Source organism: Podarcis tiliguerta (assembly GCF_965153285.1).
Source record: "Podarcis tiliguerta genome assembly, chromosome: 4".
Lineage (NCBI taxonomy): Eukaryota > Metazoa > Chordata > Lepidosauria > Squamata > Lacertidae > Podarcis > Podarcis tiliguerta.
Window position 1 is genome coordinate 28,162,806 of NC_139537.1, and position 71,438 is coordinate 28,234,243.

The 71,438-nt window shown below is 43.7% G+C and overlaps 2 protein-coding genes across 7 annotated transcripts in view; one reads left to right on the plus strand and one right to left on the minus strand.

The window, feature by feature from the left end:
* Positions 1 to 382: 382 nt before the first annotated feature.
* On the minus strand, positions 383 to 30,316 carry SMAD9 (SMAD family member 9). Of its 4 annotated transcripts, none has more exons than XM_083437172.1 (7): positions 30,105 to 30,316; positions 13,158 to 13,762; positions 7,481 to 7,735; positions 6,409 to 6,519; positions 4,217 to 4,438; positions 3,297 to 3,553; positions 383 to 1,084 (listed from the first exon to the last, which is right to left on the minus strand). In XM_083437172.1, the coding sequence occupies exons 2-7, from the start codon at positions 13,567 to 13,569 to the stop codon at positions 941 to 943; spliced, it is 1,401 nt and encodes a 466-aa protein (XP_083293298.1). In that variant the 5' UTR covers positions 13,570 to 13,762; positions 30,105 to 30,316; the 3' UTR covers positions 383 to 940. The 4 variants fall into 4 exon arrangements, with proteins under 4 accessions (XP_083293298.1, XP_083293296.1, XP_083293299.1 ...); XM_083437170.1 differs by having other exon boundaries at positions 6,382 to 6,519; positions 30,105 to 30,303; XM_083437173.1 differs by having other exon boundaries at positions 29,969 to 30,123.
* Positions 30,317 to 46,559: 16,243 nt separating this feature from the next.
* Positions 46,560 to 71,438, plus strand: part of B4GALT4 (beta-1,4-galactosyltransferase 4) — a 24,969-nt gene continuing 90 nt past the window's right edge. The window contains exons 1-9 of one of the 3 annotated variants that reach the window (XM_083437201.1): positions 46,561 to 46,850; positions 52,143 to 52,324; positions 52,422 to 52,570; positions 56,725 to 57,194; positions 58,659 to 58,891; positions 62,372 to 62,559; positions 63,521 to 63,643; positions 70,193 to 70,297; positions 70,787 to 71,438. The exon at positions 70,787 to 71,438 is cut by the window's right edge and continues 90 nt beyond it. In XM_083437201.1, coding sequence (XP_083293327.1) covers positions 56,924 to 57,194; positions 58,659 to 58,891; positions 62,372 to 62,559; positions 63,521 to 63,643; positions 70,193 to 70,297; positions 70,787 to 70,928 — 1,062 coding nt within the window. In that variant the 5' untranslated portion in view covers positions 46,561 to 46,850; positions 52,143 to 52,324; positions 52,422 to 52,570; positions 56,725 to 56,923 and the 3' untranslated portion in view covers positions 70,929 to 71,438. Of the gene's footprint in view, positions 46,851 to 52,142; positions 52,325 to 52,421; positions 52,571 to 56,724; positions 57,195 to 58,658; positions 58,892 to 62,371; positions 62,560 to 63,520; positions 63,644 to 70,192; positions 70,298 to 70,786 lie in introns of all 3 variants that reach the window. The other 2 variants (XM_083437200.1, XM_083437199.1) reach the window with 2 other exon arrangements.

Genomic DNA, 71,438 nt, shown 5'->3' on the forward strand with positions numbered 1-71,438 from the left:
AATTGTTCTAGGGACATTACTCGTCACACTACTGTCTTCTTAACTAAATAGACATAATACATCGCATGAAAAAAATCAAGCAAATAAACCCCGGCATGGGAGGTGAGAATTAAATGTGTGAGCACCAGCCATCTGTTTAGTTTAACACATAGTTCCAGCACTGGCCATCCTCCTTTTGAAAAGCAAATTTTAAGACTTGAGGCTTCAAATGACATGGGCACAGCATGGTTGAAAACTCGGGAACAGTGCTGCGTTTGTGTGAAGAATCGGCACAACTTCTATGAGATTGGCGGGTGGGGTTTCCTTGCCAAACATAGTTTTGCTCCCTTCCCATGACTGACAAAGGTGCAATAAATTACCCCAAATAATGACAAATAGGCCATTTAATGGAAGGCAGGCCTGCAAATGCTATTTATTTGTGATAAATAAATGGGACCTCTGCAATCAGATTTCGTGTTGAGTACTGCCTGCCAGGGGCAAAACAGAGGGTATTCAAAGCTGTCCACTCCTGAACTTCCAGAGGCTACTGCAGAAAGTCAACTAGATGGAGCTTCATCTATTCTAGCAAGGTTTTTACGAGCCGACTTTGCTTGATTTGCAAAATGCATAGGGGCCTGTAGAATTTAACTTTGCTTAGTGCATAATTTCATTAAATTATTTATTTATTTATTTTTTAAGAATACAAATAACACTGGTCTTATTCCATTAACCACAAACTGGCCTGCTAAACCCAAACATCAATACCTTTGTCAGCAGGCAGCAACACAACAGATCGTACAACCATCTTACGAACTGAAAAACACTGAACGTAGCATGACAAAAATCCACCAACAATATACTATATACATAAACCTTCATATATTTACAGCTACATACAGAAATTTAGGTTGGCTGCAAGGTGAGAAAGTTCTGCATCCCACAGGTGGTTGGTAGAGGATTCTTAAGAAACGGAGGAGATTGGGTTATGAGGTGAACCCATCTGCGTCAGCACCTTATCTAGCCATTGCAATGGTCCATGCAGGTGGATCTCGATCCAGCACGGAGTACTCGTGACGTCCTGCCGATGATACTCTGCTCCCCAGCCCTACAAAACAGAGGAACAAATGCCAAAGGATTTTTTAAAAACACCAAACACTCACTTGGTATTTGCCATCTTATTCTTTTTTCCATCAAGGCAGATCAAATTGTAGCAATAGAAGGTTGTGGTGGCCAATGGCTGAACAATAAATTATAAAATTAATTGCAGCAAGATAAATTTGTTCATTCAAGGAAACTGATCGCAGACAAATCTGCAGTAAACAAAAAGCTCCACTGCATTGTCTCAATTTTGAACAGATTTTACACTCTCTTAGGTCATTATCTAGGATGCTAAAGGTCTGCAGCTCAAATGCACTTGCTTTGAGGATGGTTTCTGAACTTACAGAGGCCCAATTCACACCTGAATGACTCACAAATGAACATATGAACTGCATTCACTGAGCAGCACTGTGCTTGGAGACGATAAGATTGTGAGTAGCTGTTTCACACAGGCAAACCATCACTCAGTGACAAATCATCACCCATCACAAAAGCAGAAATTTTCATTCATAAGGCATATATTATCAGAGGAAGAGAGATAAGATTTGTGACCCACTTAAGTGAATATTTTCTCTTACCTTGTTTTGGTAAGGCGCAAACCTTGAACATATTTATAGTTTTAAATGTGTACATTAATGCCAGGTAATCACTCCTATGTAAATCACCCAAAATCTTTGTTTTAAGGCTCTTCTATTTGTTACTAAGTTGCAACATGTCAATCACAAGCCGTAATAGGATACAGAGGTGGCAGAAGGAAGAAATCAGACTTTGTAGAGAGAGAGAGAGGAAAGAGGCCATCTGTTATGCTGCATAATGCTCACGTCTGACTTTATATGAATGAAACCGTGTCTGACACAACCTGGCGCCCATCAGATTCTTGGTTCATTAAGTGGTTCTTTAACCCCCTCTGCTGGTAGTTTAAAAACACTGACAAGTATATTAAAGGTGACTAAGCTGAACATCAAAAAAAACGAAGATCATGGCCACTGGTCCCAACACCTCCTGGCTAATAGAAGGGGAAGAAATGGAGGCAGTAAGAGATTTTACTTTCTTGCGTTCCATGATCACTTCAGATGGTGATAGCAGTCATGAAATTAAAAGATCCCTGCTTTTTGGGAGAAAAGCAATGACAAACCTAGACAGCATCTTAAAAAGCAGAGATATCACCTTGCCGACAAAGGTCCGTATTGTTAAACCTATGGTTTTCCCAGTAGTGATGTATGGAAGTGAGAGCTGGACCATAAAGAAGGTTGATCGCCAAAGAATTGATGCTTTTGAATTATGGTGCTGGAGGAGACTCTTGAGAGTCCCATGGACTGCAAGAAGATCAAACCTATCCATTCTGAAGGAAATCAGCCCTGAGTGCTTACTGGAAGGACAGATCCTGAAGCTGAGGCTCCAATACTTTGACCATCTCATGAGAAGAGAAGACTCTGGAAAAGACCCTGATTTTGGGAAAGATGGAGGGTAGAAGGAGAAGGGGACGACAGAGGACAAGATGGTTGGACAGTGTTCTCGAAGCTACAAACATGAGTTTCACCAAGCTACGGGAGGCAGCAGAAGATAGGAGTGCCTGGCGTGCTCTGGTCCATGGGGTCACAAAGAGTCGGACACGACTAAATGACTAAACAACAACAACAAAAATGCCCAAGTCACAAAACACACTGGTTTTGCTTCACTGGGCCCCATGGGCTACCCTTTATATACAACCCTGGTGTGCCACCAGCTTATATGATTAAGATACTAGAAGCCTTTCAAAGGATTCTAGGTAAATATCAGGAGTATCCGATTAGTACAGGCTGTTCACCCAAATAAGCAGACTGAATAACTAGATGTCCTTGTGTATAATTAGACCAGAAGATTGCCACAGAAGAGTGTGCAGATGTGGCTATTACGTGGGTGAACAAAAGCCACCCACGTTTCCTTGCCTGCCTTCCAATAACTATGGCCAGGAATAGGAGGGGCCACCTTGACAAATTACAGAGGCATGTGGCAATCTCCCCAGTCACTCTGACTTGAATCCTACGTGACGGTTGGGTAGAAAGGAACTAACATGCAGCGCCTCACGCAAGCAACACCTGCTCCCCCGTGTCTGTGAATTGCAGAACTTGCTTTGCTGGCTGCTGTTCGAAAAAAAGCTCCGCTGACAATTAATCTTGCCACATTGGCAGCTCACAACCGTAAGGTTGGGGGTAGAGAAGACAGGAAGGAGTCCTTACTTTGACGAAGCTCATTCGGATGGTGCACATCTTGGTCAGCTCATACACCACCTCGAAGCCGTGGTTCACGGACTGGGCCAGCAACTGGGCAAAGAGCTGGTTGTTGAAAATCTTCAGGCTGCAGCCGCTGGGGATCTTGCAGACGGTGGCAGGGTGGAAGCCGTGCTGGTAGTTGCAGTTGCGGCTCTGTACAAAGATGCTGCTGTCGCTCACGCACTCTGCGTACACCTCTCCCCCCACGTAATACAGGTGGACACCTGAAAAGAGGGGTGGGGGAGAGAGGAGAAAACAGACAAGGTTTCAACATAGATAAAAGCAAATTTATTCATTCATTCACTGCATTTATGTACCGCCTTTCTGCCAAGGCACCTAAGGCAGTCTACAGTTTTGTAAGTAGTAAGACAAAAGATGGAACACTATTACTTTTATTATTATTTTTGTATACCCCACCCATCTGACTGGGTACATGTAAAATTAGGGGTGGGGGGCATAGTCTGCCTGCAGTAGACCCTGATGTAGTCTCCTTCACCAATTAAATTTGTCAATTCAAAATGGTATACTGTTTGCTTAACAGTGCATTATGTGATATACAGAATACAAAAAAGACACTTTTCTTTGAGAGAGGGACATTATAGTCTTAAAATACAGTCCACTCTAAAAATCTGTGCTTGGAGAAGGAGTTTGGCAGACATTCCTCACCAATGTTTTGAAGGAGCCTACTTGCTGCAGGCTTCTCACTCTTTGGAAAGCAAACAAAGTGCTCCTGAGTGCCTGCTCTTCACACCTCCTTGTGTAGGACCCGTATCCAAGTGCACAACCCAATCTTTGGGTGCCTTGGAACACAACCCCAGCATGAATGGGGAGCTGCCTGCGGTCCTAAACATTATTTGCTACCACTGCAATAAGGGGCTTGCTCTCACCCTTTCCTATGTGCCTCCTGGTGTTTTCTATAGTGGAATTCCTGTTCACGTTAGACAGCAGCCCAAGGCAGAACCTGTTCTTATTGTTTGACGGATCTGTAAAGCCATCTATCAGTATGCTTCGCGAAGAGGCCTGGAAAGTCTCTCCGACTCGGTTGTTGAGTTCATAGTACGCTACCGAACACCAGTGCTGCGGCTCCTCATAGCAAACGGGCCGGAAGTCTGGAAGGAAAGTCAAGAATGAAGAAAAGAGGCAGGGCCATCTCTTCCCTCACAACAATATGTCTAGTCACATATCCTGTCAGGAGTTGCCTCCATGGCAAGTTCCTTTTCTTCCTAATCTTCCAGCGACATCATTCCAAAATACTGTTAAGTGTATATTCAGACAGCTGGAAGGTACTGGTTCTGGCTGCAGTAAATGACAAAAGGGATACTGATCAAGGGGGTGGAGCAACTGACCTATGAGGAAAGTTTTTGATAGTGTTTGGGCCCCATGAGGTGAGCTTTTATGCCCCCACCATGTCATCTGATTCTACCTTGATTAACATGGCATGATGTGCATTCAGCAAATTTGTCCAGAAGTGGATCTGATCCTTCTGTGCTCATAAAATGCAATATTTTGCTTTTATTTTCTGATTGGTGACAGCCCCACCATTGAGTACGGTGCACTTCTGACACTGCTAAAGAGTGCCTGACAATTCATCAAATCCACCAGCCTCAAGTTGAAGGCTGCAAGTCACTATCACTCCTACCACATGGCAAAAACAAGGAGTAACTCATGTCCTGAAGCAGGTGGAATAATTCTGTTCTGATTTGAATTATAGCAACTCAGGAAAGGGGTCTAAGGGATCACAAAGTACCCTAAAAATATCCACCTGCTGAGCTGTGGAATGGAAAGGGCAAACACGACTTGAGCAGCCTTTGGAAAAGGAACAGAGGCTAGAACAGAAAGCATTAGAGTGGCTTTGTACATTACAAGGTAAGATTTATGGCAGACGTAAGCAGGCACCAGAGCATTTGCTTTCCGCTACACATTGTAAGTGTGATGTTCCAAGGAGAACTAGACCATTAGCACGTCCTCTTTTCAGATGTGATAATATGGTGATAAATGAAAAAGCGAGGTGTACTTTGGCACCTCCTGTCTCCTGTGTGTTGAGGAAGGATGACTGCAACCTTACTCACCACTGCAACTCAAGACAGTAACAGGTGCCTTCAAACTTCAATATATCAAATATTGTAAGCAGTTCCGACTGTCTTATCTCAAAAACAATGTTAGAGACGGTAAGTTCAGAAAAGGACAAATGCATTAATTAACCTTCACTTTATCAAAAAATAAAAAGTGGACTTCGCTTACAAAACCGCAGCTGTAATCAGGAACATGGAAAGCAAAGTGTTTTAGCTTACAGGGCAGGAGGTGGCACACACATTGATTTGGAAAGCAGCGGGCAGTGGAGTTATTCTTTGCTCTCTCAAAATGTAAGCTCTCACAGCTCTTGCAATAAAACTGATAGGCAGTAGGTTTAAGTCAAAGAAAAGTTATTTGGGCAATATCCTGGAAAATTCACTGCCAAAGGATGCTGCGCGGCTTCACTTCCTTACCTGCTGAAGTGGGATTTCGGATTATGTTTGCCTCATGCTGCTGCATGGCAAACAGATTTGGAAAATATGGGGTGTCTCAACAGCAGCATGCCTATAAGGGCTCTTTGGATAGGCCAACAGGCCTATCAGATACTAACCAATGGAATAGTGGTCTAATCTGCCTTACTCTGTGGAGATTAAAAAAAAATGCTTTAGAGTGGAAAGAAGTGCCTCATGCAGCCCTGGAGTTGGTAGGATCACTGGTTGTCACATACATAGAAAGCACGACTTGAATATGGACTAGAATGTTTCTGCTTCCTTGGGTTTTCATTTATCAGCCTAATGGCTGTTATCTAAGCTCAGAGGTAGCCTTCAAACAACTAGCTAGTTTACCAATGTTCCAGCCACATCAATTAGAACCGTTCCAATAATACTGTATTCTAGTGGTTCAGCACTGGAAGCAATTTTGTTAAGCATCACTTTTAATCCAGGTTAAGGATTTGATTTCTTTTTTCCTGTCACAGGCCTATAAATCAGGCATAGCTCAAGTCATTTCCCCCTAGAAAACAATACAAGTATTTACATACTTTCAGGTGTTCCATCGGCAGATTTACCTCCATTGGGCAATGACAGGACTAACTGATTCTCTGCGGTTGCATGTATAGAGCGTCCATGGTGGTTTCCTGGCGTTTCTCTCACATTGTAAGGCGGAGGTGGTGTTTCGACTAGAGAGGGGGGAAAGAAAAGGAGAAAGCTACTGGGCCTGCCATCTCATTAACTGACTAGTTTAGGTTCACTGGAGAAGGACCAAAACCTTCTGACTTCTGAATCCGTGTCTCATGCAAATTAAGATGGATTTTCAAGGGGTTTTGTTTCAGATGAAGGGTCAGATGCAGGGCCCAAGATTCCCTTGTAAACATTTCGACAGTGCACATCACATGAAATGATGAAAGTAATACAACTGCCAGCACCAAAATTGTACAGACTGTACACTTTCGTATGAACCAAATACCACACAAAAGTTCCATGTCCCCAAAAAGGTAAAAGATAAAGGACCCCTGGACAGTTGTTGTTGTTGTTGTTGTTGTTGTTGTTGTTGTTGTTGTTGTTGTTGTTGTTGTTATTATTATTATTATTATTATTATATTTAAAAATGGTAAGGGAATTTAGTTCCCCTGAGCTCCTGTTCAAAAAAACCCTGGACATACATAGTCTTCTTACTTGTGCCTCTGATTACAAGGAGTTATTTTGAGAGCAACAACCAAGAAAAAGCTTTAAATAAGGGGACTATGGGGTTGTAGCACCCATCTAACTTTCAGGCTGAGGGAGCCAGTGTTTATCCACAGACAGCTTTCTGGGTCATGTGGCCAGCATGACTAAACCGCTTCTGGTGCAACGGAAACCAGAGCGTGTTTACCTTCCCGCCGCAGTGGTACCTATTTATCTACTTGCACTGGCATGCTTTTGAACTACTAGGTTGGCAGAAGCTGGGACAGAGCAACAGGAGTTCACTCCATTGCAGGGATTCGAACTGCCGACCTTCAGACCGGCAAGCCCAAGGGGCTCAGTGTTTTAAACCATAGCGCCACCTGCATCCCTCTTGTCCCCAAAAGAGAAGTCACTGTAGACCCATTCATCATTACCGGAAACGTGTTCAGGGAGACTGCCGCTTATTTATTTTTTTACCTGTAAGTTGATAAGGACTTCCTGGTGTAGAGGAACTTCCGGGGGAGTCAGGGTAGCTCATGCTGCTAGGGGACTGAGAGAACATGTGGGGGGACGCCGGGAGAGGGGGGCATGGAGGATGCTGGAAAGAATCAGGGTAGGTCGCGTTATGAGGCATCAGTGGCTCACTGTGAAGAGACGCATTCCGGAATTTGGCAAGGAGGCTGAGGTGAGGGTTGAACTCACTATGTCTTGGAACCAGAACTGGAGGCAACACTAGAACAAGAGGGAAAACATGTGCGGCATTAAAAGCAGTTAGGGGCACAGTTTAAACTGGTGTCAGGCAGTTTCCCCGTTTGCTTCTCTTGCCCAATTAGTCTGGAAGCAGCTCTCCCGAATCTCCTGAACTTTTCACTTAAGAGACGTCAGGGTTTGAATCTGAGATCTCCTGCAGCAAAGCACGCACCACACCACTGAACTGTGACCTCTCCCTAGTTACATGCTATGCCTCTCCTGAGATCTGGCATGTCAGTCACGTTACCAAACTTCCATGCAAGAACGTATGCAATTCCTGGAAGGGGGGGGGACATGCAAATTCAAATTAAATAACCTGTGAGTGCATATTAGGAATTTCACAAGTAGAGACCTGTGAAAATTCCTTTTCCTTAAGAATGCAAAGGTCTGAAAATTGGTGGGCGAAAGACACTGAAATCTCAGAAACCACAGGTGGTGGGAGAAGAAAGAAAGGAAGGAAGGAAGGAAGGAAGGAAGGAAGGAAGGAAGGAAGAAAGAAAGAAAGAACTACGCAGAATTTTCAGTGGTGCAAGTAGCAAGTCTTCAATGCAGTATCTGAATCACCTTGGCATACATATTTTAAAGACAAAATTTATAGAGTACAATATCTCAAATAACAAAACATATTTAGTCTAAGTATCCAATTAATATATTTATTCAGAAAATGTAAATTACTGTTTCCCAAGTTCTATGAACTGATAAAATTAAAATCATGAATGTGATGCGATTAATATTCTAAACTTCAGGTCAACAAATAGAGAAAATGTGCAAAAACATGCTATGTATAAAATGGGAAATGAGGCTGGCTGGGAAATAACTGGCTTCCACACTAGCAAAAAAAAAAAAAAACAACCACAAGAGGAAACTCTACTGGATCTATCCCATCAGAAACAAAGATCACTGTATGACAATAATAATATAAGGGTGGTGATTAGGGAAATCACACATATATTTGGAGAATTTTACCATTATACATGAAAAAGCCCCCTTCCCACCACCGCAAATGGAGGGGGTCTTTAAAATAAAAACCCACTCATGCCACATTTACCAAAAGTTGACAGAAATTTGAAAGGTCAAGTATTACAGAAATCAGAGAAACTATTATATCTTTATAGGGCAATAAATCTCAAGGGCCAGATGGAATTAACCCCAGAATATGATAATGCTTTCTTTCCGACATATTGTTAACTCCATTAACAGATGTAATAAAAAATACATGAGAACAGAAGATTTGTTGACTCATGGGTCTAGAGAAACGCTGGCAGGAGATCTATGATCTATGACTGATCTCTCCCAACATTTCCCCCCACCCAACTAAACACACCCATGGGGAAGAGGGAGTGCTAACTTGACTAAGAAAGGGGTATGGGACTTGGAAGAAGTGTTTTCAAGTCTCCCTGCCTGAATTATTTTCCCCAATCTAATTCACAACCTGACCCTGAAGTTGCAGTTGGCCAGGAAGGAGAACAATACTAGGCAAGCCAGGAAAGGATCCAAGGAATGAATCATCATATCGACCAATATCATTATTAAATTTATGATTACCAGGTGATGGCAACAGTATTAGCAAGGAGGTTTGAAATAATTATAGGACACAATATTCATTTCCCCCCTGCTCTTCAGCAACACCCAAGCTGCTAAACTAAACAGCAACACCCAACTTACATATATCAGTGGTAAGGCAGTCCCTGCCCTCAGGATTACAATCTAAAATACACAACATGAAAGGGAATGGGGTTGGGAGGAAAGAAAAATATTGTAGTGCCTTTCCATGGGGGAATGTGGCAGTCACATGGCTCCTTGGCACGATGCTATGCTATGATGAAATGTCATTTTGGGGCATTTAGTGGGGATGGTTTTTTTTGGGGGGGGGGGGATGGACACCCAGAAGAGCTCGGTTGCTGCTGCCACGGATTGCAGCAAAACAGAAATTTTAAAAAAATATTTATTTAAAACAGAGAAATCACAACCACTTGCAGAAGGTCCCAGGCTCAAATCTCCAGTTAAGAACTGGTAAGTGTCCCCTGTCTCAGACCCTGGTGTGCCTCTGCCAATCAGGGAAGGCAATACTAAGCCAAATGGACCAATGGCCTGACTCAGTTCAGGGCTTCCTGAGCACACCCCCCACTTGAATCTTATCGAATAATCTTAAGCTCAAGATACATAAATGCAAGAAAGAAAGAAAGGGGTTTTCCGTGGCTATATCTGCACTACACTGCAAGTGAGTCAATGGAAGAGATTGGCTGAAGGACAAAAACACATCTTGCCATAAGAACAGATGCAATTATTGTTATTTTGGCGGAAAGTCCATTGGAGCAATGCCACAGTCAAACGGAAGTAAACAATATAATTTACTCAAGAGTGGACAATTTTATTGCTGAGTTAAACAGATGTCAAACAGATAAACAACCATACAACTTTCCAAACACAACTGAAGGCAGGCCTGTATTGGGATGCCTTTAATGTTTGGTGTTAAAACATTAACATCCCAGGTGGGTCAGAATTATGCAGTGAAACAAATGCCTCCATTTCCCTCCCCACTATCCTGTGCAACCTATAGGACATATCAGATTACACAAAATTAGGGGTTTTTTTAATCGTGTTTTTAAAAAGATATTAGTTGGAGATCTCAATTTTAAAAAATATTTCCAGACAGGAACTTAGGTTAAATTCCAAAAAGAAGATACATGAGGTGCATAAATAACTTTGGTAGAGACTAATCAAGAACTGCAAGCAATCAGGAAAGCAGGTTGAGCATTTTAGAGGCCAATTCCCACGACTGTAGCTGAAGATCCATATACAAATACACATCGTTCATTGATTCGTAACACTCAAACGCACATCTTTTCTAGATTTGGACATAGCCTCTGCCCATAGTCTCAGAGACCAGGTACAATCCATGCTTTCTCTCTTATGCTCCTCCAGTGCCCTCTTAGAAGAAAGGGCAAGAACTAGCAAAACAAGGAAGACCAAAAGCATAGGATGTTGACTGCTTGGCAGAGGAGCCTAATTCCAGAAGCATTCAGGTTAGGCTGATCCCTGAACCAGTCTTGTGTACTGGTTTCAGAAGGTGAGGCCGGCCAACATGGTGAAGCCCAATTATCTTAGCAATGTGAGAGAAGGTGAGCTCATTTGGGGCCTAATCCTCTCCAAATCACCAACAGGATTTTCCAATCCTTTCAGAGTGCAGGTGTGACAATACTGCAGGACAAAAAACAACCACCACCTTAGGCTCTGTTAATGAAATGTCTCCTGTTTGTTTTCCTGTGCTTCCTCCTACAACATCCTGTCGTGAATTCCCATGAGCTTCCACAGTACCAGCGAGGCAAAAAGCAGCTGGGAGGACATAGATTGGGTAAATGGTGTCAGGGTACCCCAGCAAAGGGTTAACCAGTCCATGCCCTAGGAGTGCTTTTCAATGGATACCTACGTATTGGGTGACTGATGAATTATTCCTTGCATAGCATCTAGTATGGCTTTAAGAAAGAAGCTTTAAAAAAAAACACCTTCTGAAGTTTCAGCACCCTGGACAAGTACAAATATGAGCAAGAACCACAAGGAGAGAGAAACCTTTGGAGAAGGAAATGCAATTAAGGGCACCTACATTCCAGGAATCCACTACCACAATAGCTTCTTTTCACACCTGATTTGTGACTTTAGGGCAGCGCTTGGAGGAGGAGACAAGAGTTTGCAAAACCACAGCAGCAAAGTAAGTTGAGTTCCACTGTGCCAAGCTGCACTTGAGGTAAAGCAATCATTTGTCTGCTTCATTCAGTGCAGAACAGAAGCACAATCCAAATTTGCCATGGCACATCTGACCAATTTAGGGTAGCTCTGTAACTACACAGAACATTATGAGCTGAGTTGCAAATTATTTCATTACATGACCACAGCACTGTTCCAACTGCGCAAATATAACCTGGTGTGTGATTTACACTGAGAGAGCGGAGGAGAATGATTGAATCTCACCTCCCCAGTGTAGTGGTCCCAATCCAACCCCAAATTCTTGACTTTTTTTTTTAATGCAACGTATGGCAGATATAATCACAGATCTCCAGCATCTCGTCTAGTCTCCCCTTTATTTTGGAAAATTAATCATGTATTTCTCCTTCTCCTATTATTACATTTTTACAGGATGTTTCAGAATTGGTATGAATTTGTTCAATTTCAATTGTTTTATGATTCTGTATATTTGCAAGGTTGCAAACGTCTGTTGTTAGCTGCCCTGGGCTCCAATCAGGAGGAAGGGCAGGGTATTTAAAACAAAGAAACAAATCAATAAATAAAAATAAAATTTTGCCTTCTCATCAGTGACTCTGAACTTGGCTCACACACTTAAACAGAATAAATCCCATAAATAAAAACAAATGCTTTATCACAACATATCACAGCAGCCAAAAAATTCATACTGACACAGCTTATTTCACCTGATGGCTTTTTAAAAACTATGATGTTTGATTGCTACCACTGTCACAAAGTAGCCTTTAAGATTACTTCCAACCCATGTTTAGTCAGATTCATCACAAGATTTAACAAGGCTGTTTCTATCCTGAAGCAGCAGAACATGGTTCCTGGTTAAAAACAGCAATGTAGATTTCTCACGTAGAAAACTGATTCAGTTCTCTTTCTTCATCAAGGAGTCTATATTTTCCTCTTATTCTTATGGTTTCATAATGAGATTTCTTACAAAATATGAAACCCAATGCACCAGTAGCCTTTGCATCAAAAATTATTTTTAGACTGGAGAGGGTGCAATGCTCTGGGATCTACTATCCAAAATGTTTTCTCTGAAATTTCTCTGATAATCATAATTTGATCTTGGATCCCAAATTAGCACTTTTGTCACCTGAGAACAACTTTAACCCTCCGGTTCCATCTCCAACCCTAATGTCTTTTCTCTTAGCTGCTGCCATGATGGCGATAGCTACAAATGGGAAACGGGGAAATATTATTTTGCCTTCGCAATAGACACGGGCATGGGAAAAAGCAATTTCGGAATGCTTTACCCAACGGAGGAGAGTTATTCATGGATAAGGGAAGAGAGACAAAATTTTTAGGCAAGCGGTCTTTGTTCAATGGTCACATCTATAAGTCAGCCCAGTTGTTACAACACATAATAATAATAATAATAATAATAATAATAATAATAATAATAATTTATTATTTGTTTCCCCAGCCACTCTGGGCGGCTTCCAACAAAGATGAAAAAGACACATGTATCTCTCTGGAGATTAAGCAGTGATCTTTGTCAAGTATGTACCTTACTGTTACTTTTTGTAACCGACAATCCAATAATAGGCACTCCATGAACTGTTTTTGTTTTTATGTTTATGGTATTACTGTTGAAAACCAAAAAAAACATACGTACTTTTTTTTAATTTATTGGGATGATTTATTTGCTTACCTGGTGTTTCCACGCGTCGATAATGGTAAGGATTAATGCACACTTCTTTCTGCTTTGAGCCAAACGGGAACTCACAACATTCCAGTGCTTTCAGTTCATGGTGAGACTGCAGGTCAGGCCAGCGCCACACTCTGCAGTAGATGACATGGGGCAGCCCTTTGCGATGAGACACTTGCAACCGCCCATCCAAAGACCGGGGGATTGTCACACACTTGCTGGGCTGCCCGGGGCAGCTGAGCGCCCTCTCCAGTTCCTCCATGGCTCCCTTCTTCTTCTTTAGCTTCTTCACCAAGGAGTCAACAGCCTTTTCCGCCCACTTCTCCTCTTCATCTCCTTGCTTCCAGCCCAGCAGTCTCTTCACAGCCGGGCTGGTGAAGGAGAACAAAGAACTGATCGAGGTGCTGGAGTGCATATGAATCGGAGATATTACGTATGATTGCAAAGCGAGACCCCAGATATGTAGCTCTTCCTTTTTTTAAAAAAAAAAACGAGGCCCAAATTTCGGCACTGGGAGGAAAGCTGCTTTCAAAATCAGGCTCGTCCACACATATCCTAGGTGTTGTTAGAGATATTTCATCGCAAGCGTCTTCCAATATTGAACAATTCTGCAATAAAAGAACAGTGTTCTGTCAGACATAATACAGATCCTTTTTCATCTCTCTTTTTAAAAACTCACCTTGAAACAGAACCAATTTTGTCTGTTTTGTTTTTCTGCTTTTTGTTCACTAGAGTAAAATAAATAAAGACAGTATCTTTCTGTATAGCACAACCAGACTCTTCAACACTAGCAAAATTCAACAGGCACAGGATTGCAGCCACTTTAAAATAAACTTTACTCACTATGTAAATTACTGGGTATAGTTAATGTCTTTTCTCATAAAAACAAAAGCAGGGAGAGCCAAGAAAGGACCTTGAAACACTATAGTTCTGCCTGTGAAGTTGCTAACCTAGTAGTACCACATTAGATCTCTAAAAGCCCACTGGATTAAATCCAACAAATCCATTTCATTTGCACAAGGACTTCCACTTCTGCAGTGGAACTTCTCCTCTCCAGATCTACTCCTGAGTATTACAATGCAATACATGCAACAGAGAATAAACGTGTAAAAAAAATGGCACCGTTTTTATTACGGTGGAATGAGAATTCCAAGGTTATATTAATGTTACTCTGGGTCTTGCTGGACCTACATGTGCATCACACCCAGCAGTTATAATATTGTTATGGGTTGGCAGGGGGCAAGGATCCCCTAAAATTCCTGGGTAATAGGTTCTCCCCATAATTTCTGAATTTAGTAAATGTGTTGGTTTGACCAATGGATTTAGCAAGGCCTAACAGGTAAGTCAAGCCAGCTTCCTCCAGAGATTGGCTGAGAGGGGCCATCAAGGAAGAAAAACACATGATCATGGTCATTGCCCTGACAAAAGGTGGGGCATTCAGTCTCAGACAAGAAGTGGGGTGGAATCCCTCCCCCAACTGTGTGATAACTAGCACAGATTTCTGATGACTTGTTGACACAACAGTTAAAAAAGAGCTAGAGGGAATCTATACTATTTCTCTTAGGAACTGGGAAAGCTGAAGGAGTATTTCATTCTTAAAATTTCACTTTGTGTTCTTGGCGCTGTTCTGATTTCAATGCGAGCCATTCTTAGTAGCTGGCCTTTGGAGGAAGATCCTATGGAGGCACTAGTACTTTTATCAGCCTTGCCAATTTACAATGGGCAAGAAGATGCCTGTGGGCTGGGAGAAAAAAGACTTTGATGATGACATGACCACTTGATCAAGAAGAAGAATAAAAAATCTCTGTATAAATAGTAGATGTACACTGGTGACGTGCCCTTGACAGGGAGCATGCAGGCAGACTTAGATAATTTTAGACTCTGGACTAAATGGCATTATTGTGGCCTCCCTCTTTAGATGGTAATTCAAAATGTGGTAGGGCAGCCTTGATGCATTTAGGGGGCTTTCTGCTCATTCTGCTGAGCAGGCCCTGGACTGCAGATCCAAAGTCCTGCCCCGACGGCACCAGTCATCAAAACACCAGTTTAAATAAGTGGGCCAAAGACATTTTCCAAAGACCCAGGGCCCAAAACCTTTACAAAGGTCAGCTGGCAGTGACTTCAAAGCCACATGGCCACTATGGAGAAAGCTTCTTCCTCATGCCCACCAGTTTCACTGATCTCGCAGGTGGATAAATGAGAAGGTATTCCACTCTTAATTTTAATATGCAGGCAAGAGGGGTACAGGCGCTGTAGGTTCTTTGAATAACTTGGACCCTAGCTGTTTAAAGGCTTTAAAATGTTAGAGCCACCACTTCAAATTGGTAGAGCATGAGACTCTTAATTTCAGGGTTGTGAGTCTCAGCCCCATGTTGGGCAAAAGATTCCTACATTGCAGGGGGCTGGACTAGATGGACCTTGTGGTCTCTTCCAACTCTATGATTCCATGAAATTGGGAATGGAAGCAGAGTGGGAACCAATGTGGCTGGTACAACAATGGTGTCACAAGATACAACCACCTAACTGCCCCATCAGGACTTGGGGGGCTGCATTTCAAACCAGCTGAAGCTTTTGAACGGGCTTTAAGATGCATATAACACATTGCAGCCATCAAAGCTTGGTGTGACAAGTACACAGATTATTGTGCAATCTCTGAAAGCAAGACTCCAAATTCCTGGAGCTGCTATCTGTCTGCATTTCTGTGTTTGCCTGTATAAATCTACTCCTCTCACTGTAGGAACACGAACATGTCTTCATTCCACCGAAATATTCCTTCACACACAATTATTTATTTATCTGTTCGAGAAAACGCATATCCTTCCATTCTGCAGTTGAAAAAGATTTAAGAAAAAATTACAGCGCCCAGGGAAGATTATATCATTTGAAAGCAAAACAATGTTTCATAAAAAGCAAATTAAGCAGCAGCAAAAGGCCAACTGGAACCAATTAAAAACCAAGTTGAGCTTCAGGCTATTAAAAAACTAACCAAGCAAATTAAAAGCTTGTCTTGATTCCTTTCTTTCAAAGCAGTTCTGACCACGAGGCAGAACATAGGCTATGCCAGCTAGGGCAACATCTGGAGGGCCAAAGGTTCTCCACACCTGCCTTCAGGAGTGGGAAGGATGGTTTGGGAGGAGGCAGTTCTTTAGTGGATATTTAAGTCACACATCTTAACAGTTCAGACAGGAGAATTTGGTGATAGGAAGTCCACCGGTCAGCCTCACTTCTTTATCTCACTCACACTCAAAAAATGTTGTGATGGAAGAAGGAGGTGCTGTGCTATTAACTGGGCAGAGCTAAAGAGCAAACCAGTGGTGCAAAAAGGAGAGTAACAAATCTGTCTCTCTATCTGTATGAACTTGAGGGACTGGGGAGACTTAGGCTGCAGTACTAGACACAGGTACCTGGGAGTGTTCCACTCACCTCAGTGAAGCCCAAGTCCAACCAAAACACATGCCTGCCATTTTACTGTTAGACTTCTTATCTGTTTCCTGATTAAGTTAATGTAACTTTATAGCCAGGCAATCACCAGATCTTAAAACTAACATTTCGGAGTGCTGTCTTGTGGTTCCCCCACCTCTGCTTCCCATTTAAAACAAGGCTTTAAATAAACATTGTTATCTCTTTCGGTCAGATTAAATAAGTTACCTGTGACATCAGCATGACTCCGCAATGCTGTTACTGCTGGTGGGAGATAAGACCAGGACATAGGCATTTATACAAAAATAATTATATTTTATAAACAGGCAGGCTTGCTGTTTGATGCAAATGAAAGGGAGTGATTTTTACTAATTACCTAAAACAAAAAACCGGCAGTCGTCACTTTTAAAATCCCAGGCCCATCTAAGCATGAACTGAATTAAGAGTCTCTCAAAAATGACAGTAGTGATATTAATAGACATTTTTCAAAGCCATGCCACTGGCAGCGAGAGAGTCAGTGTAGTTTATTGTTGTTTTGATATGAGAATCCCATGTATAAATCTCTTCTTGGCTATGACATTCCCTGGAAAGGTTCAGGAAGTCTCTCAGGGCCTATCTTTACCTCACAGGGTTACTGCAAGGATAAAATGAGATTCCTCATATAAGATCACTGTTGGGATCAAACTGTGATGATAAATAATAAAAATGGAAACACTTTGTGGTACAGCCACAGTCTCGGGAAGATTCTAGGATCAGGTTTTCTAAAGCGCATAATACAAAACGTTGCTCAGCAGCCTAACCTAAGCATTCCTCTGGATTTGCTGCTCCATTTTAAAAGGCCTAGCCCTCCTTTCTGCTTGGGTGATGCAAAGACATATACTCATCAGGCATAATGCATAATTTCAGGGCTGGAATTACACTGAAGGCACCAAGGATCACCAACACTGATCCTCCACAGCTGGGGGGGGGGGGACTTAGCCAAGTAGCCCTTATCATATTCTAGGATACGGTGTGCCCACAGTGAGTCAGCACGAAGGAGCAAGATACACCATCTGCATAATAGCACCAGTGGGAAATAAATGACAGCAACAAGATATTAGATAGTTCGAGCAGTACTCGATACTGACGTGCTTTCAGAGATTATTTTCTCACACAGATGATGTAAGTCCCTAGAAGAACAAACAGTTTTGCCTTGCTGTTCCTTTGAACTTAACAGAGGTGACACGACCCTGCAATCTGCAGGAACTCATATGGCGTATACGAGCTGTACAATGCAAAACAAATCTTGAGGTTCATAGTTGTGAAGTCATATCCTTGAAGGCAGTGGTTCTCTAACATTTTTTCCTCTGGACTGCCTTGGTGCATTGGGACAACGTTGCACAACTTTCAAGAAGCAGGCCATACAGACTGAGAAAGCTATGTTGAATTCCAGTGCGGTGCATCTGTCCAGTGACATAAATGCTGCACCAAAAAGGCACTGAATAGAATAGTACTGTTACAGGCTCCAGGAGCTTATCCAGGGTTCAGATTCCTTGGAATGAGAGACAGTGGAGACTGTGGTGTCTATATGGTTTATTTACACATATGTACAATCTGAGCCTACGATAGAGGGGCTCACAGCATTTACACCCCAAAAGTTCTTGCTTCTCCCATACAGTGGTACCTCGAGTTACAAAGGCCTCAGGTTACAAACACTTCAGGTTACAAACTCCACTAACTTGGAAGAGTTACCTCGAGTTGAGAACTCTGCCCCAGGATGAGAACGGAAATCGTGTGCCGGCAGCGCAGCGGCAGCAAGAGGCCCCATTAGCGAAAGCACGCCTCTAGTTAAGAACAGTTTCGGGTTAAGAACGGACCTCCGGAATGAATTAAGTTTGTCACTAGAGGTACCACTGTATTCACAGCCTTAAATAAAGGAGAAATCAAGCATGGGTCTGTCTCTCTGGTTGCTGCCTGCTTCTTGCCCAACTCACACACACTCTGGCTTTTGTTTTTCTCACTACCAGTCAGGTGAGGGAGGGGCCCACCTATTTGCTATTTGCCCTCTGGCACAGTGCTACTTATTTTGTCATACTAAGATGGTCCTTAGGACTATTAACTCACACACAGAAGCATGGAATCCTTCATTCGGGATTTTTAACCATGCTGGACCCAGGACTCACGAATTAGAAGGGACTCAGGCAACACACTGACTACCCCTCACCAAACTCACAACAGTATAGAATAATGGGCTGGGACTAGTATCTTTGTAGTTCTTGAGCTGAACAAAATTGCAGTCCTTTAGATTCTAGAAGTAGAACTGAAACAGTAGGCTTTTTTCTTATTATCTACCCATATATATCTGTCTAGACAGGCCTCTCTCGAGTCTGTGGATTGATTTGGCACTTTCGGTGACATTGAGACCAGTGACATCATCCAGCAGCCTTTTTCTATCTTGGTATTAAAAGTCTCACTTGTTGTACAGCCATACAGATAGAATGGAAAAAATAAAACGTTACTAGCCCTGTAAAATACCCATTAGCTCACCCATAAAGTAGAGAACACCCTGTGCCTTTAAAAAAAAAAAAAAAATCAAAGTTTCAAAATCTACACACACACACACACACACACACACACTCCAACAAGTACACCACTTATACACTTGTGTATTTATTGAAAGCATTTTCACTCCACTCTTCAGCCAAAAAACAACAACTAAACAGCTCCTGGAGGAACTTACACATATCAGTAATAAGTCACCTCCTGTTCTCAGGCTTACAACCTGAAAGACATGACACAAAAGGAAAAGGGTTGGGAAGGGAGAACAGGGGAAGGGGGGAGATGAGCACTGGCAATGCATTCATCATCCTTGCACACTTTGCTACCCAGCATAATACCTAATGACTCCCTATCCACCCTGCATGGTTCCATCACACATTTTCTTTGTTGTAAATGCTGACATTGTGCACCCACATTTCTCAGGGGGCACAACAAAACTCCACTGGTAAACCACTGGTTTCACAACACAAAGAGTTTGCAATTATAATTGCAAGCAGACAAACTGGACAGTAGTGCCTATCCCAAAACTGTCTCTAAACTCAAACAGAAAGCACCCCTACAGCCCCGCAAGAATGCTTCTATGAGACAGCACCAAAAACTTACAACTACTTTTTCTCCCTCTTGCCAAATTCTGACTAATCTTTTAGATCTCCTGACACAAACATTCTCAGGCAGAGAACAAGCCCCACACCTTCATCTAAAAACATTGGTGTGCCCTCAGTTCCTCATTCTTGGGGTACCTGATAATCATCTTCGTGATCCGTCAATAGTAACTGCAAAAGATCAAGCCATAGCAAGGCTAGTGATTGTTTACTCGCACAAAACAGTATTCCTATAATATTTTGGTTTTTTACATTTGCAGAGGTATTTTCAGAACATAGCATTGTGGTGCCCACAAATATTTTGGTTAATAGCTATTTGAGCATGTTTTAGTTGGCATCCTTCTCACAGTCTGTGATTGTCACGCTGTTTTTCTCCCAACAACAATCCCTGTCTGCTTGAACTGCTAGAAAACAAGTGATTTGACACAGTCCAGAGCATGCGGAGATTCTCCTTTGGGCCAAGCAAAGCTGGCAGTCTTTCTGGCAACTTCTACCTCTTGAAACAGCTCTCCTTACAGACATCTATTTATAAATTTGTAAAATAATAGGAGAAATGGTTGTTTCAGGTTGCACAGCACGAGAAAGAGGCAATTTTAAGCCAGGAATGGGGAGCCTGTGACTCTCACTTACTGTTGGGACTCCATGTCCCATCATCCCTGACCACTGGTCACACTGGCTGGGGCTGAAGGGAGTTGGAGTCTACCCACAGTGTAAGCTCTAAAGAAAGTGAAGGGACAGGAAGATAAGAGTGCTGAGTAGGCAGGTGCCAGAGGGTCAAAGGGAAGAGGATGGGCTGGACAGACTACACCTGAAGTCACCTGGAGCCCAGCAACAGAAGTTCTGAAGACAGTTCCTGGAGCAAGGTTTCTAAACTGCGGAGCTACTCCATTAGAGCACATGAAGCACTGCCCCACCAACCTCATTCTTCCCTCAGCTAACCCGCAGCCTGCTTCTTTTCTTACTTAGAGCCAGACTAACCCTGTCTATCTGCTCCCTCCTCCTTAATCTCAGTGCAGCTCTTGTAGAACTCCTGTACCTACGGGACTGCCTCTCCTGGTATGTCCCACGGAGGACCTTACGGTCTTCAAATAAAAACACCTTGGAGGTCCCAGGCCACAGAGAGGTTAGGCTGGCCTCAACCAGAGCCAGGGCTTTTTCGGCTGTGGCTCAGATCTGGTGGAACGCTCTGTGACAAGAGACTAGGGCCCTGCAGGACTTGACATCTTTCCGCAGGGCCTGCAAGACAGAGCTGTTCCACCAGGCCTTTGGCCAAGGCACAGCCTGACCCCCTCCTTTGGTAATTCTTCACAGAACTCTTACCCAATGGTTGCCATCAATTTGATTTGAATTGATTTTAGAATGCTGTATTATTTTACTGTTGTTAGCCGCTCTGAGCCCGGCATCAGCTGGGGAGGGTAGGATATAAATAAATTGTTGTTTGTTGTTGTTGTTGTTGTTGTTGTTGTATTATTATTATTATTATTATTATTATTATTATTATTATTATTATCTCAGCAGGAAGGGGGACAAAACAAGAATTAGTTGGCTTTGCCTGCAATTGGCTCTGGCGCCACCTACTGTTGGCCTCCATGCCTTCCGCACAACCAGTCCACTGAATCTAATAACAGAGGAGCAGAAAGAATCCTAAGTGATGTCCAAATCTCAAAAATCCTGTTAAGTCTATGAAGTTGGCTAAGGCCTTAGGTGCAATCTTCCAGTCTTATATGCAGAAATGTAAGTGACTTCAATAGAAGCTAGAAGCAGCTGCAGGGAAGACTAGACCAAGCAAGTTTTGTGGGGGTTTTTTAAGTTGAAAAGGATTGTGCTGCATATCATTAAGTAAAGTTGGTGTATATATGCAATGTGAGGCCACAGTAAGATTGAACTACTCCGTGACTTTCTGGACCTTGGCAGCTATTGGGTCTTCCGCACCACAGAGAGAAATTTTCCAGTTCAAAGGGAACTACTGAAAAATGCTGTCTTCTGTCCACAATATATGACACAGAGAAATAGGAATTATTTATTTCTAGCCAGTACTGCATTGCATCAGACCAGCCGTAATGTGGCACCTTAATATCACAGAAGATGAGGATGATCATGGTGAAAGACATCACTCCACATGTTTTTGTAAGCAATATCTGTCCACCAGGCAGCAACAGGGTCACTGTGCCATTGAAATGGCAGCATTTTTGAGGGAGAGGCCATGTATGTTTCAGGTCTCATGCTCACTGGCAAGGCCCACCTGTGCAGCTTAAAATGATGCATGGCATGTCGTTTCCAGTTAAGGACCATGAGACTTTCAGCTGGGAGACAACATACACTATGAAATCCAGCAAGAAATTAAAGTCCTGTGCATAATTTATAGCTAAAGAAAAGCGTTGCAGATCTTCGCGTCTGAAAAGAAGCTGCACGCAACAGTTATTTCCTTCCCTTTTCCCAATATAAGGTTTTGCCTGCTCAGATGTTTAGTTCTGGGCTACTAATATACTTTGCAATAAGTGAAAGTGGTCAAAATTGTAAATGGACAAATTTCAAAAGCAGCTACAGAGCGGATTCAAAAGAAGTTCCTGTACAAAGAGGCATTAAAAAATGAATATTGGTGATGTCTTGACAACTGAATATTTAAAAGAAAAGGGGGGAATATATGACAGGCAATAAAGTTACGTTAGTTAATTTCATGAGAAAAATTGCTAAGGTTTCTCTGTCAAGCCTAGCAGAACAAATGTATTTGGAACAATCCACAGGTAAGTTTTTTTTTTAAGTGCTATGATGTGATTTTGTGCAAGTCCTGAGCATTTCAATATGCCATTTTCAATGTAATGGTATGCTCTAATTCCAAACAAACTCAAGCTTACCCACCAGAACTGAGCAGTGTGCAACTGCAGGCACATTTTTACTTCTTCACAGTAAACCACAGTTTAAAACTATGGCTTACTGTGACGTATGAACCAATGAGAGATGGGGCTCAAAGTCTCCCGTGACACCTAAATAATGCATCTGTTTACAAATACAGTGTAGCTGTCTGTGGGTCTCCTCCATCAAAGTAGTATAGAATACATACTCAGAATGAGCTGGAGGGTAAGCTAAAAATAACAGGAATGCAAAGAACCACCTTGATAGCTCAATGCAAAATACCATACGGAATCTAGCATTTGCCTACATTAACTTTAACAATTGTTTTCATATCAAAATGAGAGGACAATGAGTTTTTGGCATGAGAGAACAAACCCATAACCCTTCAATAAAATTTTCACCAACCAGATGACCGCCAATGTTTTGGACTAAAACACCTATTAACACCTTCCTGCCTCCTTTTCTTGAACATCTGGTCTGTGATATGTTCTAAGTCAGCCTTTCTCAAACTTGGGTTTCCCCAGCTATTTATTGGACTACAACTCCCATCAACCCTGACCACTGGTCCTGGTAGCTAGGGATGATAGGAGTTGTAGTCCACAACATTTGGAGACCCAAGTTTGAGAAAGGCTGTCCTAAATAGAAGACACTTGTCTACTCTCTTTCCTTTTCATTGCAGTCCTCACTCTATAGTTGCTGTTGTTGTTGTTTTTTTACTTAACTCTAACCATAATCAATGCACAAACCAAGTGAAAGGTCTGAAACACAAATGCTATTTCTGTTGCTCAACATAACTACCGCATTTTTTGCTCTATAAGACTCACTTTTTCCCTCCTAAAAAGTAAGGGAAAATGTGTGTGCGTCTCATGGAGTGAATGCAGGCCTACGCAGCTATCCCAGAAGCCAGAACAGCAAGAGGGATCGCTGCTTTCACTGCACAGCGATCCCTCTTGTTGTTCTGGCTTCTGAGATTCAGAATATTTTTTTCTTGTTTTTCTCCTCCAAAAACTAGGTGCGTCTTGTGGTCTGGTGCATCTTATAGAGCAAAAAATACGGTATTTATTCCAACACATTATTGCTTATTAGCATGTAGCTGGATGGTATCTAAAAAGAAGAAAACGAAAGAAGCTCCCCAACTTACACTAAAACAATTAATTCTATTTCATCTTCCTGTCATTCTATCTCAAATGTAATTAATATAAGCAACATCTTCTTGCAGGGCATAGGTTCAGTTTAACCCTCTGCATTATTTAACTGGGATTCAAAAACCATGTAACCATGTACTAATATAAGTACACGGTTGCAAATATGAATAACGTGCAATGTTACTCCTATATCTCAGTATTAGGGCTTCCTGTTTCCTGAATGGAGAACCGAGTTATCCTTATGTAAGGGAAGGGCCATCAGAATAAATGATGAAGAGTGACATGGAAAGATGTTTCCAAATCAGGATTGGTATACACAACAAACTTCCCCTCCCTGCTGGACAGGTGCCTGTGCTGTCACATCCACCTGTGTTGGCAATCTGCTTGGGTGCGGAGGCTGAATTAAAGCTCCCCATCAAGAGAGGTGGAAAAACAGGTGATTGGTGCTGCCAGAGTTTAGTGGGCAATGAGGAGGAGATAGGAAACCTTCATCTGTGTTTTTAACTAACAGCTGTTTATAATTATGCCTGAACCCAGACAAAATGTTGCTAGTCTTTAGGGTGCTTTATTAAAAGAGGCTAACCTCAAGCCATGGTTTATGAAGTTGGCTTGTTTCCCTAAACCAGAGTTAGCCAACAACATAGCACTCCCCAAAGCTTGTGAACTACAACTCCTGTAATCCCCGACTATTATTGCCCATGCTGGCTGTGAATTGTAGTCCGCAACACCTGAAGGGCACCAGGTTGACAACCTCTGCCCTACACCATAGTCATTTTGAGACACTGTACAGTGGTACCTTGGTTTAAGAACAGCTTAGTTTATGAACAACTTGGATTAAGAACGCTGCAAACCCGGAAGTAGGTGTTTTGGTTTATGAACTTTGCCTTGGAAGCAGAGCATGTTTCGCTTCCTGTCGAGTGTGTTCCATTTGTAAATTGAGTCCCCCACTGCTATAGGAAAGCATGTCTTGGTTTAAGAACATTTTGGTTTAACAATGGACTTCTGGAACGGATTAAGTTCATAAACCAAGGTACCGCTGTATGTATAAATGACAAATAAATGCAATAAATAATAGCAATACGCAAGATTAATCACAGCTTCAGGTTTACAGGCAGCAATAAGCTGTCAATGACTGAAATGGAAGCAAAGCTTCTGATCACTACAACCACTCCAGAAGCTGGGAGGAGAGGCCAGAAGCCCAGGGTGCATGCATGCAACATTGAACCATACTTTAGAGTTGTGCCTGAATCAGACTACATTCAGATGCTACATTCCTCTCCTCCAAAGCATGATTTGATCAGGCTGGAGCAACAAACCTAAGCACACCCTCCTCCTTTCATCTCTTCTATCACACATCCACTTCTCATGGAGCTCACCAGTGACTGGATACTAACCCCAGATAGCAATCAAGGTGCAAATGAAGGACTGATAGCAGTGTCTAGATCCCTTCCAGCCAAGGGCCAAGATGTATTTGAGGAGGAGATGGTCTGCCTGAACTGATTTAGAAAAGGGGGCTTTCCAAGAGATAGCAAGGAATCATTAATTTTAGGAACAAAAGGAAAGAGGCTGGGCTACCTTCGAGATACAGATAAGGAAAGAAACAGCCCAGCCCCCTCTGGACTAGCAAACAAGAAGGAAACTGTACTTTATTTTGTTAGTAAATTGTCCTTCCTGAGCCTTGGCAAACTTGTTTCAGCCATGCATTATATTTGGACATTAAAGCAGTGTGTAGTTAATTGTTAAGGCACTGGAGTAAAAGCATCAAATTGGGAGACACTGAATCTCTGGGGACAATGGCATTTTTATATCTCTCCAAGGGTTCAGGCTTCCAAAATGAAAGTGAAGACTTTTGCAAGGAGCACAGCCAAGTCCTGGCAGCCAGTGGGGCATAAGTCATGCCTGTGTGTTGGACTAGAGCTGTGGAGCCCCACATTCAAGTCTCTATACAGCCATGAAGCTCACTGGGCAATCATGGACCTAACTTACCAGGACAAAATGATGATAAGATACATGCTGCTTTGAGCACCTAGAATGGCAGGGATTTTTTCAATGTAATAAATAAGTTTGGTACAAGCTGAGAATTATTTCAGACACAACTAAAAAGGGGCAGCGGAAGAGTGGGAGCCTGAACAACTGCACGTCACCTTCGCTGCATTTCTTTATCTTGTATCTCTTTCCTAGTAAAGTAAGGACATATTCCTGCTGCAGGGAAATGCACAATGTATTTTTGAATTAGGTAGGCAAGCGTGTGAAACAGGAAGTGCAAGTCTACCTTCCCTCTCCTCTGCTTATCATCATGTTTACTCCCAACTCAGATTTGGCTTAACACCTAACTCCCAGGTGTGCCCAAGTGCCAGTTTCTTCACCCAAGGAAGACACCTCCACTTTCGGGGAGGTGTGAGAAGGACTAGGACCAGAGCAGCTGCATGTAATAAGAAATCATCCTGCCGGCGATGCAGAGCTTGGAAAAGCTCCATTCAGTTGAGTCATCAGCAGAGCAAGGGCATCCTTCTCCTGCCTTCCCTGAAGCTGAAACATCACATAATAAGAGAACTAACCACAGTGTGGTCCTCACCACACAACTTAGTCATGAACCGCAAGTTCGCAGTATGTTTCCACAGCTTTTCTCAGCATTACGTTGTCCCAGCTCAAGGCAAAAGTCTGTAAATATTGCATCTTTCAAGCTCACACCCCCATTTTGGCTTTAAAAAGGGAGATGATTACCAGCGTTACCAATGAACAATCTATGGCCCACACTGCAGAACTGTCAGTACGACCAACGTAGTCTGTGTCCCAAAATAAAATATGATTAGATTCCCTGTTAATTGTTCAGTAATTCAAGAGGCGGGGATAATTTGCAGGCAGCTTTGAACCCCATGTAGCAATACAAGGAAGTCTATTAGAGGAGTGACCAGTGTGGTGACCTCCAGATTTTGCTGGACTCAAAGGCTGGTTGAGACTGATGGGAGTAGTCCAACGACATCTGAAGGATATGAAATTGGGAACAATCCACTGGGAATCTACAATGAACTGTTTTCCACATGGGCTCCATTAAAATTAATGTGAGCTGTTCAAGAGCACGGATTAGTACCCAACAATGACAAAAAGTATATCTGAACCTTATCTCTAGTATTTGAAATTAAGTGTATTTTCCGCAGCCAATTAACCCAATGTTCTCTCGTATAACTTATGGAACAGAACAATGCTACATCCGCATTCTCAGAATTAGTCCCATTGTTTTCAGTGGGGCTCATTCTCAGGAAACCGTGTGCAGGATTGCAGTGTAAGAAGACACAACATACTAAGACATTCAGTTGAAGGCATGTTCATTTTAAAGGTCAAACACAAATCAGCCCAACAGCAGCAGCTTTGGCAGCAGCTGAGGCAATTATCAAATCAGAAAGAAGAGCTCTGCGTGGGTGGACTATAGAGATAATCTGAATAGTGACCATTGTTCTACCCATTGCTCTGGGATATACTGCTCTTAAAATAATCTTACTGCAGTACCTTTAGATTGCATTGCAGAAGACAATAGCTGCTTATCCCTAAAGACTGCCTTTTAAAAGCATGTATTTACAGACTTCACTGTGACATCTCTCGCTCTTATCTGCAGTGTCCTTCCTGGACAGTCAGTCACAAACCTGATTACATTCCAAGAAACCTGCATATCATTTCCAGACTACGAGAAAATCCATTCCCTGAGGGCATGCTACCCCACCTTAGAATATGATTTTGCCCTTTAGAATATGGGCATTTGATTATGCATGTATTACTTCTCTATTCGTAGAAAGGGGGAAGTTATTAACTATGAAATGGAACGTTTAGCGCTGGGAACAAGCCTGAAAACACTTAGTAACTACAAATTTGTCACTTCCACGCGTATCAGTAACACGAATAAAGTTGGATATTTTTTTAAAAGCACCACGGCACCTGCAAATTACCTCCTCTCCAACTTCAGGACAATACCAATTTTGGGTTTCATCCATCAATGGCTGCCAGTGGCTTTGTAAGGCTTTGGCTTGGACATGACCATTTAATTTTAATAACTTATGTTTTACACTTTGTCCCAAAATTCCCTTTAAAGGTTAAAGGGACCCCTGACCATTAGGTCCAGTCGCGGACGACTCTGGGGTTGCAGCACTCATCTCGCTTTTTTTGCCGAGGGCTTCCAGGTCATGTGGCCAGCATGGCTAAATCACTTCTGGCGAAGCAGAGCAGCGCACGGAAACACTGTCTACCTTCCTGCTGGAGCGGTACCTATTTATCTACTTGCACTTTGACGTCCTCTTGAACTGCTAGGTTGGCAGGAGCAGGGACCGAGCAATGGGAGCTCACCCCATCGCGGGGATTCGAACCTCCGACCTTCTGATCGGCAAGTCCTAGGCTCTGTGGTTTAACCCACAGCACCACCCACATCCCTTTAGATGGCGACAAATTCTAGGTGGGTAACCTGGTCAGGCTGCGATGTAAGAACATTAAGAAGAGCCTGCTGGATCAAGCCCATCTAGTCCAGCATCCTGTTCTCACAGTGGCCAGCCAGATGCCTGTCCGCAAACAGCATTGGAGAACAAGACCACTCTCTCCTACCGTGGTTTCCAGCATTACTGCCTCCCAGCTGTGTAGGCAGAGCACAGCCATCACAGCTAGACATCTTCCCTAGTGTTCTCTTTGTCCAATTCTCTTTTAAAGCCATCTAGGTTGGTGGCTGTCAGTCCCCTTTGGAAGTGAGTTCCACAGTTTTAACTATGCACTGTTCAACACACCTACTGGGGAGTAAGTCTCAGTGAAGCTTACTTCTGAGTAGACATGCATAAGATCATACTACAAATCTTAACCTCAAACTGGGGCCAAGCAGGTTGCAAGTACTATGCTTATGGCACAATAAATCTATTCCATTTTTAAAGAGCCACTTTTATTATGATGATGATGATGTGGGTAGTCTTTAAAGTGCTCCTTTATTTCTGATGATGAGACTGTGCGGATACATTTTCTTAAACAAAATGAATCCATAACATAAGAAATTAAAAGATTATAATTATTTTTATTAAAAACACATAAGTTAAAAAATGAACCGGATTCACTTTTGATTCGCTAAGGAGAGAAAGGAATCAAAATAAAAGAGACTGAGGAAGGCTTGACAGCGTTTAACCAGCCGTGAAAACGTTTCGCCTGGCGACCCTCCTTCCCATCACAATGCCGGCGTCAGTTTGTCTCCTGTCTCTAGTCTCTCCTCCCAAACCGCCTTTTCGCTGCCTTCTGCAAGGACCTCACGTTGTAAACTTAAAAAAGTAGCGAAGTGGGCAGGGAGCGAGCGAGCGGGAGGGGAAGATAAAACAGAATTATTCCGGCGGGGGGAGAGAGAGAGAGAGAGAGAGATTCGTCCTTAGCACATTCCCTTTACTGGCACAAAGAGTGTGAGCTTCTACAACGATGCCAACAAGGAGCAGTGGCAGCAGGTTAATAATAGACGAGGGCGATGTCACCGCGCGGTCAGTTTACACTACACTGTTTTGTTGGTGATTCCGGTTCCAGAGCGAAGCAATCGCGACGGCTTTGCGCGCCCTTCTGTGTTGATAGCTGGGGTTACCCCGGGGAACGCCCGGCAGACCGGCTCCCGCTGCGCTCACTGCGACTTACTCTCGAGTAGGTGCGCGCAGGGTTGCAGCCCGCCACGGGAGAGAGCAGGGCTAACCATGCGTGCCATGCCAGGCATGTCTATTCAGAAGTAAGGGCCGCCGAGGTCAGCGGGGATTACTCCCAATAAAACGGGCACAGGATGGCAGCCTAAGCATCTCTCCATGTATTTTATGCATGCATTATAGGTACAAGATAGACGGGTCTCATCCGGCATGGTCAAATGAGAGGCACTGTGTGTGTGTTCGCGCGCGCCCGCGCGCGCATACACACATACACGCATCATCGCAAATCCCCTCGAGGGGCTGGTTCAGGGCTTAGCACCTTCTGCTGAGCCGAGGTTAGGCAGGATGCAGCTCCCGCCTCCAATGAAATGAAGTGCAATGCAATGAAAAAAAGAAACATGAAAAGCTTGCAAGCAGCAGCTCATCTGAGGGAGGTTGCAGACAGCAAAAAGTCGGGAGAGCAGAGCTCAGACGAAGAGCCAAAAAAAGAAAGGGAAGGAAATCAAAAAAAGAAAACCCCGGGCGGGGGTGGGGAGAAAGTCTGCGGGTGGCGATGCCAACTCCAGCCAGTTTTGTGTTTCTGGCAGGGCAGGGGAAGGAAAGCCTAAGTTTCTTACCTGCCCGTGGGGCGAACGCCTCTCCTTTTCTCCCTAGCCCGCCGTCTCCCTGCTGGCGGCTGCTGGTGCCCTAACTTCTCTGGAGCGAGTTGCTCTCGCTTAAAAGAAAAAAAAAAAACACCTCAAGAGTACTCACCATGCAAAGGGACGCGGCGGCAGTAAGCCGGCGGCGGCAGGGGCCAGCGCGAAAGCAGCAGCAGCAGCGAGCGAGCAGGCAGCCTCCGCCGGCGTCAGTCAGGCGGGAGCCTCGCAGCTTGTATTAGTGCGCCGACCTGGAACCCGGCCAGGAATCCCTTCTCTCTCTCTCTCTCTCTGGCTGGCTGCTGGCGGAGTCTGGCTGGCCCGCGAAGGCGGGAGAAGGGACGGGGGGGAGGGGAAGGGAGGGGTGGCAGCGCGAGGAGGGAGGAGGCAGGTCCTCCTGGCTGCTTGGCTGACCCTGAGGAGCAAAGCGAGTGCTTTCGCTTTTGTTTGGGTGGCCCCTGCCTCTCCCCAGGCGGCCCCCTCCCGCCACCGCCTGTGCCATGAAGTCACTAACCCTAAAGTCCTTCCCGGCTCTACCATTAGGCAGAGAGTGGGGCTGCCGCCTCAGGCAACTGGGTTTGGGCAACTGAAAGAACTGGAAGTTATGAAATATTTATTATACAGTTGGAAAAGACCCCATGAGGCATCTAGTCCACCCCCCTGCAATGCAGGTAGCTATCCAAGCTGTGCTTAGAAACCTCCAAGGAAGAAGAGTCCGCAACCTCCCGATCGAGACCGTCCCGCTGTTGAACAGCTCTTACTGTCAGAACGTTTTTCCTGGTGTTTAGTCGGAATCTCCTTTCTTGTAACTTGAAGCAATCATTTGGGTTCTACTCTCCAGGGCAAGCTCACTCCATCTTTCATATGACAGCCTTTGAGATATTTGAAGATGGCTATTATATCTCCTCTCAGTCTCCTCTTTTCTAGGCTAAACATACCTCTGTCCTCGTAAGGCTTGGCTTCCAGACCCTTGATCATCTTGGTTTCCCTCCTATGCCCACATTCCGGCTTGTCAACATCCTTCTTAAACTGTGGTGCCTATAACTGAACGCAGTATTCCAAGTGTGGTCTGTGTGAGGCAAAATTATGTGGTTGTTGTTTAGTCGTGTCCGACTCTTCGCGACCTCATGGACCAGAGCACACCCGGCACTCCTATCTTCCACTGCTTCCTGCAGTTTGGTCAAACTCATGTTGGTAGCTTCGAGAACACTGTCCAGTCATCTCGTCCTCTGTCATCCCCTTCTCCTTGTGCCCTCAATCTTTCCCAACATTTCCAGGGAGTCTTCTCTTCCCATGAGGTGGCCAAAGTACTGGAGCCTCAGCTTCAGGATCTGTCCTTCCAGTGAGCACTCAGGGCTGATTTCCTTCAGAATGGAGAGGTTTGATCTTCTTGCAGTCCATGGGCAGAATAGAGTGGTACTATTACTTCCCTTGATCTGGACACTATAGTATCTGGACATCTATCTATCTATCTATCTATCTATCTATCTATCTATCATCTATCATCTATCTATGCACACGCAGAAGTGTTTATATGTATTAAAAAATATTTTAATGTGTTTAATATTTAATATTTTACTGCCAGAAATGGGAAGAGACGTTTTTGGGATTGCCTGCCTCAAGCACCCAAATAACTTGAGTGGCCTTAGGGTACAAGGCACCTTGACTTAATGAGAGGCAGTGGCGTAGTGTAGGTTGTCAGCACCCGGGGCAAGGCAAGTGATTTGCGCCCCCTAACCCAGGTAGGGGCAGAGAGCTGCGAGTGCGAGAGCGCCCCCCCCCCCAGATGTTGCGCCCGGCCCCCCTTGCACCCCCCACGCTACGCCACTGATGAGAGGGGCATGATTTGGTACTATCATGCCACCACCTCCACCGTTGTCAGAAATCGTGTCTACTCCTGCCCCTCCAGGGGAGCCTGTTACCTTGCCTGTCCCATCTTCCTCTGAGAGGGCAGTAATGCCTCCTCCATCACTCAGGTCACAGAGATGCCAGTGCAGGCATGAACAGACAGGACTGGTTCAGCCTTCCTGGAGAAGTGTTAGGTTGCTTGCCCAGTCTAAGGATCAGAACCGGAGACTTTCTCAGACCACTGGATCCGTTCCCGGGTTCATCTGTGTTGACAACTCCTCTTTCCTTGCACAGCCAACCCCAGCCCTCAGGGCACATGACATATAAATTAAAAGAGGTAACAGTAGCCACAATCACTTCTGGTTTTCGCCCTGCTCACTTACGGCTCTGTACCCACCCATTGCTAGTATGTGGCCCCTGATGAATTAACTTGTGAGAATGTGGCCTACACAACCACTCTTAATTTAATCCAAAGAAGTGGCCAACTTGTTGCCTGTTGCACATTCCCGATGTTTGCCAGATTATAGACAGTTTTATTTGTTCTCTGGTCAACAATATATGCAGGTCAATTTCTCAGCATTATTGTTAGAGGAAAGTAGATGTGGATAGGTGGACATCGTGATAGAGTCTTCTCTTTTTTTCAGAAGTATTATTCAGATCACTGCATGGATCATAGCTGTCAATTTTTCCCTTTTCTTGTGAGGAATCCTATTCGGAATAAGGGAATTTCCCTTAAAAAAAGGGAAATGTTGACAGCTATTACATGGATTCTGGGCATATTGTGGAGGAGCAAGATACAATAGAGACTAACTAGGTCACCAATTCTAGGTCCTGTCAAATACCAGATTGTACCCTAGAGTATATTGTTCAATGCAGGGAACATCAATGTGGCATATATGGGCATGCATGCACCTGCAGATGCCTTCCCTGATGTCTGCAGTGTGTTCTCCCTGTTCCGCCTTCCCACTTCTGAAAGTAGGCATGAAATAAGCATTCTGTTGTAGCCAATATAATATTTTGCGGTGTGTGCTTGGTTTGTACTCCGCTTGTGGTGACCGCAACAGTTTCTCCGGTTTGCAAATATGTTCACCAATGCCAAAAGATTGGAGACCTCTGGTTTAATGAATAATCTCTGCTTTTCAAATGTTGCAAGCCATGTCATTTGCCCTGGAAGGCTAATCCACATCATAACACATCTCACAGGAAACCCTTTGCAGCAATGAGGTGTCAGTTGATTAAAAGCAATATTATGCAAGAGTACTGGTACATTTGCTCATTTCTGTCAAGAGTCATGAGAGACCAACTTTGACTCCTCCCCTGACTTCGAAATCTTCCATCACACACCCAACGCCTTGTGACTCAGAAGTCCACCCTACTTTGGGAAAATAAAACCAATGGGCAGAATTTACCGGGGACTCTTCCTCCTCGAACACCATGAAAATAAAAGAAATGTAAGCAGTACAATACTATATTTGTAAATCTCCTATTTAAAGTGCCTGAGCTAGGTTGAGTCCAATGGAACTGGGTAACATTAAAGCACCGGGTTTCACTCACAGTATGCAGCTGTTCTCTCAAATGTACACACCTCTGCTTAACTGTAGCTTACATTTTCAAACTAGATGAAAGATGGTTTGAGGGGAAATGCACCAAACAGCAGTATTGCTCAAGAAACTACAAAATTGGTATCTATTGTGGAACCTGAGTACATGGCAAGAGGTACACGGTTTTAGCCTAGCTGGCAACTGAAAATGTCCAGGCTCCGCTCTCCCTTCTATGGTTCTTCAATTTAAAACCATACTTGTACCAGACAGCTCTTCAAAAAAGGACTAACATCTGAGAGTCCTTCAAAGTGGAAACTGCCCTCTATAAAATAGGAAAAGTCGTCCCCAATATAACAATTTAAACATTTTTATAATAAAATCATAAAAGAATTGGGGCTTCAGTCTTTAATTGGGGTTGATGTGCTTATGTTGACCCAACTTAGATAGGCAATGGATTTTACAGTTTTGAACTGGCTGAAGCTTCCAGATTTTTTTATTGTCTGGCTGGAGGTTCCATTTTTTAAAGCAAAAAAAGATAATTTAAAAATCAAATGTTTTCCATCCTCTTCCTCGCCACAAGACTTTAAGCACCATATGCTAGCTGAGAGAAGCCCCATGTAAGTATGCACTAATGCAATAACTGAAAATTTGATTAAAATAACTCCTGTAATGACATCTTATCAGAATGCAGAATGAAGACAAACTTGGTTATTCCAGAGACAGATTTATAGCACTGGAAATGCAGATAGAGCTGATGGACTTTTCACCCTTCAACTCCAATGAAGCTCTCTTGAGTGGAGGGAGGGATCCCTAGATCCCCGTCGCTGTTGAAACAAGGAACTTGAAACACAAAACTCTGGGATCAGACAGACAAGTATTGTTAGGTTGGCCTCTGAAAATACTGGCAGGAAAATGTTTGGAAATGATTTTTATTCTTAAATATTTAGAATACATAAACATTAAATAAACACCTTGGTTAGCAAGTGTCTGCATGAGATGACATGTTGTATGAAAGAAATTAAAAGAAGCAAAGGAATAATAAACTAGGGAAGTGACAGCTATGTGAATTGTATATAGAAAAACCCACAACAGTGGAGGGAGAACAAACCCAATGCCAGATTTTCTCAACAATAGGCAAGAAATTAACAGGACTCAACTGTTTATATTTTCCATAAACATTAAACAAATTAGCCTTCCTAGCCTTTCTGAAAATGGGATTCGGTGAGACCAGGATGCAGAATGCCAGCTGATGCCAACTCTTCCCAATTAAATCATCCTTACTGGGGATTATGGGACACGGGTGGCACTGTGGGTTAAACTACAGAGCCTAGGACTTGCCGATCAGAAGGTCAGTGGTTCGAATCCCTGCGACGGGGTGAGCTCCCGTTGCTCAGTCCCTGCTCCTGTCAACCTAGCAGTTCGAAAGCATGTCAAAGTGCAAGTAGATAAATAGGTACCGCTAAGGCGGGAAGGTAAACGGTGTTTCCGTGCGCTGCTCTGGTTCGCCAGAAGCGGCTTAGTCATGCTGGCCACATGACCCGAAAGCTGTATGCCGGCTCCCTCGGGCAATAAAGCGAGATGAGCGCCGCAACCACAGAGTCAGCCACGACTGGACCTAATGGTAAGGGGTCCCTTTACCTTTTACTGGGGATTATAAGGGTAGTCTTATAATTTTATTTAAAATTTCCCTTTTACCTTGGGGCAGCGAGTTCCTAAGCAGGCAAATGGTGGGCTGCCACATCACCTTCCCTCAGGTGGTACAGGACCCAGAGTGGCTGGGAGGTTGTTGCCAGAGGCTGTCCCTCCCATTCTATAGGAGTGCATCAGTCTCCTCCAACCTGGTGGCCTTCAAATGTTTTGGACTACAACTTTCATCAGCTGCTATCAACATGGCCAATGGTCAGGTATGATGGTGTTGTAGTTGAAGAACCCTTGAGAATACATTTATGGTCTTTGATTTAAGTTTCATGAACCTCCAACCTACACTTGGAACTGTGCACAAAAGATAGGGTTTCCACACAGTTGCTTCCAACTTCTGTCCAGTAACTTTCTGTTAAACTACTGCACAAGGCAACCTCCCTCCCTCCCTCTTCGTTCATTCGTTCATTCATTCATTCATTCATTCTTAACTATATTTCTATAAAGCCACTAAATCACATTGTTCTCTGGGTGCTCACAAACATAAATGATGAGAAATTACAATTAAAACAACAAAGCAACATGCAGTCCATGTTTCCAGAAGAGAGAAGAATAAAACCAAAATCGCAACACGTGATAAGTGGTTTAAAATATGGATGAGAAACATGTGGTTCTCCAGATGTTGTTAGACTCCAACTCCCATCAACCTCATCCAGTATGGCCAGCGCTCAGAGAGTTGTAGTCCAGCAATATCTGGAAAACTGCAGCTTAGTCCTCTGCTTTACAACACACACATACACATTCACGTGGCCTGAAATGGTCATAAACAAGGCGATAGGCAAGCTTCTGTGATAAAGGCATCCTTGCAAGTGTCACCACTGAGGAGGCCAGCTGATGATTAAATAGGAGGAAGACCAACATGTATTCTGCTCTGAGATCTTTGGAGGGATGTTGAGATAAAAATGCCTTAAATGAGTAGCTGAAGTAGTTGGAAGTACAGTTGACCAAGTGCAAAGCCTTAGAGGCAACACTGGGCAGCTTAGAGTGTGGAAAGCTGCAGAGTAGTCAATTCCTAATGAACCTCACTTTTGACAATCTTGTGAGAATCTCTTGGTCAAAGCATTAACAGAAGCCGGGAAAATGTCTAACTGGTTTCAAGACTTTTGAAATTGCATTTGTTTTTTTTAATTTAAGTGTTAAGCTGGACTTGTTCCTGCCATTTCCAGAAGAGACTCAAATAAATGGAGATTCTTAAAAAAAAAATTTTTTTTAAAGAGCGGTCCTTCTTTTTGGCTTGCAGAAATGGCAAATTGAGAGAATGCCAGGGTTTGGCACTTAGTGATTTAGCTGACATGCTTAACTGTGCTTGAGATGTCTCCATGCTTGCCAAGGCCCAGTAGAAATGACTCAGCAAACATTTCCTTGATTAACCTCCCTTGACAAAGGTGTTCACATTTGTAACCCTCACCCACAGGATTTAAATAATTTTGGAGGAATATTGAAATGTTATTATTATCATTTGTTCTTGCTTTATATCTATGCTATCTTTTTCTTATTATTTTATGTATGATTGTAACGTAGTATGCGTTGACAACGAGATATAATAGAAAAGCAAAAAAAAACCTATTATTTAAAAAACCCTCTCCCACAGAGAGAGGGAGAGCATTTTCACATGACGTGGTAAGTCAAAGTATGGCTTCCTGGAACGGAGCAAACATGCAGGCCCCCAGAGAGGAGCTCTCAGCTGCTTTGTTCTTCCTCAATCCTTTTCGTTTCTGTGCCAAGGTTTGGCTTAGCATGCCATCCAAATGGGAGCTTGAGATTAAGATCTCCTCGCTCAACACAAACTATAGCCAAGGCTCCTGCCTGGATGACATGTTGGGACAACTCCTGACTTAGCTCAACATGGCCAAGAGCAAAAAGGGTCAGGGATGGAAAGACCCCTGCCAGTTTGGCTTATTGTGTTGTGAGAACCAGCCTCACTCTTCCATGCCATATATTCAGTGGTGTAGCGTGGGTTGCCAGAACCCGGGCAAGACAAGTATCCATGGCACCGCCTGCCGATAGACTGGAATGAAGGAGCAATAGCTCAGTGAGCTACCTGAGTGGCAGCTGTGGCACCCCATGAGCATCCAGCATGGTGGAGAGTGGGACGGGAGATTGGTTGGGAATGGGTATCTTTCTAAAGCCTGTGCAGAGTGCGCCCTAGCAGCTGTCTGTCCTCCAAAACCGCCCATGCAAACTCTGGGAGATTTTCTATGTGAGGGGGAGGGTGTGCTCTTATTTATTTATTATTACTACTTTTCTTTTTCCTTTTGAAATTTCCCACCTCTAAGAATTTTGCACCTAGGGCAACTGCCACTGTGGCCCTATCTATGCTATGTCACTGCCTACATTAAGTGAATGTGTGCCAGCATTTGGAGCATAAATCGAACTTATATGGCAGCCCGCCTAGGTTCTACTGCTTGGAATGGATTTGGAGGCACAGCTACGAGTTACCTTTGTGTGTTCCTTAGTAGAAGTAAAAGTTGAATGGTCTCCCTGCCAATAGTAAAAATATAATAATAAATCAAACTAGAGAGACTGTTTGAGTAACCTCCTTTCGATGCGTGTTGCAAATTGCTGTCTGAGCCTCACCGTGCCCCATAATAGTACGCAGAAACCATGTTTCAGATATAGTACTTTCAAGCCTATATACAGGCAGAGAGCCGGAGGACAAACCTCTGGTTTGTTTGTTGTACTGGGATGGGGGCGGTGATGCTGATAAGCGAACAGTTTCTGATTAGCAGTACTTTATATTTCAATAGGGTCTTTCATCCCAGAATTATGAAGTATTTACGTCAAACAAGCTAGATTCTATGGCTAGGGAAATTTAAACAGGCGAACTATGAGGAACAAGCATTATATCTGCCTTGGAATTTCTCTCTCTAAAATTCCCTTGCATTGTTCACATCAATTAAGTTGTTAGCAGTGCTAACAACCTCAATGCCTCTGACAATTCGTAGTAGATCAAAGTACTGATGGCTGTGCTAGTCCTACAGAGATAGCAATGCAAAAATCAGCTAAATGATCTATTTTATTGGACCAGTCAGTAACCTAATGGTGATGCACAAACTTCTCTGTGTCAAAAGAACTATTAAACAACTAAAATGCATTCATTTCAGTTTCTGTGTGTGTTTAAGTTGCATATTAGGTATGGACAGAAGGCAGGCATTTCTTCAGCGCCAGTGGTGGGAGCAAGCCTGGGTACGTAATATGTTCAATGGTCCTTAGCTCAAAAGTAAAAAATAAAAACAGCTTGCAAGATATTGACTCAGTAGGGCCCAATTTGTTTCTGTCAGCAACAATATGAGATATGCTTTGACATGGCCGAGAAACAAAACGGGGCAGGGCATTTGCACCATAAACACACATTTTAAAGGGTATTCCATTTTGTTGTGTACAGTGGTACCTCAGGCTAAGTACTTAATTCGTTCCAGATGTCCGTTCTTAACCTGAAACTGTTCTTAACTTGAAGCACCACTTTAGCTAATGAGGCCTCCCCCTGCCGCCGCGCCGCCAGAGCACAATTTCTGTTCTCATCCTGAAGCAAAGTTCTTAACCTGAGGTACTGGGTTAGCGGAGTCTGTAACCTGAAGCGTATGTAACTTGAGGTACCACTGTATTGTGTTTTGAATTGTTGTGACCAGCTTCCAAGTTCATGTATGATGATGGGGCTGCGATATAAACCTTGTTTATTTATGTTCAGCTTTCGTTGCTGAGTTTGCTTAATGTTGCAGGAAAAAACATTGATAGGCTTACACATTAATAAGCTTTCGACTAGGGTGCGGGGGCCATGCTGTTGTGTATTCTTGGGTGGGAAATGGGTGGAATGGTCAGTTTCATAGAGAGCCAAGTGTAGTATAGTGGTTAGAGTGTTGGACTAGGACCTGAGAGACCAGGGTTCAAATTCCCACTTGGGCATGAGGTGAAGGCACATCAGGTCCCCAATCCTAGGTCTCAATCTTCAGCTGTGGAATAATCGGTTCTAGTGAGATAACATTTCGCCCTCTTCTGTTGCAACCTCTGCTTGGGAAGAGACAAAAATTGGAGAAGGGAATACTCCCTGTCCTTTGCTTTACAGGTAATCATAAAAGTGCTTCATCTGCTCTTGATGATTTGTACAAACTGCACTGGGTTTCCATGCTGTGATATCTGTAATGTTCATTGCTGAGACTTCAGCTGGGTAAGTGCTGAACGACTCTGTTCAACCAATCAAGCAATGAATATTGCTTTACCACCATGGCTCCACAGCCACTAGAGCAGCTTTTAGGATGATAGTGGTCTGCTTGATTGAAAGCCACAAACATATTTCTAGAAAAGAAAAAGGGCCCATTTGATTCTGTTTCAAAGATACAGAGAGACTTACATGTTCACTCCTAGTTTTTTGTCTGTTTGATGTGCATTAATATACTATGAAAGTAGCTGCTGAGTATGTACTGATGCAGTCCAAAATATTATTCAGAAGCGTAACCATAAAAACAGTATCAAGACATATTCAAAGGTTAGGCTTTTCCAGGACAATGGATGGATAACAGCTACTGAGAAATGCTTTTGTTTGATGCATTATCCCTTCACCAGCTTACGTCCAATTAAAAAAATTAAGCTGTGGTTCCATGGAGATGCAAACATTTGAGACATCCCTTGCGTGTGTGTGGACACCCAGAGGTGACACCTTCATTGTTTGGGGGGCGGGGTTTGCAGACGTGGGACAACAAATCAGGTAATGAGCATTGAGTGAAGTACCTCCTCACCTTCTCTCTGGTGTGGACAAGTGCATATGCGACTTGGCTCAAATACAGTGCGGGGGAAACGACCTTGCTGCATCTCAAGCTGCTAATATGTGGCACAGCCTCAGACTCCAAGTGTATTGAACCACAGAATTGTAGAGCTGGAATTGTTCCTGAGGGTCAACTAGTCCAACCTCCTGTAATGCAGGAATCTCGACTAAATCATACATGACAGATGGCCATCCATCCTCTGCTTAAGAACCCCAAAGGAAGGAGAATCTACCACCTCTTGTGGAAGTCTGTTCCACTGTCAAAGAGCTCTTACTGCCAGAAAGTGTATAGAAGGACCAACAACAACCAATAAAAAAACCACACCCAGCAACAACACTTTAGGTTAGAAGAAAAGTAGAAAAGGGAGAGGAAGATACGAGGGTGTTCCTGAATGGTGGAAATCAAAGCTGGAGGAGAGAAATTTCCCCCTTTCCACCCCGACTTCAGTTGGTTTGGAAGAGATAACAGGGATGTCAGCTGTACCCTCACCCCTTCCTGTGCAGCAGGAAGCCTCGGTGGAAGCTTTGATCAGTTGATAGAGGAGACAGAACAGGAGCTGGCAGTGACTGAATGGGAGCCTGAACAGCAGGGGCACAGTCTTGTTGCCTAGAACCAGGCACTGCTTTTGGAGATGAGATCACACCCACCAGGCATGTGTTTGCAACCTCAGCATTCCTCCAAGGCCTTGTCTTTAAAAGCTTGGCAAGCAGGGCAGGGCAGCTTGTTGGGACACCTTCGCCGCTTCTGTCCAGTTCTGAACTTCTTGCCTTGCTCCTGAAATGTGACCCCTGAGCCTTGTGTCTGCTGCTGAGCCAGTACCGTTACTTGCTGAAAGAAATGTATTTTTCTTACCTGCAAGCAAGAGCCTCTGTCTGCACATATTGGGTGGGAGCTAAGACATGGCATGAGATTGGCCGTCTATTTTCGCCTGTCCTCCAACCCAGAGGATTATAGTCTATGGCCTGTGAATTTCCCTGCAATTTACTCTCCTGGTGAATTATTCTGGTGTGCTCTAGTACCCGATTCACAGGAGTCCTGATTCAACAACACCTGATAAGGACTGAGAAATTTTTCCATGCAAGAATGGGCAGGAGGCTACACTGAAACTTGTGAGTCTGGTACACATCTCACAAGCTGTTTCTTCCTCAGCAAAGATATTTGAGCTCTGGTGGTATTTTTTGGGAAGGGGCGGGTAGTATGTAGGCAAAGGGGTCCAGTTACCGATACAAGCTTGTAGACTGACTCTCAGGACATCTACTGAAGTCTAAAGAGTGCCCTGAACTTCACTTTCCTTCTGGTTGATAGTGACCTCTGTGGTAAGCATTTTCAAGGCAGCCTTGAGTATGTAAAGAATCTCCACATCAGGTGGCGTACTGGAACAGGAAATAAAAAATGCAATGATATTTATTCTCAGAAGAAAGGCCGGTGCTGTTTTCATGAAATCACTAGCAGAGTGTAATTTAAGGAGCTTGGTGTGCAGATATGAAGTTTACATTAACACTCTGAAGGTCAAATAAGCATGCAAGGTCAAATAATTATATACCTAATTGATTAAAAGAGTACAGATTACATTACTTCACTTCAAAATGTCTACATTCAGAGACAGGTTGCAGTCATTGGACTTGTATTTAGGCTTTTTGTTTGGACAAAGGTTGCTTAATCATTTTAGCCTCTGTTTGTTGTGCTGCTAGTACTATGAGTTCATTATAAAAGGTTTGCAAATGCTAATTTACAGTTAGTAAGTAATGCATGTTCCATCATGAAGCTGGCAACCCAATCCAAACTATTGCCCTAAGACATCCCATAACTAAAATACCCCCAAGGGAGCTTGGGCCATGGTTGAACTGCCTCTTATAAATTTGTTTCCTATGGTTCTCCAACAATCAAAATCTCTAATAAAATATGTTTTAAGGCAGTATAGTGAGTTAAGAGCAATTGCTCAAGGTACATTGAAATTTCCAGTATTTATTGGTGCTAAGCTTGTAGGATTCCTTTGTATATATTACTTTCCTATGAAACCTTTCTATGAGTGTCACTAAAATATGCAAGCTTCAAAAAATTTAGGTTTGTACAAGTATTCAGGGACATGAGGAAAAGCCACTGCTAAAAATAATTGCAATATCTCTTTCATTCTCAAGCACAATGACATGGTCTTTATAAAAACTATTTATGAAAGAAAAAAAAATCCCTATCCACATGCAACATCTTCATTTAAAGATCCATTCCTGGGATGCCAGCAAGATTTCATTCTCATAACTCATCACCTTAAAATTAAAGCATGTGAAATATTTCAATTATTTCATAGACGGGTAAACCGAGCCATGGAGAGGCCAGTGAACTGTTTAAGATTACAGAGTCATTAATGTTGCCAAGAATAACAGCCAAAGGTTAGAGATTCCTATCTGTCCTCCTTGTTGGTACACTAATTATTCCTGTTGTTTTTGTTTATAAAAGGCATTTACCGGTAGCTTAATGAACTCTTAAACAGGAAATATGAGATTGTCATTACAAACCACGGGACTATTAAACACCAAAGTTCATAATATCCAACATTTTCAGATAGGAGAGAAATTGGTCTTGACAAATAAGCCACGAAAACTGGAGATCAACTGGAAACAGGAATAAAAGTGAAATTAAATCTTATTTCAAAACAAGAAGAATGGATGCCCCCATTGTGGAGACTTCTTACCTTCCTTAATGAGACTTTATGAAGTGTCCATTTTAGGATGTTAACAGACCAGAGGGCTCATATTTACTACCTCCCTGGTTGAAGAAGAATTTGAAGCCGGGTTCTTCTGCTCAACAATCCAGCATTAGCCCCCACACAATCTTTGACTAGGGTCATATTTCCAAAAGTGAAAATCCGGACACAAAAGTTGTTGAGCCAAAAAATCAACACTTCTGATGTTTGAAGGACGAATCCCGGCTATGTCTGGGAAATTCGAGACATATGGCAGTCCTATCTATGACCATCGGTATAGCTCTGAGTATCATGTTTGGTGAGAGCCAGTGTGGTGTAGTGGTTAAGAGTGGTAGTCTCGTAATCTGGGGATCCGGGTTCGCATCTCCGCTCCTCCACATGCAGCTGCTGGGTGACCTTGGGCTAGTCACACTTCTTTGAAGTCTCTCAGCCCCACTCACCTCACAGAGTGTTTGTTGTGGGGAAGAAGGGAAAGGAGAACGTTAGCCGCTTTGAGACTCCTGAAGGAGAGTGAAAGGCAGGTTATCAAATCAAAAATCTTCATGTTTTGTTTTTTAAAAAAAGAAATGAAGAAGTTGAAAAACTCTACCTGGTATGTTAACACACAGCAGACCAAAAAAGAAAAAAAAGAAAAATTAAAAAAAACAAGACAAAGGGGGAAAAATGGGGACCAAAGATGGACAAATTGCCCCAGAAAGAGCACAATGTATCTTTTACCAGAGGTACTACCCCTCCTCTGACACCTCAAACTCTCAATTGAAACACTAATCACTTCCTGGACGCATCCAGTCAACCTCTTTTGGTTAATTCTAATAAGCAAAGTTGAGCAAGGCAAGGGTCAAGGGGGTGGCTGGTTGGCAACACTCCTTTATGAGTTATGAGGTTACAAAAATGTACAGTGGTACAGTGGGTTACATATGCTTCAGGTTACATACGCTTCAGGTTACAGACTCTGCTAACCCAGAAATATTACCTCGGGTTAAGAACTTTGCTTCAGGATGAGAAGAGAAATCGTGCTCCGGAGGCGCGGCAGCAGCAGGAGGCCCCATTAGCTAAAGTGCTGCTTCAGGTTAAGAACAGTTTCAGGTTAAGAACGGACCTCTGGAACGAATTAAGTACTTAACCCGAGGTACCACTGTATAGGCAAATTGGCACATAGAATGAATTAATAACCTGTGACATTAAAAAAAAAGAGATTAAAATTAATTTTTAAGGCACTTGGGGACTGAGTGGACCATCCTTCCTGTTATAGTACTAAAGTTTAATAAATGTAGTTGCATTAGTAGCAATAAAAAAGGGGCTGGAGGTTGTACTCCCACCCCCTCCCACCATGCACAATTTCATGACTTATTTTAAAATAATGTTTTGGACTACAATCCACAGGGAAATATTATTCTTAACAATAGTGCTATAACACTTTCTAATCTATGAAGTAGTTATTTACATGCTGTTTAATGGTGCATTTATCTTTAGCAGTTTCTCATAATGTATGTTTGACATGGATATATGTCAGAGATGCATGCAGAACATTTGACTAACGGTTTAGTTATATCCGAGCCAATTACTATCTCGTTTAGTTTAACTGCCTGAGTAGTCCTCAGGGCTTTATATACATTGGTATTCAGGATCAATTATATCTCTGGCAGGTTTACCACAAATTAGTTTCGTGCTGCAAACAGAAGCAAATCCACAGATTAGTTTTTCAATTAGGACAACATCTAAAGGGCTACAGGTTCCTTACTCTTGGTTTATGTAAAATACCTGGTGGGATCTCTAGATTTATGTGACACTGTGAAATGTAGCAGAAACGTGAGTCATATAAATCAATTGGCAGAGGTGTAGCTGTGTAGAATCTTGCAGAGTTGACCCCTCCCCAAAATACACCTGGTTTACCCCACACGTTCATCTTTTCAGACCTATATTTGGGGGAGGGGGTCGTTTTGTTGCTGCTATAAATAATTGGCAATCAGAAATTCTTGTCAATCTACTAATCATCCAGAGGATATTCTGCTTGCCCTGTTTTAGGGTTTTCAGGTAAGATTCGTATAAATCAGTTAGTTAGCACCACCTAGTGTTTGATTGTGGTTTTAAATATATACGTATGTATCATGCATCTTCTCCTGCCAACCTAGCAGTTCGAAAGCACGTCAAAGTGCAAGTAGATAAATACGTACTGCTCCGGCGGGAAGGTAAACGGCATTTCCGTGAGCTGCTCTGGTTTGCCAGAAGCAGCTTAGTCATGCTCGCCACGTGACCTGGAAGCTGTATGCTGGCTCCCTTGGCGAATAAAGCGAGATGAGCGCCACAACCCCAGAGTCTTCCACGACTGGACCTAACGGTCAGGGGTCCCTTTACTTTATCATGCATGTTGCTTTGGGTAAGATTAGATCTAAGCTGGTGGTCATGAGTCTTGGATCTGAATCTTTACATCACCTGCCTCTAGAGTCCCCTGCTACATCCCTAGGACTCTGATCCTTATCCTTTAGCACCAACCTTATTTTATGTATGCCACTACATCAAAAACACTACAAGTGCATTGTGTATGTTTTAAAAGGCTGTTGCTTGGTAAAAATAAATAAATAAATAAATAAGAAGTGACTTACACCATAACTGTAAAGTAGGATATAGGAATAAGTTTTCCAAGTGCCAAAAGTTAAAAGAAAATCTCTAAACTAAAATCTCTTCTACCATGCGCATTCCTTGTTGTTGTGGGCAAATATGTGCATATGAGGCTTAAATCAATTTGCACTGAAAGGTCAGCAGTGCAGTTAATTAAAACTTGTTTTCACACTTCTACTGTAGGTATTGTATTAACAAATGTCATATGTGGGATAAATAGAATAAGCGAGACAACTGGTGTATCTTGGAAAGCTGTTTTTATGGTACCTGTCTTTAGAAATGTTTTAAATAAATAATTACATAAAGCCGATACAGCCTTAGTAAGAAAATCGTACCAAATTACCTAGTGAACCCATCAGTGCCTAGTACAACTGGTTGCAATATTTATTTATTTAATTTAAGTGTATATGCCGCTTTTCCATGCAAATATGATCAAAGCAGCTCTCGACACAACAAAGATGCAAGTCGATACATAATAACTATAGCCATCAAATACTGAAGAACTTCAAAGCATAGCATGGTAATCCAAATAACTCAGTTTGAGTATACAGTATGAACATAATATTTTAAGGTTGTCGTAAAACAAGCTATAAAGGATTGAAACATCAGTTAGTTATAAATAACCATTCCAACCCAATCACATACCAACAATAATAAAACCATTGCGGCCTAAAATAGAAAACGGGTGAGGTCCCAACCAAAGAATAGCAATTCAAGTTGACAGAATATGCTTGCAGACTTAACATATAGAATAAGAAAACAAGAACATACATTCAGAGAAGATTGGAAAACGTTTATTGAATATATGGGAAATAACTGTGTAGAGCTGAAAACGCTGGCAGCATTAAGATAAATTCAACAGTGTAAATAAGTTTTGATGGATGTAATAATGGAATACTGAACGGTATAGTTTCTGTAAAATATGCAGGGATTTGTGATACGTAAAATGAACCATGGAAAGAGGAGGGAAGTCACTGATATTGTAAGGATGTTTAAATGAGTACTTTAAATTGTAAAACAAAATTTAATTATCTATCATAAAAGCAGCTGCCACTGCAAGTTACTGAATACAGGGAAAACAATGTCACCACTATTATTGCAATATGGCTTCATTTGGTGTTATGTCATAGGCTGAAAAAGTCCTATTTCAATCGAGAACATCTGTTAGATGAGAATTGGCAAGGTCACGGTTGTATGTGGTTGGGAATGTTTGGATGGTCTAAGCTTATGGGGTGCAATTTCAACACAGAAACAGAAGAGGAGCCCTTGAAAGGAGACGCCAAGCGCGCTAACCAGGACGCACCGCTATTTGCGCGCGCGCGCGCGAGAGAGAGAGGCCTCGTTTCCAGGCAACTGTAGCGGGGGTGGGGGTTGGGGTGGGCAAAGCTCCGTGACGCTCTATCTGCCGGGAGGAATCTCTCTATGGTCGTCGGAGGCGGCCGTTCCGTCCGTGTCTCTGTGGTTGGCGGGGGATTTGGGTTGATACCCGAAGCCCCGAGTAACCAGAGGCGCCCGAGCGGGCGGCGCGTAAAGGAGCCCTGTGGCGCCTCGGCCCGCTTCCCGCGTACCAGCTTCCAGCGTAGGAGCAGCGGCCTCTCCAGGGAGCGGGGAAGGGATGCTCTGGGGCTGCCCGAGCCGGTGGGCGCTTTCTCGGGCGTAAAACCCCCGCTGTGGTCGGCGGGCCTCCTCCGAAGGTAAATGGACAGCCGGAGCCCCCTGTGCACGGCGGGACTTGCCTGTGAGGAGACCGGCTGCGGCGGGGGCGGCGGGGCGGGGCAGCGGGTTTATGGGCGCACCGCTCCGTCGAAGCGTCCGGGGTTTGGGGAGTGGCGGCGAGTAAGACCAGGCATCTTGGGGCGTAAGTAGCGCAGCCTGGCGCTTTTCAAGCCGGAGGTGCGTAAAATGCGCGCCTCACAACACAAGTACAGTGGTACCTCAGGTTACAGACGCTTCAGGTTACAGATTCCACTAACCCAGAAATAGTGCTTCAGGTTAAGAACTTTGCTTCAGGATGTGTTGGGTTGGAATAAACGACAGACGAGTAGCGGGTGTCTCGGAGAGTCCCTTTTATTGAATATTACAGCATTGCCTCGCATGTGCTTGCTGCTGATTGGTTTAACACAAATGCGTTACAAGGGTTACGTATAAGACATTAATCATCAACAGGTAAAAGGAACACAGAGTTAGACAGGCATGGAGACTTCCTTAGTAAACAATCTATAGTGATTGATATAGTGAGACTCAGAGAACGTACAGAGAGATAGGAACTCGATGTGCACTTAACATTCCATGGTGATAAGGAGAGGATGTATACAGATAATGTAGATAAGAAGATCAGGACATGATGTGCACTTAACATTCCGGGCTGGTGGTGCCAGGGTGGCGAGAAAGGAATGTACAGAAAGACAACTACTCAGCATCATCTCCAGGTAACTACGCAGCAAGGATGAGAACAGAAATTGTGCTCAGACGGCGTGGTGGCAGCAGGAGGCCCCATTAGCTAAAGTGGTGCTTCAGGTTAAGAACAGTTTCAGGTTAAGTACGGACCTCCGGAATGAATTAAGTACTTAACCCGAGGTACCACTGTAGCGCTGCTCCATGGGGACAGGAGAGGAATGGGCACTTGGCGTTTGGGAGGGTCCTCGCAGGAGATCCTGGGTGGTATATAAAACGCCTAGTGGAAACGAATATGTGTTTAATGCATTTTCTCTCTGTGTGTTTTAAAACAGAACTCTGTAGAGCACATGGTTTTTTCTACTTCCTCTCAGTTCTCATAAAGCTCTGGTTGGGATAGTGCATGGACTTGGGTGGCTGTCAGGGGGAAATTCAAGGAATGTGCCTGGAATGCTGTACACAAGGCCTCGGTTGATGGCTGACTCAAAAAGGGAGGCTTGTCTGGGAGGAGGCTGCCTGGAGTCCCATACAGCTGTTTGTCTCTGCTAGGTCTCTCCTTTAAGGAGGCCACAGAGGTGTGTGAGCTGGATGACAACCATTTGAGGTAGGTTACTAGAGTGAGAGTGGATGATTTACCCCAGGCTACTCAGTGAGTAGGGATTTGAACCTGATCCTCTGGTCCTGGAATAGGGTACCCTTTTCAACTCAAGGACGTGTTTCCTTGTGGGCAGCCTGAGGATTGCATGCCCCTGGTGGGTGGGGCAGGGACCAAAGTAGGTGGGGCAGGGTATGCACCCTTGCCTTTGTACAAGCTAGGCATGCAAAACTCTAAAGGTTTCTTACATGCAGAACTCAGCATCCTCTGTTTGGACAAGCAAGAAGCATTATACTTTCTGGACCCATTCTAGCCAGGCAAAAACACTCAAGGAAGAGCAGGGTCAGTGCATGTTGTGGCCTTGAGAGACTTCCAGGGGCCATTTGGAAAAGACTGGAGGGCTGCATTCAGCCCCTTGACCTAAGGTTTCTTGGCACTGCACCCAGCTGGCTGAACGATCCTTTTACTCCAAAAGTCGCTCATCTGCACTGTTACGTTCTATTAAGAACTATGTGTTAAAACAGTTTACATTGGATGATTAATTTCATTTTTTGTTGACATTTGCAGAAATACATTTGATACTTGAGCTTAACTTCTATAAAGCGTAGTTACTTTTATTAGTAAATATAATTCCAACATTTGATACTTTACAGAATACATTCTAGAATAGGGACAACGCCCATAATCCCCAATCATTGATTTACTTACACTTAGCAGCTATGGCCTTTTCTCCCTCCTTTCCCCCTTCCCTCTTTCCTCTATTAGTTGCTTTCATTTTCACTTCAAAAGATCACCATTACATTGCCGATGTGATTCTCCTTACGTAAGTTTGCAGTCCTGTTGGGAATAACAGACTCTTGTTTAAAGACCAGTGGTCTAGAAGAATAATACAACTGAACGTTTCATTTATTACCCAAAAAACTAGGATGCAAGATTTGTAACAGAATTTCCGATAGATAGGGAGAAATGGAACATTTGTGGAAATGCATTTTTCAAAAAAGAGTAGATTTCATGTACTGTATGCTGTTTTAATAAAAAAGCCTTTAGCCTAGAGGTATAAACTCTTTTGTGGCCTGAAGTCATTTTACCAGTGTTAATTTGTTAGGACAAGTGTTATAGACAAACAACACTGGTAAGCATGTTGTCCCCCTATGCATGTGAGAATTACTTAGACAAGAATACAGAAGCATATGCATTAATTCTCACAATGATTCCGTTCCTTCCCCATCAACATTGAATACAACAGAGCAAAGCCTCAGTTTTCCCTTCCAGTCAGTGAAAAGCACCATGGGGAGACAGGGAGAGTTATTCCTATCTCTCACTTCCTCCTGCAAGTTCCTTTTAGGGGCCAAATCATACTTCGTTTTAATCATGCTTTTTAAAAAGTGCACCTAATGTTGCTGTTTCTTTATTTTGAAGAATAAAAAGAAGCCTTGGGTTTTGGGGCAATATGAATTGAGCCCAAACAGAGCCTGTCACACTGGTTTCCCACACAAAAACCCTTCTCACCCCCCCTCCTGCTGCTTTTTGCTCTCAAAGATGCTGAGCCAGTTTGACACAACTGAAGTGTGCTTTGCTTTGACAGAAGGATTGTGCAGTTTGAATTGTGCTCCTCTACCTGAAAACTATCTGGAGCAAAGTCCTGGCCATTTTCTTTAGTAACCCCAGTCTTTGAAGTTGGCAGCAGGGCCAAAAGTGGGCAGTGGCTACAAGGTGAAGTTGCAAGCAGTGAAAATGAAAGGAAGAGAGGGCTCTTTAGGGTTGCTGCTACTAACCTTGCCTTATAGCCCTACCGTATGCATCATTATGTGGCAGCACCAGGGAATGCACCAGGATTAGGATCGCAGCTGTTGTACATCAAATGAGTGCTGACAGTGCCTCAACAGACAGGAGACGGAAGTTCAGATTTAATTTGCTGCCTCTCCCATCCCAGCATGGGTCTTTTTATTGCTCCCTTTTATTGCTGAAACTTAATGAGTGTTTGTGCACAGGGGTTGCTGCACCTCTTTTAATTGAACCAACTTCTAATTAATTTTCTGGATGCAATCATCACCTGAGGAAATAATTTGTCTCGATATGTGTGGCTGACTTTTTCTTTGGTTTTGCTAATAGAAACTGCCTTGCTCTCTGGCATCTGCAAGGTACACTACTTTTTCTCACCAGGGCAGCAGTTCCAAAAGATAGTGCAAGATTCCCAGAATGAATTGGATCCTTGGCTTTCAAACTCCCAGGAGCAGGATATTTATATACTCAGAAAGTTGCTTTATCACATTTGAAGTTAATATTAGTAATTGCTCTAAGTGTTGGAGCCAAACCAGAAAAATTTAATGATGCCTGAAGCCGCACATAAATGAATAGAATATGCTTGGATTACAACTAATCAGCCTCATTGATTTCAATGCAGCAAGAACAGATTACTTTTCCTAAATTAAGGTCACTGTTTAAGCACCTACCAGCTGGAAGCTGTAGGAGGACAAAGGGGGATTACATTGTCCGCTTGACACCTATTATCCAGAATCTGTTGTCTTATCTGGCATAAGGAATTTCAGTAATTATGCCTAGTGTACAAGGCAGCAGAAAACGTGTTTCTTTTCCTTTATAGACTGGCAAACAGATAATAAAACTAGAGTTTATTACTACTTGTCAGAGGACATCTGAAATTCTAGATTTCCTAAGCACGAAGGGGGAGGAAACGTTTCCTAGGATATATCATAAGTTTAGATTGAAACAAGAATGACTTTTAATTGTTAAATGGCTATAAAGTGATTTGGGGGGGGGGTGAAGAACCAAATTAAACAAGACAGATGCCAGTAATGCAGCTGCATTGTGGCGCTCAGATCACATATAAACTCAAGTGTTAACCTGGTTAAAGTCTGGTTGAAATTCTACTCCTATGCATTCACTTGAATCCTCAGGTTTCATTTCCAGATCAGATTATACAAACTGTTTGTTACAAACATGTTGGACTTCCTGGGCAACTTGCTTCTTACTTAACTGTTGAATTTGGTAGCACTTTGGCTGCTAAAACTCCTTAGCAGGGTTTGTAACATGTAAGTGAAGAAGCAAAGTGCATGGTAAGGAGGGTGGGAAGCTGCTATTCCTATGCTGGGGTGGCATCAATTGAGCTCAGAGTAGACCTATTGAAATTAATGGACTTTAGTCATGTTGATTAATTTCATTGTGTCTACTACGTAAAATTTAGTTTGATTCCCACTCTGGTCTTTATATGTTGTTTACCCTTTTCATGTTGTTTATAGACCAGAAACGTAGGAAGCTGACCTTATTCTGAGTCAGACCACTGGTTCATTGAGTTCTGTATTGTCCACTCCCTGACCAGCAGCTGCTCTCCATGGTTTAAAGCAGAGAACCTTCTTACCCCTTCTTGAAGACACCGGGGATTGTACTTTGGGCCATCTGCATTCAAAGCACATGTCTGACTACTGTTATAGAAAAATCAGCTCTTCTCCAAACTAGTTTTATTTATTATTAACCCAGGAGCTATTCTGTGTGGGTGGCATATATGGTACATTTAACTCACAAAGAAATTGATATATCTTGAAGCTGGGACAGCTCACTTGGTAGAGCATGAGACTCCTACCCTCAGGGTTGTGGGTTCAAGCCTCACATTGGGCAAAATGCCCTCAGGGTCATGAACATTGGGCAAAAGATTACTGCATTGCAGGGGGTTGGGCTAGATAACCCTCGTGACCAGCTCTACAATTCTGTGATCTATGACTTCCTACAAAGGCAGAGAAATTTGCAGGACAGAAATAAATCTGGGCTTGTATGTTTTGGCAACCGATTTTGTCAGGCCACTTTTGCACAGGCATCTGTGAGTGTTTCCCTGCTCCAGCTCTCCAGAATTTCCCTGATGTGGCTTCTTTTCACATCTTTCTAGAAAGAAAAGAAGAGTGGTGGGAGGAATTAAATGTCTCGGAAGGGGTGAGGGAGTGGCTTTCTAACAGGGGAAGGCTGAAACTGTTGACTTTTCTTTCAGTGGCTCCTGCAGTTTTGAGCAGACTCCTCCTGAATCCCTGAGAGGCAACAGAGGTTCCTTTATGGTGTGGGGTTTCAGGTCTGAAAAGTGCCCTGCCAACTTGGCACTGGAGCCCTGGTAGCTGCGATAAGGACAAAACAGCTTCACCGCAGCAGGAAGAGAAGCAGCGGGGGCAGGATCAAGTAAGTCTAAGGGGCTTGCTTTCTCTTGGCTCAAACAGCAGGAAGGAAACGGGAGCGAGTGGATGAGTTGCATCTTTGACTCGAGTCTCTGTTGCAGGCTGAATGGACCAGGCTAAATGGGAGCTTGATCACGTTTACTCCAGTGGAAGGATTTTCAGCGTAGAGAGCAAGAAGGACAGCTGAAGCCATATTAGAAATGATGAAAGTCGGGAAAGGGGTGAATTTAAAAGCATTCATTGAACTCAGGTCTTAGTTCTTTCAGTTTCAGGTTATCTCTTGTCGGTATTTTCAGCTCACCTTGCCTTCAGGGTTTTTTTTTAGGTAGAAGTGTATCTGCCTGCAAGTGTAAGGAATGCAAAGGAACTTAGTGTGTGCTTTCCACAGCCTTTTCTGATGTTCTTTTAAAATTTCCTTTGGGAGCATAGGAAGCTGCTTTATACTAAGTCAGACTCTTAGTCCATCTAGCTCCCTATTGAACTGACTGGCAGCTTCTCTCCAGTCGTATCTGGAGATGCTGGGGATTAAACCTAAGACCTTCTGCATGCAAAGTAAATGCTCTGTTATAATTATTACATCATCTTTTCCCCTTACAGGGACTAAGGCGGCTTACAGATTAAAATAAGAACATCTGAAAGTGGGGTGGGGTGGGGTGGGGGTGGAATAATTGAAAAACCACATACAGATAATTGCAATAAAAACAGCATGGCCCAGTCAGTACAGTCATACCTCATGTTGCATCCACTTCAGGTTACGTGTTTTCGTGTTGTGTCCCACGGCAAGCCGGAAGCACCGGAACGGGTTACTTCCGGGTTTTGCCGCATGCACAGAAGCGCTAAATCGCACTGTGCGCAGATGTGGCACTTCATGCTTGTGTCAGTTCTGTGTTACGGACGGGCCTCTGGAACGGATCCCGTCCGTAACATGAGGTTCCACTGTGTCTTATTTCGTGCTTGCACACATGTCTTTCTGTAGGGGATATCCTAATACAGAAGCGGGGAACCCAAGGCTTGGGTGCTTCTTTGTCTGGCCCTTGGGACTTTCCCCAGGCTGCACCTTCACTGGCCCTGCCCTGCTCTCTCCTTGAGTGCCTGGGTGGATGTGTGTATGCACGTAGAAAGCTCTGAATTTTTCTTTTGCTGGAATTTAGCCTTCTGTACAAATCTGAGAGTCACATCTGTTGCCTCATCCCCTTTTTTGCCACCCAGCTCTGACATATGGCATCCAGAAGGTTGCCTGCAAGAGTATGCAGCCCCTGGACTGAAAAACTGTTCCCCTCTCCCGCTTTATACATTTATTTATACAGTGTCTTTGTGTCTGTGGTTTTCAAATGCTTAAAATTGGCCATTAGTTACTGGGGAGAAAAACACAGGCCATTTTCATTCAATGGCGTATGTCCACACCAAGCCAATACAGAACCTTGCAGTCTCCTATTTGCAGGCATTTCTCAATATGAAAAGACGCCATTTCTATATATAATTGTGAATAAATAAATGAGCATTACTGCTAAAGCTGCAGTCCATAGTTAATACTGAAAAACAACAAAACACCGCCAGATAATATATCCTATACTTGCATTGTAGCTACACCATGTCCTGAGGTCTCACGATCACAGTGCCTTTTCGCCATACTGCTTATTTTGAATGTGTATTAACATTATTATTTATTATCTGCCCTTCACCCTAAGGTATCATGGTGGGTTACAACAGTTTAAAAATACATTAAAAACGGTTAAACAAAAACATACAATTACAAAAAAAAATTACAAAACATAGTGAACCCTGAAACTACACATCTCATGATTTGGTGGTATGGGAAAAAGCCCTTTTTGTCATCTTTCCTTGTATATTCCACTTGCTTAGTTAGTTGCAGGTTTGTTGCAAAGCATTATTTGCTTAGAGGGCAGGTGCAAATTATAGTTTGCTGGTTTTAGAGCTTGCCACAAACTAGTAACTTTAACAAGTGGAAACAAGATACTGCATGTGAGAAACTGTCCATGCAATGGCTTAATTCTTGTGCTTTTTTATTTTTCTATCCCTGTTGCATATTTAATCACTTTCTACCACTTTTTAAAAATTTCTGCTTAGTTGATATTGCACTTTTTAACCCCATTGTATTTATCCCCCTATTTTTCCTGCATCAGTTGTTTGGCACATAGCATTGCAAAGATGCATTCCTCAAAATCGCGTACCTTGCCTATCTACCAGCCATCAGATCATATATTCAGAGTGCATGCTTCAGCCTCCCTACTTCCTTTTTGCATAGCTGTTTGCTCAGCTGAGACTGAAATGCCATGCTTGAACTTGCAGATTGATCAATCTGTGTGTGTGTGTGTGTGTGTGTGTGTTTAGCATTTAATGAGCTTATTTTTTACCCATCTGTGTTGCATTTCTCCTACTGTTCTGTTAATTATGTACTTGCAGGGGAAGGGACCATTGGTGACTTGCACTATTCTAATGTTACCTTGTCATCTTAGGATGATATGGCTGATGAGGAGAAGCCGGGGGGGGGGGGATTTTTTAAGGCCGCTTTCAAATGTATATGAAAATAGGAGTCCACATGTGTTTTGGTTCCATGGGATGAGTCTTTACCTTCCTTTTCCTACGTATGATTGTTTAAACGTGCAATCATATTGTGCCCAATTTTTCTATTTAGGCTTAAAAACTACTCCGGGGAGATGTGAGGGAGTTTTGTGCTGCAGGTGTCCAGCCAATAAGCACTCTTTCATCTTTTCTTTTTCAAGCTGAGATAACTTGTTCCCCCTGGGCCGGGTCCCCAGCAAGAAAACTGTCCACCTGACAACTATTTATTTAAAATCATCATATGCCACTTTTCACCAAAATGATTACAAGTTGGTTTACCTGCTACTTCCTCCCCCCAACAAAAAAAAGTTGCCCACCACAGGAGTATATCTCCTGTTTTTATGCACTACAACTCCCGTCATCCCTGAAGATTAGCTGTGATGGAACCGATAGACCAAAATATCTGGAGGGCACCAAGATGGGGAAGACTGCTTTAAACTCTACCTGACCCAGAGTGCTTTTTTTGAATCACACAAGAAAAGGGGAGTTCATACATTTCTTGAACAGCTTCTGACTTGTGACCACTTCAGGCAAAAAGATGCCTGCATTGGAGGAGGTTGAATTAGATAATGCTTGTGGTCCCTTCCAACTCTGCAATTCTATGCTTCTAGGTTCTTAGGTACTGTATTTTTCGCTCTATAGGACACACTTTTCCCCCTCCAAAAATTAAGGGGAAATGTGTGTGTGTCCTATAGAGCGAATGCAGGCTGTGCCGCTAAGCCGAAAGGCAGAACAGGGAGACGGAGCGCTGCGGACGGCTCTGTCTTGCTGTTCTAGCTTGGGGACGGCCGCGCGCAAAGCCTCTCCAGGGCAGCGGGGTGCCTTCACCCCGCTCTCCTGCAGAGGCTAGAGAGGCTGTTCTCAAGCCAGAACAGCGAGACAGAGGGCTCCGTCTCGCTGCTCTGGCTTGGGGACGGCTGCGTGCAAAGCCTCTCCAGGACAGCGGGGTGCGTTCACCCCGCTCTCCTGCAGAGGCTAGCAAGGCTGTCCCCAAGCCAGAACAGCGAGACGGAGCCCTCCGTCTCGCTGTTCTGGCTTGGGGACGGCTGCGCGCAAAGCCTCTCCAGGACAACGGGGTACAGGCACCCCGCTCTCCTGCAGAGGCTAGCAAGGCTGTTCCCAAGCCAGAACAGCGAGACGGAGGGCTCCGTCTCGCTCTTCTAGCTTGGGGACGGCTGCGCGCAAAGCCTCTGCAGGGCAGCAGGGCGCTGTGCTCTAAAGGCTTCAGGGATCTTTGAGGCTGGGGGTGGGGGGAAGCAGCGCTTCCCCCCACCGCCAGCTCCACACGCTCGGGTGAATGCACCTTGAACGCACCTTGTTTTACAGGGGGAGAACAAGGAAAAAATATTTTTTCCCTGTTCTCCCCCTCCTATGGTCCGGTGCGTCCTGTGGTCTGGTGCGTCCAATAGAGCGAAAAATACGGTGATTCATATGTTTCTTGAACAGCATTTATACTAATTGGTTGCTATAACATCTGTTCTCAACTAAATAGACTCTGTACTCACTGGGGGCATAATCCAAAACTTCCAGTCATGCAGCCCACATGCCCTCTTGCCCCACAGAATATAGGAACACAGGAAGCTTCCTTATACCAGGTGACTTTCCACCTACCCCAGTTGTCTGTCTAGCAGCTGTCCAGGCTGTTAGGTAGAGAGGTCTTTCCTACTCTATTCATCCTCTCTTGCCAGGGGTCTTCAGCATGCAAAAACCTCACTTTCCCACGGCCTGTGTATTTTGGCTTCACAGCCTTTGCGCAGCGCTTCTGTTTAAAGGTTGGAGGCGTGATGGCATAGAATGACCTTTTCGTCTCTCTCTGAACAGGTCGACTCTTGTAATGCCTGCCTTCCGCTTATCGTTCAGCTAGAAAGACATGAGTTCAAAAGTCAGAGGAAACTTGTCAGAATGCGGCGTCACAGAACTCCTTGTTTCGTCTTGACTTTCCTGCTCTCCTCGAAGTGCACTGTGACAAGGAGACGTCAAGGACAGTGTCGAGGGAGCAGCGTATAAACCAGGCAAGGCCATGGGCTTGAGCTATGCCAGCCTTCACGTCTCCTACAAGCTCAAGCTGCTCATGCTATTCACCTTGTGTGTCTTATTGGTGGGCTGGGCCACTTCCACTTACCTAGTGGATGCCGTGCACGAAACTCCGAAAGCAAAAAGCATCATGGGGAGTTTCCGAAAACCAACCACTATCACAGAGGAGCAAACAGAAAATCCAGACAAGAGCACCATGCCTACTGTGAAACTGCCCATAATGAAGCCCCCGTGTCCCTCTCTGTCTCCGTATCTGCGTAAGTTGATTCAAGTTTTCCAATCTCAGTCTTAAAGCAAGACTTCATGGATTTTGGGGCTTTAGCTAAGAAGTCAAAGAGGGGAGGATTCCCTCCCCCCCCCAAAAAAAAATCTTTAAGGCATCGGGGGGGGGGGGAGAGACTTCAGGCTTGTGTGCCTAATCAGGTCTGCCAGGCCTCCCCAGGCTGATTTGACCAAGCCATATCCACCTGCCATACCCTGATGGTATACAAAGTGTTGGGAGTGAGGCAGGTAAAGTCGCAGCTGTGCCAAAAAGGATATTGCGTCTGCAGAGCCCTGCGTATAGTGCTCTGTGTGGTTCTTGCAAGCCACCAATGATCAGGTGATCAGTGGAGCTAGCTGGGAGCTGTCCATTAGGCTTTGAAGCCCCAACTATCAACAGATTGTCAGGGCTTCAAAGAGCTGTGCAGGGCTCTCTGCAAACACCAATGATCAGCTGATTGTCAGGGCTTGCAGGCCTCGTGGGATGAAAACAGGTCAACTGGAGTCATTGTGATGTCAGGTGACTGACAGGTGGGCAGTCCCTCCCACCTTTCACATTTGGCCCACAGTAGGTGGGGGAGATAGGGATCCAGCCTGCTGTCCAGATCCAGTTCCTATCCCTGTTTTAAGGAGATTTTGTCATTTGCACATAGATGAGAAAACACTTGTAGCTTGTAAAAATCAGCATTCTGTTTTCCTCTTGGTGTTACATTTCTCCGTCTGACATATCTTCTATTACTATTCAAAAACATGATTCATATGTCACAGTTCTGTGGCTGAATCCTGTGCCAACAAATATTAGAATTACATGGAGATCCTTTGAGAAATTTCCATTTTTGTGCGGAAACTTGTGAGATGGCAGCCAACAGTGCTAATGTGAGCATCTCCTCCATAATCAAGCCACCCCACATGATTCCACTATTCAGATATTGCTGGACCAAGTGGAAAAGCTATTCCTGTACCACACCAATAATGTATGAGTCTGACATTGATAACAGGGATGATGAACTTGTGGTCATCTTACCTTCCACTGCTTTACAGTTTTTGCAGAGTTCCCTTTATGGTTTGCGGTTACTAGTTCCCGGTTTTGGGGTTATGTTTCTAGCCTGCTATTTGGATTATGGTACAGAGTCAAAGGTAGGAGCCCCAGGGAACCTCTGGATGGAAGGCCTAATTGACAGCTGACCACACTGAGGAAGAATGTTGCTTGCCCGCCCCCAGTCATCCTCCCCTTCTCCCCCAGGTAACTTAAAGAGTAGCTTGCTGGCCAAATCTAGCTGCTTACAAAAGATTTTAGTGTATAGTTCTAAGTTCAAAAAACAAAGCATCAAATAAACCTCCTCAGTCTCTGAAATGGCTTCGCAGATTCCTAAGCATTTAAGTTAATTTGCTCTTACGACTTACAGCAGCTGTGTTTATAGTTTACGAAGATGAGACTGAAGTCATGCCTTTTCCCATAGGAGGCCCTAGCAAGCTTTTCTTTAAGGCATCTCTCACCCTGGAGGAGGTGCAGAAAGAGAATCCTCGAGTGTCAAAGGGACGCCATCGACCAGAAGGCTGCTTAGCTCAGCAACGTGTCGCAATATTGATTCCACATCGCAACCGAGAGAAGCACCTCTTGTACCTGCTGGAGCACCTTCACCCATTTCTGCAGCGGCAGCAGCTGGACTATGGCATTTATATCATCCACCAGGTGGGTCCATACAAAACATCTGCAGCTAAAGATGAGGGGTGAATCCAAACCTTCCTGCCCTGTGGTTGTGCCTAGAGGTCTTTTGACTGTTGTGTCAGTTTGTGCAATTGGGGATCAGAACACTGCTTCAGGCACATTCCACGTCATTTCCCCCAGTCCTGATACAAATCCATATCAGTGTGTTACCAGCGGTTAGGAGTCCCCGTGTGCACCGGTGCTGATGAGTTTCGTCTTCTGCTGCAAGAGCTTAAAGCAGATCAGATGAATTAAGCGGAGCGGGTGGCAAATTAACTTTATGCACTGTTGGTAGAGCATTGTTCTCAAAGCTGCCAGGCTTGAGAAATGTGTCTTGCTCAAATAATTGCCTGTTTGTGTCCTGGGGCTTGGCTCGCATTTTCGTGTGTGCCTGACTTCCTTCGGCTACGCTTGGTGAAGTTCCCTTGCACTCACTGCTTTAGAGGTGGTGTTTTTTTGTAAAGAATAAAATGTTCTTTGGCCTTCATCTTCCCTTGAGTGCAAAATGTGGCAGCATTTATAGCAATAGAGACACATATTCTTGGCTCATGCTTCATGTTTCATAAGTCAGTCTCCTATTAATAAATAATACATTATCTAGTCAATTTTTTATTTTTTTTAAAAAGGATTACAGTGGAAACTGGAGATGGTACATCTGGGTCTCTTGCCCTCCAGAGCTGCTTTACCTATCCATTATTTTATTGGCTGCTCCTGTTCCTAGGCTTGTAAGCTACATGGATCAAGACGGGGTCAGAGGGGGTATAATGCAGCCACATCGCTGTAGCAAAGCAGGTTTGGGTCTGGTCAGGGCTTGGATAGGAGGCTTGGGAATCCCATGTCCACCACCTTGAGTTCCATGATGGATGTAATACTCTTAAGAAGACCAAATTGACATTGGTTTGATGCTCTTTTGTACACAATTACATTCTGGCTTAGTGGGAACCTAAATGAGGAATGTGATAACCATTTTCAAATCTCCTGGAATAATACAAATTATTGGGGCTAGGGGATGAGAGTTCCATTCCTTAAACTGCACCAGTCTTCTGCTCAGAAGTAATATTTGCACATGTATTCGTCATCTAATCAGGCGAGGTGGGCTAAATTTTTAGATAAGCTCTCCTGGCAGAACTTTGAAGTATGTTGCAAGTGTTGTACACTTGGCTAGAACTTCTTTCTTAAGGGCTGACTTTCCACTGACATTCTACACAGCGATCCTGGCATCTCCAGGTAGGCCTAAGGAAGACCCTTGTCTGAAGCTATGAAGAACTGCTTCCAAGTCATTGTAGGCCTGGACTGGGGAACCTCTGGCCTGGGGGACAAATGTGGCCCTCCAGGCCTCTCTCTGTGGCCCTCAGACCTCTACCCAGGTCTGTCCCAGCTTCACACCCTTCTTGAGTTTGTTTGCCTGGCTGGACTGTATCCTTGAACTCAGAAGGATGTCTGAAGGCAGCCCTGTATAGGGAACTTTTTATTGTTTTATTATGTTTTTATATAAGCTAGAAGCCATCCAGAATGGCTGGGGCAACCCGGTCAGATGGGCGGGGTAGTAGTAGTAGTAGTACTACTACTACTACTACTACTACTAATAATAATAATAAATAATGAATATGCCTCTTGCTCATCTGGATGGAGGATAAGAGGAGAATGTGAATGTGTGTAGAAACGACCCTACTATACAAGGGTAGGATTTTTATTTCATTTTTACCGAGGCATTACGTTTTGCCTTTGGCCCTGCCCCTACTGACACCTGGCCTTTGGAAGGCTGCCCAGGAACAAATGTGGTTCTTGAGTTCAAAGATTCCTTTCCCCTGTTGGAGACAATACTGACCTGGGTTCACTACCTGTCCTTTTGCAGCACCTGCTTTTTGCCTGAAACTGCCTGGAATCTCAAGTTCAGTGCTGAAGTGACAACTTGCTTCATCTTGGCAGTCTCAGTCTAATTTAAAACAAAAGCAGCTAATAGTATGGCATTAATATTCATTTGTCAATACTTGGTTTTTATAAAACCAGCTCTGTATGAAAGAGAAAAAAGGAGCTCTTTTTTTCCTTTTAAGAAGGCTTTTCATCTTTTATTCATTTCCTGTTTGCCTGGTGAATGCTATTCCGGAAGAGTTCTGAATGCTTTTGTGAGTGTCTCTGTTCTCCATAAGAAAGTATACACATCCTTGCCATTATAACAGACTTTAGGTTGCTGAAGGAGTTTCTCTCAATTTTAAAAGAGAGAAGGAAAATATGTATTTTTTATATATGTTTGTAGAAGGGTAAAGGTAAAAGGACTCCTGACCATTAGGTCCAGTCGTGACCGACTCTGGGGTTGCGGCGCTCATCTCGCTTTATTGCCTGAGGGAGCCGGCGTACAGCTTCCGGGTCATGTGGCCAGCATGACTAAGCCACTTCTGGCGAACTAGAGCAGCGCACAGAAACACCATTTACCTTTCCTCCGGAGTGGTACCTATTTATCTACTTGCACTTTGACGTGCTTTCGAACTGCTAGGTGGGCAGGAGCAGGGACCGAGCAACCGGAGCTCACTCTGTCGCAGGGATTCGAACCGCTGACCTTCTGATCAGCAGGTCCTAGGCTCTGTGGTTTAACCCACAGTGCCACCCGCATCCCTTTTGTAGAAGAATAAGTGGGGGCAAAACAATATTGTCTCAGTTACACAGAAAGGAAATTAATATTCAATTTAAAATCTTATTTTATTGTAGAGTGAATGAAATATAGCCAATGCTAGTGAACTTTAGAATGCAAAATATAAGTTTGAGGCTGCAATCCTAATTATTCTTATAGCGAATAAGCCCCATTGAACACAGTGGGACATACGAAAGGAGTCCATACCCATGTATTTTAAAACTTAAGTTGCAAACTAAATGCCAGATGTTTAAATTATCATACCTCTGTTGTAGTCAATGTCCATGGGTTGTGGAGATCTTTCCCACTATCTTAACAATTCTGTTATAAGGTAAACAAGTAAAACTACAAGAACAAAAAATAAAATTTCCAATATAGCCCAAGACCTAGGTAAAAACAACCACTTGGCATTTGAATAGATTAAGCAGCTAGTGGTCTTAGCAATAGTTCAGATGGAATAGCTACTGATTGAGGCAGTTCTAGGAAGGGAGCAGCCAAACGGTAGCTGGTCTCAGCTAAGTTAATGGAGGGTGCCTTTGCTGCCCTGTGTTCTCCTTTACAGGCAGCCAGGAAGTATGGGATGGGATGAGAGACACTGTACATGCAAGACGAGTTGTTTGCAGCTAGAGCTGGATTGGGCTCAAAACACACATATGTTTTTATTCATTTATAATATTTCCATTACCTTTTCTCTCAATCCCACAGCTGCTTTTATGGTACAGTAGCTGTGAGCCAGGAAAGGATACTGTAAACGTGTGATCAGGAGAGCATCCTGATAGGAAGTTTACTTAGTTTCAACAGGTCTGACGTAAATTGCTTCCTTTTCTTGTTTGCAGGCTGGCAGTGCCAAGTTTAACAGGGCAAAACTGCTGAATGTGGGATACTTGGAGGCCTTGAAGGAAGAGAACTGGGATTGTTTCATATTCCATGACGTGGACTTGGTACCAGAGAACGACTTCAACATTTACATGTGTGGCAGTCAGCCAAAGCACTTGGTAGTGGGTAGAAACAGCACAGGCTACAGGTAGGAGCTAGGAGAGAGAACTTGCATCTTCTGAAGAAGTGTTGATTTGCATGCCCTTTCATAGTGATACAAGTAGGGGCACTAACAACAGGTGATTACCATTGCTTGAATTTTTCAAGCAGAATTGAAGCAGACACCCTAGCCACCCATCCTATGTGTATGTGTGCACGCGCGCACACACACACACTGCAACCCATCTTGGTCCCCCTGAGAAAAAAGCTTGCCTTGGGAGCCATGATAAGACATAAGGTGGATGCAGTTTCTGGGAAGGTGAGAGAGACCTGGCACGACTCACTTTTTCCTCTGCATGTTTTTCTAAGCAGGGGGGTGGGCAACTCTGCTCTCTCTTGAGTGTAATCTGTAAGGGACCGCATGTGATCTGTGAGTGAACATGAAGCCAGAAGCAGGTGGGGCCAGATCAAAGTGTGGGTGGGACTACCCCATTCTCTTTCTTCTCCACCTCTCTTTTCCTCTGCAGTAGGCTGTTGGTGGAGGGATGAGTTATTCTTACAGGTGGTAGGAGCTGAATGCTGGGCAAAGGGCTTCTGAAATTAGACCCAACAGCTACATAAAATTAGCCTTAGGGCTGCTAGTTGCCAGCTGGGAGAAAGATTTGGAGTGCCTTTTATGTATATATGTACACAGCCTTACCCATCTTCAAGGAGCTTCCCCTACCAGTTGTCCTGTCCATTGTATTTTATATCTGTGGGGCTTTTCTCATGTCGCAGAATGAAATGTCTTTGAGCCAGATTTCATGCCATAGGTTAACTAACACTGCTTGCTCAGGACATGGCAAGGCCCCTGAGAGCACATCTCTACACACACTTCATTATTAATTTTTTGCTTCAGCAGATGAGTAACTGAACTTTTTTCTGCCTATAAAATAGTTTTTGATAAAGGCTGTGTTTGGGTTTATGCCACTTTCTGAAAAGACTTTTCTCCACCACTTATGTGTTCCTAGGTTGCGTTACCAAGGATACTTTGGGGGTGTAACTGCTCTAACAAGAGAGCAATTTTCCAAGGTGAATGGATTTTCTAACAACTACTGGGGCTGGGGAGCAGAGGATGATGACCTCCGCATCAGGTAATTGCACACCTAAGCAAAGTGGGTGGCATAGACTGTGGGTGATTGGAGCTCCTTGGATATGACTCATACATTGCTTAAAATGAATGCAGAAGGGGAAGAGAAGGGCTATGGGCGAATTGGAGATGAGAAGCTTGTGCAATATAAATAGCCTAAATAGGGATATGAAATCTTGACAGGAGTACAGACACTAGTTTGAATTGACTGCACTTAGATGAGATCATTACAGGGAGTTACTGGTTGACTAGTGACCAGAAACTGTCTGCTTGCTGGAAGGGTTGCAGCTGAGTGATAGAGCATTGGCTTTGCATGCAGAAGGACCCAGGTTCAGTCTCCAGGTAGGGCTGGGAACAACAACTGCCTGAAACCCTGGACAGCTACTGCTAGTCAGTGTAAACAATTCTGAGCTAGATGAGCCAATGGCATATGGCAGGTTCCTATGCCCCTATCTTTTAAATTGACCCCCTTGTACCTAACTATTATTTAAGGCCTTTCCTAACGTGGGCAGCGGGAAAGAATCCTGCTTTCTCCTTATTACATGTATATGCTTAAGTACTAAAATTGGTGAGGACCACCCACCAAAGAAATATTGGAAGGAGGACTGTAAAATGGGCACAGCATTCAAAATGAGATGGGGGGAGGGCTCCTAATGCACTTTTGCTTCGAACACCAAAGCACCATCTAAGAAACATCTAGGTTGCTACCACAATTGATTTCCAGCTGGCAAAACACACCTGCAACAAACTGCATTGTTGCCCTTGAAAAGCAGGTGCATCACAGCAACTAAGGACAAAGTGTGACTTGAGGGGAACCCTCCCCCCCCCCCCAGAAAACAAACCACCATTAGCTCCAACCATAAGTTTGTTTCTTGTGCTCACTATAAGTGGCAAACTGTGCAGGTATTTTAAGAGTACAGTGCTACCTTGGTAGTCAAAGCCTTTGTTGTTGAACAAATCAGCTCCGGAACGCCGCAAACCCGGAAGTGAGTGTTCTGGTTTGTGAACATTTTTCGGAAGCCAAATGTCTGACATGGCTTCTGCGGCTTCCGATTGAGTGCAGGAAGCTCCTGCAGCCAATCAGAAGCCGCGCCTTGGTTTTTGGACCGTTCCGGGAGTCGAATGGACTCCCGGAACGGGTTAAGTTCGACAACCAAGGTACCACTGCATTTCAAATTTTTAACTTCCCGTGTAGAAATTTGAGAAACTTCTGGACATTGATAGCTTTGCACTGAGAGAGGTACAAATGTCTAGCATATCTGTTATGCTATGTTCCTGCTGCTGTTGCTAGAAAAAGCAATTTCTAACACATTGAAGCCACAGAAATGTGCAGTGTGTGGAATTAAAAAGAAAACAGTAATCATGGTAATATTAAAACATTAAGTCTCCTGTAAGATGTGTATCATAATCAAATTTCTCATAAGTCAGCATTTCTGAACTGCTGGCTCTTCTTGCTGTTGTTGGGGAGTCTTGCTTGCCAGCTGCGTTTGACAGTTTGATTGGCTTTTGGTTACAGGATCTGTTTATTGCTGCCTCAGAGAACTTGTCCTTTCTGTTTACCTTCCTCTCTGAATGTCAACAGAACTGCCATTTACAAGAAAATAAATACTGCAAGCTGATAAAAAGGAAAGATAGAAGCATTCTTCCTCTTGACTGAATGCTAAAAAGGGACGGGCTGAGATTGAGAGGCAGTCTTTTTCTGTAGATGGCAGCAATTTCCAGTCCCAGCTGTGTTTATCTCTTGCAGGAAATACAGCAACGAGTCTTGTTGCACCTTAAAAACTAGCAAATTTATTATGGCATAAGCCTCTTTAAAAAAACAACCAGAGTCCACTTCATCAGACACAATTAATTTAATTAACATGGTGGCACTTTATTTCCTCGACCATCTTCATGGTGCAGCATGTGCCTTATTGCATTAGTAATGCTGCTGAAATTTTGAAAATATGTCACTGATAGCATTATTTTTTCCAGAAGTCAACTTTGGCTCCTTTTGAAAGTTTATTTATCAGCTGGGTCCTGTAGGAAGGCATTTAGTTTCTTCTTTCTCGACAACCATAAATATCCTTGCTTCTTGTGAACCAACTGTTTAAAAAAGGAGTTATTTTTCAACCATGTCAACTGGTAATTTGATCCGGAGTCTCTCCATATCTCTGGCTTCTCTTTCTCCCTATACCCTTCACTGAGGTCTGTTTATTTGCCAGCGAAGGTTTTATCAATAAGTGCACGGATGCTGCACATGTCCAGCACTATCAGTCAACATCAGCTACTTATTTTATGGTTCCAAGATGAAATAGCCTAAAGGAGTGGCTCTTAATTTTTTTATGATGATCTGCAGACCATCTTATTCCAGAGTCTAGATAAATTGTCGCTGCCAGCGTACGGTCCCTGGTACATATACCCTTCCCCTGAGATGAGTACATCAAAGACTGGAGGAGCTGAAATCCAGTGCTGGCAGCAATTTCTAGTCCCCCAGAGCTCTGGTGGACATGAGTACGACCAACATGCAGCAACATCTGCAATTGCATGGTCTGAGTAGCAGCTGTGCATTCTGGGTGGGGCTCACCATGGGCAGAACTACATGTTATGCCAGCTCCTGGTGGCTTCTCCTCCCCCTCCTAAGGAAAAACAGAGTTCAGAGGAGAAGCCAAGGAACATGGAAGTGGTGTGTGCAATTGTGCTTCCTCCTCTCCACTCCCAATCCCTGCTGCGCCTCCTGCAGGGTCCTACTTGAATTTCGTAAATGGAGATAAAGTCTTGTCTAGAATTCTGCAAAGGGAAAAAAATCAGCTGGGGGAACAAAAAGTTGCTGGGGAAATGTGGTGGGCAGGCTTCTGTGCTCCTAATCTCCTCATCAGAAAACTGTTTTTCCTTGGTTGGGGGATCCCTGTGTATTCTTGCATGTAATTTGCAGTTTGTGGCTAGAGCAGTGGTTCCCAGATAGCTGATTACTGAGAATCCCCTATTTTTAAAAAGCCAAAACCGTGGACCCCCTACGTTTGAAAAAAAAAATACCTCTATGGTGGTTACCTGTGCAAAGCAATTTTTTGAAGAAAATGTAGGTTAGCCCCTAGTAAGCAAAGGATTGTAGGTATACCAAAAACAGACCCTAAAATTTGTGATATTGCCACAAATTGCCTATCCCCAGACAGTAGGAAAAACTTGTCTCCGTTGCTCCACTACAACTGAATAAAATAAAAAAGTCCCTAACGTGCAAGTGTTCTATTTGCAGAAGGCTTTTTTTATATGAGAGAGTATTCAAACATGCCATTCCTTACTTGTAATCAGAGATGGTACACCTTAGCAAAACTTTGCAGCATATGGTTCTGCTAACTGAAGGATCTTGCACCTTCAAGACATAGGTGAAGGCTTGGTCAGGGCTTGATACAGGATTGGTGAAGACTAAATAGAAAACAGCTGGAATTTTGTAATGTTGGTAATAGTAGCAGTAGTAGTGATAATAATAATTTATTATTATTTAGTCCTCCTGTGCCCAAGTTTCGTCCCTGGCTTAAACAGATTAATTAGTTAAATACAGTACTTATTTTGAGTGAGGTTTTTATTTTTGCTCTTTGCTTAATAGGAGCAACCAACTTCTTAATTTATTAGGATTCTGCCGTACATCTGTTTCCTCCCACCCACAAATGTAGCCACATAGCTTCCCACAGAAAACATGGAAACAACATCCACGCAGGCTGCCTTTTGCACCAAATAGGCCTGGGTGAGGGGCAGACTGTGATGGTGGCTTCACTTTATTGCAAGCAAAACCACCACCTCCCTTGGCTCCCTCCAGCTGGTGCTGGTAGCAGAGGGACTCAGGAGCAGCAGTGGTTTCACCAGTGATATACAGCTGAGTGAAGGCACTATCCCACTCTGTCCTCACACCGGCAGAGGGAGAAACAAGCTGCATTGGAGAGGCGCGATACAGCTTGTTCCTCCCTCCGCTTCTTAGCTGAGGGGTACACGGTTGCCGCTCCCTTCAGCCAAGCGGTTAACGGAGCCTCCAGCCCACCGCTGGCTCGTTCAGTTGGGGGGCGGGAGGCCTCTTCCACCCCCTCTGCTGAGCAGTTCAGCAAAGCCCCAACGCTCCTTGACTCGCATATGAGCCTGAGAGGCATCGGGACTCGCTCACTGTGTAGGACTGGGCCATGTATCTTGGCTGTTTCTTCCTTTCCAAAGGTGGGAAGAAGCAGCCGAGATCAATTCCAGTCATGGTGATATGTCAACATATACTGGTATTTAGCTGCTGATATATCACAATGTTGAAAAGGAAGTATCGCCCAGCCCTAGCACTAAACTAAATCATCAGAGGGTGAGCTGTTGTGCTAACCATAGTGGCAAATTGCTTAGCTCAGAGGTTTTCAACCTATTTGAGTCCACAGCTCCCTTGACCAACTACATTCTTTCTGTGACTCCCCTTTGGGAAAACATTCTCTGAGCCTCAGAAGCCTAGTTAAGTCACCCTTTCCCCGAAGAGCCGGCAGCCCCTCACCCTTCCTTGTGAAGTGTTCCCTCTTCTCCCCTCTTCTTGGCAGGCATTGCACACAGCAAGCACAAGAAAATGCAGCGCCTACCCGCCTGCCCAGCCTCCCACTTGTCTGTCCATTCCCATTCCCAAGCAAGGGCTTGGTGGACTGGCTGGCTGGGCTCCCTCACCTGCTTGCTTGCTTGCTTACTCGCTTACTCCAAGGCTGCCTCAGCTCCTGGAAACCAGCACCCCCTGTCCAGCCCCAGAGGTACCATTTACCTGGGGAGCTTATAGCCAGGGCTGCTGCCACAAACAGCCTTTGGGCAGCAGAGACGTGAGAGGGTATCAGAGGAGGGAGGGAAGGAAAGAGGGATGGAGGCCAGTGCTCCCTGCGGCACCCCTGACCATCATTTAAGGCACCCAGGGTGCCATGGCACACTGGTTGAAAGCCACTGGCTTAGCTGTTTCCCTTGTTGGAATTCCAGATGAGGCAAGAATCCCAAATGCATAAGGCAAGAAAACCCTACCTACAGGCAGTGGGATAGACCATAAAACCTGATAGTCGTTGAATGCAAATAGAAGTTTTTTTCAGTTAAAAAGAAGAGAGCAAGGGGAAGGGATCGCTTACATTTTTTAAAATGATAAGCATGTGAATCTACCCTGTGGAGCAAGCCATTTGCACTCTCTCTTCCCCTGGAAGAAACTGTATCAGAGGTTTTTGTCCAATCCCAGCTCACTTGCCATCCGGAAACTTTTTCACAAGTTTTGCCCCTGCCAGCAAGCAGGTGCTGGTCGTGAGCAGAGGCTGGATGATCCGTGGAAGACTTTTACTGTGCAATTTACAAGATAAGTGAGTCCATGGCAAGGGATCCCCTGGGTGTGTATCCCCTGGACGCCCAGGGATCCCCGGACCCCTAATTGGGAACCACTGGGCTAGAGAACATCCGTACTCAAAAAGACTGTCCTTGGTGCTGCTGTCATCCATGAGTCCAATAGAGGGCAGCAGTTCCCTCTGTTATACTCTTACAAAATGAAGTCTGGTTATAAAGCAGAGTGGGAAAGGGTTTGGGTTTTTTTGTTTGGGGTTTTTTTTTTAGAACTTGTTTTTGCTCAGTGCTGTACTGACGTGCTGTTTTTTGAGTCTGTTAGTTACTAGTGATTAGTTAGGCCTTGTCCTTCAGCAAACTGCTTCTAATTGTAAAAAGCCTTCCGTGGATTTTGTCCCTTCAACGTGACTGCCTAGAATCCCTAAGCAAATGAAGTCTTGAGCTGTAATACCATCATTATTGGTTTTCTTTCACTGGTTGTTTTACAGCTCTGGGTATCTCTGTTTGGCACGTGCACTATAGGAAGTTAGGAAGCTATGTTATACCAAATTAAGCCACTGGTCTGTCTAGCTCAGTATTGTCTACACCAGGGGTCAGGAGCCCACCTCCCACAAAGACATTTTAAAGGCCATAGAATGTTAATCAGCCAAAGGCCTGGATATAGAAAAACCCTTTCACCTGGCAGCTAAAGATACAGTATGTAATTAATCTGCTATACTCAACAGCTAAGGTCAGGTGCAAGCTGCATTCCCCCTCCCCCATGATCTCTTTCAGTACATGCCTTTGGGTGAAGTGGGGTTCTAACCGAATATGATGGTTTTTTAAATCAGTGGATGGACAACCTGGCTCACCCACAAGGAAATGGGATTAGGAAGAAGCGAACTAGCACTTGCTAGCCTCTTCTCTTCTCTTCTCTTATTTGCACAGCCAGATTGGAAGCGCTAAATGAATTTAAAAGGCCCCAAAGTTTGCCCCACCCCATTGAGAGATATCTGAAAATTTGAGACGGTGCCCCACATTTTTAATAGCAGAGGTAACAGTTAAGGGTCTTCCATTACAGCTTGTACAAAAATGCACAGTGTGGCTGTCAGTTCAGTTGAAGTTGAAGCGCATTGATGTCAGTGAGTCAGATGCCTATTGTTTTATAGTTTTTAGCTGGGGGAGGTTGGGAGGTTCTGATCATCATTCTCAAGCCTCATTCCCCCCCCCCCCCCATCTCCATGACATGCTTGCAAATCATTGCTATATTTGCATTTAGAGTTGAAATGCAGAAGATGAAGGTTATCCGGCCATCTCCTCATGTGGCCAAATACACGATGATCTTCCACACGAGAGACAGAGGCAACGAAGCAAATCGACAGAGGTGAGTCAATGAGGTCATATTATGGTAGCAGAACTAGGTGGATGGGAAATGGGGGAAAACGTGACTTATGGTCTAAGCCAGTGTGGCCATTATGGTGCCCACCAGAAGTTTTGGACTAAAATTTCCAACAGCTCCAGCCAGCATTTCCAATGGTCAGGGATGATGGGCATTGTCTCCTGCAACATCTGCAGGGCACAACGTTGACTACCCTGGTCTAAACATAGTGCGGGCACGGTACTTATATGAACGGATTGTGAAACACCAAGCCTGACAATATATCGTATATAGAAGTTGTCCTTGCTCAGGTCTGTATTGCCTCTTAAACTGCAGTTTGCATCTTCGGCCACTGGAACTTAAGATTCATCTTCTTTCAAAGTTTTACATAGCGTACCTGTCTCTAAAACAGAACCTTCATGACATTTTAATTCATGCCCTCTTTTCTGTTCTCTCTCCACCCCACCCTACCCATTTTTATTTTTAATTGTTCAGAATGAAACTCTTGCGTCAGGTATCTCAAGTGTGGAAAACAGACGGGCTAAACTCCTGCTCTTACAAGCTGCTCTCCGTGGAACACAACCCTTTGTACACCAACATCACAGTGGACTTTGGCACGCCGACCAAGATTTCATAACCATCTCTTGTGCCTAATGAACTGTACGGATAATGGAAGACAATTTCCAGGGCTGAGAGCAAGCACCTACCTTTTTGTTGGTGGTTTCCCAGAATCAAGTACATTACAGGGGGAAGAATAGGGTCCCCCCCACACCCGATCTCTAGTAGCTTTGTTAGATGTTTCTTCCTGGACTTCAGGACAGTACTGGCCAGTTGGTGACTGCGGTTAACTTGAATAACTCTATGATCATGGTTTTTTATTTGATTAAAAATATTAATTCCTTCCTCTGGAGGGAATTGACTTCCACCGCCTGAGAGCTATCTGTTTTGATAGCTGCTGTTGAATCTCCACCATTTTAAAGTGGAAACAAGGATATAAGGACAATACTGGCATGCTTTTTCCAAGGTGCAAAGTTAAAGGGCTTCTTCATCCAAAGGGCGATTCTTTTTTAAATAGGATAGCCCTGTTGGAAATGGCTTTTTCTTCAGCCAGTTGAACAAGCATTCATCATAACCTCCTGAGGTAAAG

What these genes read in the sequence shown, in the direction of transcription:
- SMAD9 (XM_083437170.1), bottom strand. Translation starts at nt 13,569, where the DNA reads ATGCACTCCAGCACCTCGATCAGTTCTTTGTTCTCCTTCACCAGCCCG. An exon ending in AAGTCCTTATCAACTTACAG is followed by an intron (nt 6,520 to 7,480) that starts GTAAAAAAATAA and finishes CCCCCTCTCTAG; the next exon opens with TCGAAACACCACCTCCGCCT. An exon ending in TGCCGATGGAACACCTGAAA is followed by an intron (nt 4,439 to 6,381) that starts GTATGTAAATAC and finishes CTTTCCTTCCAG; the next exon opens with ACTTCCGGCCCGTTTGCTAT.